At 41.1% G+C, this 72,089-nt stretch overlaps 1 pseudogene; it reads right to left on the bottom strand.

Moving 5' to 3' along the window:
- Positions 1 to 25,660: 25,660 nt before the first annotated feature.
- Positions 25,661 to 56,713, bottom strand: LOC130833921 (ubiquitin-like-conjugating enzyme ATG3; annotated as a pseudogene).
- Between the last annotated feature and the right edge of the window lie 15,376 nt (positions 56,714 to 72,089).

Raw genomic sequence — 72,089 nt, 5'->3', positions numbered from 1 at the left:
GGCCCCAGTCTGAGCAGATCTTGTTTCACAGCTTGTTGTGCATGAATGGTGAGCCAGCCTGTTGGCTCTCCTGTTGGCATTTTGGACAACAGTCACGCTTCTCATCTACAGGATCAAAGATTTCCTCTTCTTTTTTGGATGTGCTTTGGAAACATCTGTAGTCCTTGTTTCCACTGCATTGGGCCTTCCCCATGATTTCCCCTTCAAAGTTCCCCTCCCTTCAGCTCACAAATATGTCAATTCTCCTTTGACTTAGGAATGGGAGTTTTTCTTCTCTCTGCTAGCTTGAGCGTGAAACATCAAAGTGCCAGCAAACGGATTCTTTCCACGGTGGAGGCTGCATTGACTTTCAGTAGGACTTTGACCTCAGCCCTTCCTGGAATATGTTGTGTGTGTGTGTGTGTGTGTGTGTGTGTGTGTGGGGAGGTCTTTGAGTTCAAGGAACAACCTGTAGCACCCCTGCTCATAGCATGGAGCTGCCTGTTCTATTGACTGGCAACCCTTGGCAGAGACCTGGTGGCCACCTGCTCTGACCGCTGGGCAGCAGGACCATGGCTGAGTCAGCAGTGAGCTCAAGGCACACACAGAGTGGACCTGCTCAGGAAACTTGTGCTGAGTAGAGAAAGTGATGAATGGGCATGCAGAAATTAGAGGGTGTTTTCCCCCCTTCCTTCCTTCTCTTAAAGAGAGTTAATAAGTGATATCTTTTTGGAGGTATAACATACAGAATCAGCATTTTCCTTATCAAAATGTTATTTTCAACATTAAAAAAAATCTCAGTGGGCTGATATCTTTTGGAAAGTTGTTTTATTTGTTTTCAGTGAAGTTTCCTGATTTTCTTTTTGAAAAAAACTCATAAACTACTTGTGATGCATTTATAATCAGTCATAATAGCTAATATGTATGGAATATCTTCTCTGTGTCAAGTCTGAGGCTTGGTGCTTGACATACCAATCTCCTTTTATCCTCATGAAGACCTCAGGACATGTGTTTGTATCACAGTAGTTGCTGCAGCTGTCCTAACATCCAAACTCCAAAATCTCAGTGGCTTAACACAGTGAGTTTTTATTTCTCACTCTTACACAGTCCCATAGGGGTATAACTCCTTTAAGTTATAGTTATACCATCTGGATCATGTGGCGCCCGAGGTCACTGAGGTAGAAGAAAAGAGAACTCGAGACTTTCATAGGACGTGCCTAGGAGTCAGGCTTAGAAGTAGCTGACATCACTTCCACCCACATCCCATTGACCAGAACTCTGTTTCATGGTCCAACCCAAATGCAGGTGAGGCTAGGAAAAGCAGAGGACCGTGTGTATGTTTGGTCACTGGTACTATCTGCCATGTGTCATTTCTATTTTGTAAGTAAGGAAATGCAGGTTCATAATGTAAGTAACTGCTCTGAGTTGCACAGATAGTAACAGGAAGAGCCAGCCCTGGAAGTCAGTTCTCCTGACCTCAAAGCCTATGCACTATTCCAGGGGTCAGCAAACTAGGGTTTACAGGCCAAATTTGGCCCACTGCCTGTTTTTGTAAATAAAGTTTTATTGGGACACAACCGTTCATACCCATTTGTGTGTTAAGTATGGCTGCTTTGGGCCACCAACTGGTACTGGCCCACAGCCTGCGAGGAACCAGATTGCACAGCAGGAGGTGAGTGGTGGGGTAAGGAGCAAAGCTTCATCTGCCACTCCCCATCACTCCCGTTACCACCTGAACCATTCCTCCCACCCCCGGAAAAATTTTCTTCCGCGAAACCTGTGCCTGGTGCCACAAAGGCTGGGGACCACTGGCCTACAAGGTCTAAAATATTTACTATCTGGTCTTTTGCAGAAAAAGTTTGCCAAACCCTACTCTATGCCACTATGAGGTGTACCTATAAATTTTTTAAAAGCTCATTTTGCATTTCTCTGACTCAATTGGTAGGAGACGGAGAAGTAAGAGGTTCTGACTTTAGGCTTCATCTGGGGTTGCCCCACATGGTCTAGACTCTTATTTCTGCCTTTTTTCTGCCTTGAGGTCCTTTCAGCAAAGTTGTCATAAGGAAAAATAGCCTTGACCTGGATTTGCAAATTATTGGCTAGAGGAACTATTCCAGCTGGCATATTTACTTTGTTTGAAGGACAGAGTCTGTACATGTGAGGGTTTTAATTGAATTTAAATGCCTTTAGGCTGGGCCTGCTACGGTAACCACCACTCCCTATCGCCTCACACATGGGTGCTTCATCTATTGCTATTTCCTGGCTTGTTCCTAAAGACATTTAAATTGGTGGATCTTTGACCCAGACTTTTATTCTCTCCTTATGCTGTAAGTCCTGCCTCTCAGAAGGAAAAGCTGAATATATTTGGAAGCTAGAAAGGTCTGGATCTGGGGTCAGCCACAGGCTCCATCTGTCTGTAGCCCAAGGCAGCTGAAAGAGGGGAATCAGATTGGTTTGCTGCTTAAATGCTGTGTGACCCAAGACAAATTACTTAACTGCTCTGAGGTTTGAGTTTATTATCAGCAAAGACTAGATAATCATACTCCAATAGGAAGAATTCTAAGATGGCATCCAAGATGCCTGCTTCCTGGTGTATATGTCTGACACTACCTTCTTCCTGTGAGTGTGGGCAGGACCCATAAGTATGATGGAATGTTCTTTTCATGATTTGTTTTTTTCTGATCCCATTTTGTCATGTTGTCCCACCTCTTTGGTTGCTGGTGTATCCCACTGAAGGCAAGCCTACCTTTGACCTCTTTTTTTTTTTCTTTCAATCTTTATTGGAGTATAATAGCTTCACAATATGTGGCAGTTTCCACTGTACAAAAAAGCGAATCAGTTGTATTTATACATATATCCCCATATCCTCTCCCTCTTGAGGCTCCCTCTCATCCTCCCTATCCCACCCCTCACCCTTTGCATGATTATGATACATGATATGGAAAAAGGATTTTGCAGGTGAAATTATGATCACGAATCAGTTGACTTTGAGTTAATAAAAAAGGCGATTATCCTGGGTGGGTCTGACCTAATCAAGCGAGGCCTTAACAGAGACAAGAAGCAGCAGCTGATGTTCTCCTGCTGGCCTGGAGGAAAGCAAAAGCCATATTGCAAACTGCCTATGGAGGGAGCACACGACTAGGACCTACGGGCGGCCTCTAGGAACTGAAAGTGACCTAGAGCTGACAGCCAGCAAAGCATGACCTCAATGGTACAACAGCCAGAGACAATTCTACCAACAACCTGAATGAGCCTGAAAGAGGACCCAGAGTTCCAGGTGAGACTATTGCCCGGCTAATGCGTGCCTGGACTCCTGACCCACAGACTCTGTGAGATTGTACATTTGTGGTGTTTTTAAGCTGCCAGATTTGTGGTGTCAGACTTGACTGGGGAATAATCTGCTTCTAAACTTACTCATATATTTGATGGCAGGATTTGGTTCCTTGTGGACTATTGGACCGAGGGGGTTCCAGAAGAGTATCAACTCTAAGAAGTGAGGATCATTGGGACCCACTTTAGAAGGCAGCCTTCCATGGGCCTCACTTGCAAAGTCTCAGATTCAAGAAGTCTTAACTTCTGCTAAAAAGAATCTGTACTTTTCAGCAAGCACATTGTATCAGTGGCTATCCTACTCTGCTGAATATTAGAATTACCCAGGGAACTTAAAAACACCCCAATAGGGCTTCTCAGGTGGCACAGTGGTTAAGAATCCACCTGTCAATGCAGGGGACATGGGTTCGATCCCTGGGCTGGGAGGATCCTCCATGCCACAGAGCAAACTAAGCCGGTGCATCACAACTGCTGAGCCTGCGCACTAGAGCCTGCGGGCTACAACTATTGAGCCCACCGTGCCACAACTACAGAAGCCTGCATGTCTACAGCCTGTGCTCTGCAACAGGAGAGGCCACCGTGGTGAGAAGCCTGTGCAATGCAGGGAAGAGTAGCCTCCCCTCTCTGCAACTAGAGAAAGCCTGCACAGCAACGAATACCCAATGCAGCAAATAAATTAATTAATTAATAAAAATAATAAAAAAAATTAAAAAATCCCCAAAAACACAAAACACCCCAACACCTAAGAAGTACCCCAGACCAGTCAAAGCAGAGTCTCTGGAGATGGAACTCCAGGTATCAGTACTTTCCAAATCTTTCTGAGTCATTATAATCTGCAGCTATGTTTGAGAACTCTGTTAGTCTGTAGCATTGATAACCTTCAAAGAACCGTGCCTCTAGGTACTCATGCCCTTCACTTGAATCTGGGCTGGGCTATGACTTCCTTTAATCAATACAATACAGTAGAAGTGACACTATGCCTAAGCCTTAAGAAGGCCTGGAAACTTCCATTTTTGCCTGCTTGGGAGTCCTGAGCTATTATGTAAGAAGTCCAGTTACCCTCCAGAGAGACGATGGGGAGAGACTGACAAATTATGGTGGTTGTTTCAAGCCATGCAGACTTGGGGGTGGTCTTGCAGCAATTTAAAAAATTATCTATTTTATTTTTTTCTGACAACTCTGCAGTCTGGGCTGGACTCAGCTGGGCAGTTCTCAATGGTGGTCATTTTTTCTTTAAGGACTTTTATTGAGATATAATTGACATACAATAAACTGCATATATTTAAAGTATACAATTTGATATATTTTTTCTTATCAGTAAGGTATATATGGCAATCCCAGCCTCACAATTCATCCCACCCCCCCGTTTTCCCCTCTTGGTGTCCGTATGTTTGTTCTCTACATTTGTGTCTCTATTTCTGCCTTGCCAACCGGTTGATCTGTACCTCAATGGTGGTCATTCTTGCGGCTACATTGAGCAGGTGGGCTGGTTGGGGCTGGCTCCGCTGGGTCTCTGGGTCTCTCTTTGTAGCTTCAGAGCTCCTGAGAGTGCAAGAGCAGGAGCTGCTCTGTCTTGTTAAGGCCTGGAACCGGCCCAGTATCACTTCTACTGGAAGGTGTGGCTTACTGGGGGATCCAGTGTGAACAGATGCCCCAGAACCAGAGCCCTTCAATCTTTGTGTACACAAATCACCTGGGACCACGTGAAAAGAAGGTTCTGATTCAGTGGGTCCAGGGTCAGGCCAGAGAATCTGCATTTCTAACAAGTGCCCATATGCAGGGTAGAGATGCCGCTGGTTCACGGACCCCACTTTGCGCATCAAGACGCTAGAGGATTTTAATATTTGTGGTCCAGAAAACATACACTGAGAAACAGTGCGTAATTATCTTTTTATACGTTTATTTCTTCATCTGGGGATTTTTAAACTTCTTTAGATTATGGAGCCCCCCAACACAGAATTTTGTAGTAATTTTAAAGGGTTTATAGGCTCTCCCTGCCCACCCCACTCCACACCTGCCAAGAAGTCTTCTGTGGACCTCTGCAGGTAAACAATCCCCATTAGACTGGGACTCCTGAATTCATGGTATTGTTCGGCCAGGACAAACAGTAGGCACTTAATACATGTTTGTTAAAAAAATGGATCGATGAATGGTTGGTTCCCTTGCTGGTGTATATGGTATATACGGCATATATGGTATCTATAGTATATTTAATAAATATAGCATATATAATATACATACAAACACATGTGCATGTTTTCATTTTGGTTGAGGGAGAAGGTCCTCATTGCTCATTGGCCACTAATGGAGTTCACTGACCTTACCCCTTTCCTTTTTGACCCTTAGTTTCTTCTCGAAACCCTGGCAAACTGTGAGTGATGGCAGGGTGATCCACTGGCCAGTTTGCCCGAGACTAAGGGGGCTTCTCAGACACGGGACGTTCAGGGCTAAAGCTGGGACAGTCTCAGGCAAACCAGGATAAGTTCACCCTCAGTGAAGATGAAGCTATATGAATATGTGTAACTAAATAACTGTGTTGTACACCTGAAACTAACACCACATTGTGAATAAACTATATTCCAATATAAAATTAAAAAATTGGAAAACAAAAGAAACAAAAAAAGGTGAGGTAAAGGTACTCTGAGCTCCCCCATGGTCCGGCCACTAGGGACACTGACTTTTGCCACTACAACCAGCACTTTCTGTCACATCAGCACCGTTCATACGTTTTCGAAAGCCCATCTGTGCCCGTGAAGGAGTGACTTCCTGCGTGCAGGGGCAGCCTGGGGAGGCTGGGCCCCCAGAGAGCCCGTTTTGAATTATAAACCTTTGAAGACATCTGCAGGGAGGGGCTAATTCATTCCAGAAAAACTGCTCTCTTTGCCATGCAAACCAGAGGCCAGGAATGGAAATGAGATTTCTAAAGATGCGGGGTATTTTTAGAACCACCTGCTGGCTAGGGTGGGCTTCTCGCTGAGTCCCTTCCATGTAGAGGTGGGGGGAGTGGGCCTGGCCTCTGAAGTCAGGCTGCTGGGAGACCTCTGGTGGGCTTCCTGGGTCAGGGCATGAGCTGCTGCCTTCAAAGCGTTCTTGCGGCTTCATCCAGTTGGGCCTACTGGGGACTGATGCCGGGGAAGGTCTTCTCTGAATTTAGCGGCCATGTTCTCCTGCTGCTCAGAAAGTTCTAGACTCGAGACTGGTATTACTTTTTGTCTCTCCGTGTTCATGATCTATGTCCTGTTTATGTCCTGATCTATGTAGGCCTCCTCAGCATGGGGCTAGGGGAGGAGATCTGGGGCTGAACACTGATAATGGCCCCCTTCTTGGCAGATTGAAACACTGCACGTTTGGACAGATCCAGTCTCAGATCTCAGCTCCTCTGGCTCAAGTTCGGTTCCCTGGAAGGTGATGCTAAGATAGAGGTCAGCATGCAAGATGCTTTTTGGGATCAGCTCCTGTGAAAGGAGGGAGGGACAGCAGGATTGGGCAGAAGGAGAAGTCAATTTGTGATGCAGGTCCAGTATAGGCCGGGAGAGCGTTGCCCATCTGAGTTGTCCTGCGTTAATTTGAAATGACTGAGCCTTTATAATTTTGCTTTGCTCCGTCATGGGATGTGAGCTTCATGGAGAAGGCTGCAACCTTGGGTGACGGGCTTCTGTGTAGCTGTTACAGGCACTGAGGGGGCTGAACTGTTGGAGTCTGTCCCTGGACGGAATCCCCAGCTGACAGGTAGTGAATAATTCACTTGAAGCGCATTCGGGCAGGACAACTTGGCATTCACCATAGACTATTATCTCTTCGACTTTAGGAATATAATTACATTTGAGCCCCAGTTTTCATGTATATAAATGGGGCTAATGTAAGTATCTAACAGGGTTTTTAAAAAAACTTTTTTATTGAAAATTTCAAACATGCACTAAATTTACACAAAAGTAATAAGCCTGCATAATGAGCTTCTGTCCCAATCACCTGGCTTCAACAATTATGAACTAATGGTGTTCTTGTTCTAACTGTACCCTACCTACCACCACTCCTGGATTGTTATGAAGTGGATGTCAGATTCAGAAATATTGTTTTGTCCTTTAACACTTCATATGTATTTCTAGAAGATGAGGGCTTAAGAAAAACAAAGATAACCATAATGAGCTTACTAGTGTTTTGAGCAGGTTAAATGAGCTAATACAAGTAAAGCGTTTGACACAGTGTTTGACACATAATTTTAGCCAAATCAGAACACATCCTCTGTGGAGATGGCACTTGGGGGAAGGGGCAAGAAGACAATTCTATCTAGTGTAAAGGTTCAAATATGTGGCACAGCTACTACCCTCCTTCATCTTTTGCCCATAACAGACATCATTATTCGATCACAGAGCTAGTGAGCAACACAATGTTCCAGGCAGCCACTGCCTATCAGCTGGATATGCCCATGAGATGAAACCGATTTGCCCACATTGTCCTCATGGTCTGAACATGCCCCTCTCAACTGGACCAAAGGCCAAACCCAGAGCCAGCCCTCCTGCCCCCTGGCTCATCTGACAGCTGCCACCCCAGCTGCATGGTTCAGGGATTGCTCTGGCTCTTGTGATTTTGTACAGAAGCTGCCCACAGGCCACTCTTTGCCATTTCCAATGGCAGTGCCGCTCGGGCTTCAACTAGGAACAAATGGTGAGAAGCAGCCCTGAGATTCTTGAGGATTGCTTACCCCGGCATGTCAACATCTGCCTCTGTAGCATCAACCGCTTTCATTGTTTGCTTTCTTCTGCTTCTTCCACGACTTTGCCAGATCCTCCTTGGGATTGTTCAATGCTTGCTCTTCATCTCCTCCAGCCTTCCTCACTTCATCACACTCTCTCGAGACAACTTAGGCATGTTTCCAGGAGGGGAAAGTGCTAGGCTAAAAGGAGCCAGAGTTGCTGGTGTGTGCGTTCATATGTGTGTGTGTGTGTGTGTGTGAAATCACTTTTAACATATGTACATGATTCCACAGTTCATACAGCAATTTTGTGTGGGTTTCTTCATTTCTGCCTCACACAGTGCTGTCAGATAGTTCTGAGACCCAAAGGGGCTCATAATATTTTCCTCTGTATTAAACATCTTAGGCATGAAGCTAAAGGGCAGGTTGAGCATCTTGGCTCTGAAAGGTGTTGGTGTTTCTCAGTCCTGGGTGTGCTTTAAGCTGTGGAAACCTTTCTTGAAATGAAAGTTTATATTCATGGTCATTATCTAAAATTCTGGGTGAACCGAGATGGGAGGGTATGGTGTTCTGTCTACTATTAGTGTGTGGTAGGGGAAAAAGGAAGGTTGCTTTATGGAATCTTTAGGGCTTTGGGGAGCTCAGTTTAAAAACCACCATGTTATACAAGCAGACACAGGGTATAATTGTACCAGCCTTGGGTATAATTTTACTCCTGAGAATTTTGATAGAATGTCTAGAGAATCACTGATTATGGGATTCTGTATTTTCAAACCCACATTCTACCCTTTAGAAATGTGAGACTTACTACTTGCTAGGAGCAGCTGTTAGGGTGAATGTGCTGGCTTCTGGGACCAGAGCTGAGCCAAGTTTAGACCTGCCAGGTTTGCGCTGTCCTCATCATGCCCAGCTTCAGCCAAGAGAGGAGTGAAGGAAACGGGACTCCAAGCCTGCACTCTGAATAGCCTTGAACTAAGCCTTTCACGCAAATAAGGCTGAGAATAATTGTGGTAACAACAGTGATTCATAAATATTTGCTCTCTCAGCATTAAGCAAAATACAATTTAATTCCTACAAAAATTGGAGGTAAGTATTTTTATCTCAGTTTTACAAACTAGTATGATGCTCAGGGTCAGCAAGAGATTAAGCTAGAATTCAAACCCAGGTTTCCCCAGCTCTAGTTCTCACACTCACTCACTCATCCATCCGGACTCTTCCAGGTAATCCTTACCAAAGTCTTTGAGCTGGGTGTCTTTATTTGCTCAAGATCACCCATGTAGGAAGGGAAAGCACCTGAACACAAGTGCATCTGATTCCAAATCATGAGCTTAATTGCCTCCAGAGAAGGGGATAGTGCCTTGAGCAAAATATGTTGCTTCGGAGAAAGTCACCTTTTTATGGGGACTCTGGTTTACCTCCTGAGTGATGGTGAGAATAATGTCTTTGTAGAAGCAGATGTAACCTCTCTTCTGCCATTTTTATTTGGGAAATCAATGTATGTATGTGTGTATGTATGTATGTATGTATATAAAAACACACTGGATTAAGGAAAAGTTTAGTTTGTTTTTCTGTTTTTATAGACTAGCAATACAGGGAATACTGTGGCAAGATTGGGCAATACAAAAAGAAGGAAGTTAACCATAACAACATTGAAAATGAAAGGGGCATAGAACTACAGATAAATGAGGATTATAAACAAGAAAATAATAGGGATGATATTATGTCAATCAATTTGAAAACAGATGAAATGGGCAATTTTCTAAAAAATTATAAGTGATCTAGATTATCTCCAGAGAAAATAGAAAGTAGGAATAAATACATGTTTGTTAAATAAATTGTACAGTAAAAAAAAAAAAAAAACCTTCCCACAAAAGCATTAGGCACAGGTGGTTTTATGGACATCTTTTATCAAAACTTCAGTGAGTAGTTATTTCAGAGAAAACAGAAAGGTGGAAAGTTTTCCAGCTTATTAAATGATGCAAACTAACATTGATATCAAAATGGAAAAGGACAGTAAAAATGGAAGAATTAAAGGTCAATCTCACCTATGAATATAGATGAAGAAACAAATAAAATATTAACAAAGCAATCCAGCAAAATGACAGTAGCGGCAATAATAGGAACAAGGCCAAGAACAATCAAACTGCATCATGACTACATACACTTGATCTTAGGAATTCAAGGATGGTTTAATGTTAGAAAACCTTTTAATGCGACTCATACTAGTATCAGACCAAAGAAGAAAACCATACGCTCATTGATAGAGATGCAGAGAAAGGATCAGAGATGTTTGATTTCATACTCCCCTCCTCCTTTTGAAAGCAGCCTAAAACAACACAAAGAACAACAGACAGCAGTACAAACTTTACCTCTGATGAAAGTAAGACATCTGTAATCTTGAACCATACAAGTTTGACAAAATGTGGACTGAAGTACAGTGAATAACTTAGCAGAGGAGAGGAAAGCCAGCTGCAGATGCCTGGGGAAGGAAGCTACACATGAAAAGCCAGCAGCATTACTATATGTTATTTATAGAAACATACATATGTAATACATTTTTTCTTGATGCAAATATATATGTATGTAAGAAAGAGATAAAAACACAGATGAGAAGGCAACACTCCAACTTCAGGATACTGATGAGTTTGGGGGCACAAAAAAGAGGGAAAAGATGTAGTGGTGGAATGGGGAGTTTCTCATTTCTATTTGGAATGTTTTATTTCTTAAAAAATTTTGAAGCCAATATGACAAAATAGTATTTGTTAAATTTGAGTGCTGAGTGTGTAGTTTTGGTATATTATTCCTTGTACTTATATAAATATTTGCAACAAATCAAAGTAATTAACTTTAAAGTAACACATGTTCACAGTAAAAACTCAATAAGGAAAGCACAAAGCTGAAAATAAAAATTTCCTGAATTTCTACTACTGATAGATAGCCCATATAGCCATATATAGTATGTATACAATGTAACAAAAATACTATATTTTGTTATATGCATGTCTCAATAAAAGAAATTGACATGCAATTTAATTACTTGTAACTTAGTAGTTAAGAGTTTAGGTTCTGTAATCAAATGGGCTGGGTTCAAAATGCATCTCTGTCACTTGTACATTTGATTTGTCTCTGATCCTCAGTTTTCCCATCTGCAAAATAGGTATAATGATGGTATTTATTATTATATAAATTCAATATTCCAATAAAGCATATAGCCCAACACATAGTAGAACTTACATTTTTTACTCTATATTCATAAGTGAGATTGACCTATAAGAACTCAATATAAGATAGTTATCATGACTATTTCCATGCCAGCTCATGCCATCTTAGGTGTAAGGCATAGTACAGATATTTTGGAAGAAAGTGGAGCTTTTACCAGTGTCTGGGCAGGGGAGTATGACAGACCAGATTGAAGGGATCCTTAAAGTAGAGAAATTACAGTCCTGATTGGACTTGAGCCCTGTGAATCAGCCGTCAGCTCTCAGTGTGGGGTCCAAGTTCTGGGGCTCAATAAGCCAGAAGAATACTGGTGACCCACATAGGATACTCATCCCCCATCCCATGATTGGTACTCCCAGAGTAGGCTCTTGTGACCTATCAGGGGAGGCTGCATTTCTAAAAGGTGAGAGACAGGCTGGGGATGATCTCTGTAGAGCCAGTCTTATTCACCTGCCACACATGGGGTAAAGTTCTTAAAGCCTTAAACACCATCTATACCTGGATTTGCTGGCGTGGAAAACTGGCCTGCCTTCCGTGAATGGAGATATGCTATAGACTGAGGGAGAGAGAGAGAGGGGGAGGAAGAGGACCTGGTGTGTATCTCCTGGAGGTCTCTAGGGCCTATTTTTTGCTGGTAACATCATAGGAATCACTGTTTACTAGAGATTCTTTCTTCTTCTGGACTTAAGAATATCACTGTGTCTCAAGTACTTAGAGGTAGTGGCAAGTGCATGGTCCTTGTGTCATGTCTGGAATGAAGACAGCTCTTTGGGAAACTCAGGACCTGGCTTTTAGGATAAAGAAGGGATACCATAGGTAGGAAGAAATTCAAGAACCTCACTCCAGAAAGAAGCTAGTACCCTAATGTTCTGGTCCTGCTTAACCTGGGCATTGCAGGACTACTCTAAAAGTTTGTGAACAAATAAAATATTACTTCATTTCATTTACAGGTGATCATGTTTCCAGTTTTAGCCTTCTTTATGCTATTTAAATTTCTTTTATGTGTATTATTTCAATATACACAGCTTCTGAGGAGGCAAGAGAAGGCATTAGTAAGTCTGTTTTACTCCCAGGGAATTGGACATACAGAGCACATTCATCCTTTGTCCAGGAACAGACAGCTTGTGGTCAGGTTTGAGCCAGAGGCCTGAGTCTTGCCTCAAATCTCCCTTCTCTGATGTGACTTATCTGATAGCTTTTCTTATTGAGAGCATGCCTAATCATTTCTGAGCAGTGAAAGTAACTGAGTAGAATAAATTCACATAGTTCCTTTTAGGAGACGTCTTTACTAGGAGCCCATGAACTCTTACTCTACAAACAATTCAAATGATTTTGGTTTCTTATTTTCTACCATGAAAGATAAGAAGCCCAGTTATGGAAAGGAAAGTACCTTTACCCACACAGCTGCAGAAATGTGGTACGTCCCTAGCTTCTCAAGAGGCATACACAAAGGGTCTTAGTCTAGGATTTCACTGGGTCTGTCCAGTTTCTGGTATCTCCCCTGCTCCTTCTCAGTGAGGTGAAGTGGGAAAGGTCAGGGATGCCTGGGTTTGAATCCCAGCACTGCCATAACCTTCTTTATGGGCTTAAACAGGTTACGTACACTCCTAGGGACATCAGTTTACTTCTTTAAAAAAAGTAAGTAATACCTTGCTCAGGGCTGAGGTGAGAATTAAGAATAATGGGTGGGTAGGGAGAAAAAGCTCACTGTCCCTTTTGCCTTCTCCATAGCTTCTGGAAATCTTGCATTCTCAGTATAGAGTCTGCCCTGCCTCTCCTTCTGCTTCCTTCATGAGGACTTAATTTGATGAATTGAAGAATTCATCCATAAAGAAGAGTTTGATAAACAGCTTGGGATTGGGGGAGGGTGCGGAGGAGACTCCCTCAAGCACATGCTTCAAGGGCAACAGAGTTTCATTTTGGTCCCCCTGGGATCAGTGGTATACCCAAGCTGAAGGCAGGAATGAGATTGCACCGGGTGATTGCACTGGGTCACAGAGTGGTTTTGGAGAGGCCAAGGCCATAGTCAAGTAGAGAGAGGAGAGAGGGCAGTAGGCAGGAGAAAGGAATGTGTTACATGATACTGGGATGTTGGGGAGAACAGGGAATTTGTTCAAGTTGCAATGCGAAGCTTTCCTTCCCATCTCCTTAAGGGCATCTCCAGAAAGATATCCATTTCCTGTTAATGCATTCTGTATCTGGATCTTTGGCAGGGGTCATCTGATGAAATGCTAAGTATGGCCTTGAGATGAGTGAGGTGAAAACCAAGGGCACCCAACGAAGGTTCTGCATGTCTGGTTTTCATCCAAGTGCACGGCATACAGCAAGTGCTCAGTAAATAGCGATGTTACTAGAAGCTACAGTTATACTTGCCTCCTGGCTCCTCTTTCTCTTCTATATTAAGATCTTCGGAGGCTCAGGGGATGGCACCTGCTTAATTCCCTTCTGGATTTGTACCATTGGCAGAATGCCTGGCCCAGAGCTGGGTTCCAATAAATATGTGTTTTTGTGATTAATGAATTCGTGTAACCTCTGTGACCAACAAAGTTCTATCCTGGGCTCTATTTTCTTCTTCCTCCACACTCTTCCATCTTCAGAAAGCTCTCACCCCCACCTGGTGGGTTTCCACGTCTGTAAATCCATTGCTGGCTTCTTTCAGTTCCAGTCTTAAATTTCCCATATCAGGTTAAGCCATTTGGAATTGATAATATTTGAACGTGTTTGTTTTACAAAAACAGCAGTTTTATAAGTTGCAAGCTAATATTCCTTGGATTTCCATTCGAATGGTGTCACCTTCGACAGTATACAACACGACACCCTGAGTTCCTACTCACCTCTCTGTTGGCTGCTGCTGTAGAATGCGAACAGCGCGAAGGCAGGCATCTCCTACAGTCAAACGGTAGCAGAGGTAGAATATGACTTCAGTCATCAGGCTCTTGTTCTACTTCTATCAAGTGCTGGGATTCTCCAGGTTCCCAAGGCTTAAATCTCCAGGCTCCTCTTCCCCCTCACTTTCTGGGCATCTTTAATTAGCCACCAAGTCCAGGGAAGTCTTCATTCCAAGTATCTTCCGTGTTTACACAGTCCTTCCCCGATCCGTGGACGCCATGTGAGTTCAGGCCAAGCTCATCTCTCACTTGAATTCCTGCAGAAGAATTTCATTGTCAATGTTGTCTCCTTTTTTTCACATAACAGCTTCCTAAAAGTATATATGAAAATTTAAAAAAACAGCCAATATTTCGAAGTTTAAGTGGTGTTTAGTCCCAGAGAGAAAAATACTTTGTAAAATTTAAAATAATATTATATCATTAGAAACAATTTTTGATTACATATTTTCTATTATTTTTAATTTTTTGTTTAATAATTTCAGACTTATAGAAAAAGGTGCGAAAATAATACAATGAATTCCTTACACCTTCCCTCCTATTTCCCCAAATATTAACATGTTCATATTTGCTTTATCATATTCTCTTTATGAATCACTTTTATTTTTATTATTTCTTTATGAACCATTTTCAGAGTAAAATGTGAACGTGATGCTCCTTTACCCCTAAAATATATTAGTTTGCATTTTCTAAAAGCAAGGACATTCTCTTACATTACCACAGAAACATTATCAAAATCAGGAAATTGGCTGGCATTAGTATACTAAAATTAAATATTCTACAGACTTTATTCAAATTTTGCCAATTGTCACTCTAATGTTCTTGACAGCAAAAACAAATGAAACAAACAAACAAATAAAAAGTTTTTGGCCCAGGATCCAAACAAATATAGTTCATTGTATTTCATTGTCATGTTCTTTAGTCTCTTTTAATCTGAAATAGTTCCTCATTCTTTCTTTGCCTTTGATAAACGTTGACATTTTTAAAGAGAGGGCGTAATTTTCAGAATGTCCCTCAGTTTATGTTTGTTTAATATGTCCTCGTGATTTTTTTATTAGTTTCTTTAATTTTTAAAGGAGTTAATATTTGTAAATTGCTTAAAGCAGTGCCTGGCACTTAGTTCTAAATTAGTATTTGTTAAATATGTTTTCATCCTTTCCTCCACAATTGAATATACAGTTGAACAATTTAAGAAAAGTAACTTGAAATAGAAGCTCTGCTGCTCTGGGAATGCTGAAGTATTTGCATCTTTGTTTCAATTGCTTCACTTTCCTGAAATCTGTGTTTCTTAGAACTAATATCAGCATTTGCATCTCCCCCATTCCAGCACTCAGTAGTATAACATGATAAAAGCAAAGGGAAATATACCAATAGGAGATCCTGTAGATGTTGGCCCATGGGTGAGGGTGCAAGTGCTGTCCAAGCTGAAGGGCTGGTCACTGGGCAGGGTCCTGGTGCTCAAGAATCCAAACGTGGTGTCTGAAAGGTGATTAGAGTGTGCAGCAGAATGAACTAAAAAGATGAGTCCACCCTGTACAGAGCTGGTGCGGCAACCAATGATATATTTAATTTAATGCTCATCACAGAATAGGCTTTCATTAAACATTTTTGGTTTGTTGAATTACCCATTTACTCCTTCCTGGCACAAACCCTGGGGATCAGCAGGCTAGACCCCTCCTGCCCTCATGTCCCTGCCTGTGGGTTTTCACTCCCATGAAGGTAGATTTAAATTTTTAAAAAGTTGAATTTCCTTGACACTTTTGATTTCAGGATATTATATTTAAGGATGGAGCATGAATACAGTTGCTTTTTCTTCCTCATTTCCTTAAACATGGGCCCCATAAAAAGAGCCAGTATGTACTGAAAGATGACTTCCAGCTACTCGTTGATTACTATGCTAAGTAATTTACATGTATGATTTTGTTTAATCCCTACAGGAACTCTTTGAGGTGGCTACTGGCTCCTGTTAATATTTCCATTTTATGAAGGAGGAAGCTGAGGCTCAGAGAGGTTAAGTAACTTGCCCAGGGTCACACTGCGATTAAGGGGTAAAGTCAGAATTTGATTCTAATTAGCCTTGCGTCAGAGCGCGTGCCCTGGCCACTATGTTAGTCTCTCTGCATCAACACCAAAAAGCCAAAAGAGCATTTCTGATGGAAGCCCAGGAAAAGTGGTAGGTTTATTTAGAGTGAGCTAGTATTTGTTGAATGCCTCCTGGGTGCTGGACCCTGTTAGACACTTTGATGTGTATTATCTCAGATTATCTCCAGCACGTTTCTACAAGGGGAGCATTATATTTTGTGAATGAGGAAATCAAGGAACAGAGAGGTCAAATAACTTACTCAAGGGAACACAGCTTGGAGGTGACAGATGTTTCTGGTACATTAAGCTGAGTCTAGTAACACAAAGCTGCAATCCTTTTTTCCTTGTCTTACAACAATGCCTCTGCTCTCAAATCGACTTTAACTCCACAGAGCAATTATTCTTGCCCTGAATCCTTACTGCCTCATGGTGTCTTTTAGCTTCAGTGTCTCCTACAAGACCCTCCCAGGACGGGCTTCTGGGACAGTCAATGAGGGAAGCAGGAGGATGTATGTTCCTACCCTACCCTACCCTACCCTCCCCTCTCCGGCGTCTGGCCCTTCCCCATGGAAGTCCAAGGTTAAGGCAGCCCACCAGGGCTCTCTGTAGACTTTCTGGAGAGTAATGCTCTGCTCAGAGGTGATAGAGAGCTCTGTGGCCAGCCCAGCCGAGGTATTGGAGAAAGATCCATCACCCCTGAGTGATCGGTGACCCACAGGTACCGCTCGTGGAACCTAATGACCAGTCACTCAATTACAGGCTCAGTGACATGTTTATAAGGGTGAACTTTAGAGTGCTATTCGGGAGCAGACAGATGAACTATAGCTGTGCCCGCAGGGCAGAGCTCACCCAGCCCAAATGCCTCTGTGGACCCATTACCCAGTAATTAGGGGATTTTTAAGTAGGAAGCAAGGAGTTAAATTATTGCTTAGATTATTGCTTCACTTGTCACTTGGAAAGTGCTGCTTTGGAGAAAGAGGAAAGAAGAAAGGATGGAAGGAAAAAGAGAGAAGGGACAAGAGAGAAAGTGAGGGAATGGGGGAAAGTGGAAGCTCTGGAAAATGGGGGTTTGAAATGAGTGCTCCATTCATTTCTAGAATTGGCTACTATAACCGGAAGCTGCAAAGGATGACCAATGAGAGATGCAGACAAGTCCGGAGTCTGGGGCCCCAGCTGCGGTTCCTCTGAGTTCCTGTGCCAGCAACATCTGCTTGGGCCATGGTAGCTCACAGGGAAGACGAAGATGATTTTATCAATTATTAATTGATGATCAGCTCATCTGAACCTCTGCACCATGGACGAGATGGCTACCACTGTGATCCCCACCCATCAGATGAGGACCCTGGAGCACCTCTATGTAACTAAGTAACAGAGCTGGATGACATGCCTGATGCCAAGGTCCAGGCTCTTGAGTTCCTGCCCAGGCAGTTCTGTGAGGGCTTCACAATCCTGGATGACTCCAAACCTGCCTCTTCTGCAGAGGCAAAGTGTGCTCTGGACTGACTCTGCTAGCTCCAGACTTGTCTCTGCCTAGCTCAGTCCCACCCCTTCTTCCCTGCAGCAAAACTGGCCACTGCTATTAATTTTTGATATGTGTGTATGTGTGTAACTTTAAGTTGTATGATGAAAAATATTAAGCAGATGTCAGGTAGACAGGCCTGTATAACAGACCTCTATTCATGCACCCTTTGCTCCGCTTAAAAAATTATTAACTAGTGCCCAACCTTGTTTTTCTACATCCTCCACACAATTCCTCCCTCTCTCCTGTATTATTTTGAAGCAAACCCCAAATATTACTTCTTCTCTAAATGCTTCAGCTTGTATCTCTATCATATACAGATTATTTCTTGAAAACCAGCAAGATGCTTTGATTATATCCAAAAATATTAATGATTATTTACTATCCAATCTGTTCAAAAATCCAATTTTATTATATAAGTTAAAAAGTAATTTATTTGTTTGAATCAGGATCCAAATGAGGTCTATATATTGCAATTTGTTCATAGGTATTTTGTCTCTTTTGATCTACTTTTTTTTCCCCTTGAGATTGACTTGTTGAAAAAACTGCGTTGTTTGTCTTAAAGAATTCTCCACAGTCTGCATTTGGTTGTTTGCATTTTAGTGGTGTGGTTTAACATGTTCCTTCACCCCTGGTATTTCCTGTAAATTAGAAGTTAGATCTAGAATTTTGATCAGATTCAGGTTTTGGTTCTTGGCAAAAATACCTCACACTTCACGGCACAGTGTACTATATATTAGGAAGTCTGGGTGACTCTTCTGATGGTAGCAGAAGATGATCATTTTAATCAATAATAATTTTAATCCCATCATCCTTCTTCATTCATTTTCTGAATCACTTTTTAAAGAAAAGCTTCTTCTCATCAACTATTTGTCATCCTGAGATACAGTTTATATGGGAAAGATAAGTTAATGCTTGATTTCTTTCCCCCTATTTTCTAGTTTGGTTCTCTAGTATTCAATATAGGACACCAGTGAGCTTATTTTGTTATGACTATCATTTTGCACGCATGGATTTTAAAGTATTGGGTGAATTTCAATCTGTCACGGTTGTTTTCTTACTGTGCTCAAATTCTCCTGCGTTTGGCCTGCGGGTGACTCTTGAAGTTCACTTTTGAGTCCTTCTGACATGACCACATGATTTTTTTTTAAACTCTTTATTGGAATATAATTGCTTTACACTCCTGTGCCAGTTTTTCCTGTACAACAAAGTGAACCATCTGTATTTATACATATATCCCCATATCCTCTCCCTCCCACGACTCCCTCCCACCCTCCCTATCCCACCCCTCTAAGTCGTCACCCATCATGAAGCTGATCTCCCTGTTTTATGCAGCAGCTTCCTACTAGCTATCTATTTTACATTTGATAGTGTATATATGTCAATGCTACTCTCTCACTTCGTCCCAGCTTCCCCTTCGTCCCCCACCCTGTGTCCTCAAGTCCATTCTCTACATCTGCATCTTTATTCTTGCCCTGTCACTGGGTTTATCAGTACCATTTTTTTTAGATTCCATATATATGAGTTAGCATACGGTATTTGTTTTTCTCTTTCTGGCTTACTTTGCTCTGTATGACAGACTCTAGGTCCATCCACCTCACTACAAATAACTCATTTGCGTTCCTTTCTATGGCTGTGTAATATTCCATTGTATATGTGATTTTCGATAGTTTCTTGCTGTCTGATTTGACAACATATTCCAAGCTCATCTTGTATGTTTTCTCTGCCAAGCCTAGACAGCCCTTGTTTCTTTCAATGGAGAATAACATGTAGACATCCACAATTTCGGTTTTCATGTGTTCATTGCTACTGGGTTCACCATTGTTTCTAGGGCTTTTCAGTGGATACAGGTAGGACATAACATTTCGTTTTAAAGAGAAAACACATCTTGAGTTTTCACTGAAACCTCCAGCTAAGAAGTGACATCATTTTTACTTGCCTTCTTTGATCTTACATCTGCATTTCCTGTTTCTCCTGTCAGATAATATTCCAGTTGCCAAAGGCAAACACATTGTTTTATACCCACCCAACAGTCTCAGAGTAACACTCCCACCAATGACATGATTATTGAACATAGTGTAAGTTTGTTTTTTTTTTTCTTAAATTCATTTAGGCTGGGCATATCCCACAGCATATGAACAGTCAGATTACTGTGTCTTAAAATCACCTGACATAGTTCTTTCTGTGTGATTGTACCACCAGCTCAAATACATAGATTTATTCACTTATTTGATTTGTTTGTTTTTTATAGGGATTGCCTTTAAAAATTGCAATTATAAAATTACAATTTAATACATAAATAATACACATTAATCCACAAAATTAATTATAACATTATAATTATGTAAAATGTGTACATGTTTCCAAGTCAAATGAACAAAACAGCATATTCTACATGGACCCCCAGAGTTCTCCAGCGGTACAAAGCTCCAGTTATACACCATGGAAACTTGGTGAAAAACACATACTGGCTTCTCTTCCTCTCCAATCTCACTTTCTCATAGCCTTACTAGCTTTCTGGGATCACATTCAAATAAACTACTTGTACTTGAATCTTTGTTTCCTGGTCTGCTTCTAGGGTAACCCAAGTCAAAGCACACGCTTTTCTCCACCTGGCTTTTCATATAAAAACACATCCTGAAGGTTGACCGTTCCATTGTTCTCTACATCAACATGGCTGCTGTTACTGAGGCTCCTTCCGTGCCAGTGCCTTGCTGGCAGGGAGGAGAGGAACTGAAGCCTGGCCAGTCTCACTGGAGGAGACCCTGCCCCCTAGAGGTCAGACTGTGGACCCTGATGCAGTTACGGCATCACAGTGGACACCTGTTCTATGTAAGGTAGGGCAGTGGCTAAGAGACTTGCTTTGGGTGCCAGGTTGACCTGGGTTTGGATCTTGACTCTGGTGGCTGTTGCTCTGTGAGCTGGACAGGTCACTTCACATCTCCGAGCCTTGGTTTCCTCATTGGTTCAATGATCGTAATGGTAGCACCTACCCTACGATGTGCATTGATGTGGGGCACAAGCAATAATGTGTCTGGCACACGCATCCCTTCCATAGATGTGAAGTCTTATCATCATCATCTTAAAAGAAGAGACTGCTCGAATTCCTTTCTTCCTGAGCACAGATCATCTCTTTTCCAGGATCAGAGTCCTTGGTTCTTTGACAAAATCTTCACAGGATATGTGTCCTAGACCATCTCCATCCTGGTGTGCTGTAACCCAGACCAAGCTGTAAATCTACCTTTTCAATGGTGGCTTCAAGAAATAGAAAGCATCCTCCCAGAGTGACACATCTGCCAGAGAGCTTGGTTTCAATCGCCACTGATGAAATTCTCTCATTAGGAATTTGCGTGAAATTCCCCCATTTTGAATTTCCCTGGGGATGCTCTGCCCCACAAGAGCTGGCCTTTACCCATATGAATCAGGGGACCTTCTCTCTGTTTTAGGCCATCCACTGGCCCTATCTCATGAACCCTGTCTGCCTTCCCAATAACACAAATCTATCCTGGGATCCCGACAAGAGCTTTCAGTGTTACCGAATCCTAGGTATTTTCTCAGAATTGAGCATGTTGTTGTTGTAAAAGTGTTTAGGCCCTTTAGTCTGAGGGGCAAATCTGTCTCAAGGATAAGTAGGAAAAGCAAAGTATGACATAATCTCCTTTTCAGGAAGGAAGCAAACCTCGAAGGCAGAGAAGGTGAAGGAAGAAAAAGAATATTTACAAATGTGAAAAGGTGGAGTGGAGTTTCCTTGCTTTTGCCAGAGTCTGCAGATATTTTGAGGGTGGCATCCTTACTGGGCTCTGCAGCTGTCTGTGGGTCAGAGCTCTCAGAGAGGGGAGAGGGTGCCTCAGATACAAAGTGGGACCCCTCAGGGCCTCCGCAGGCCCCACGTCCCATCAACACCCTCATGTGCCAGAGGTGGAAGTGATGACCCACGGAGAGAGCATTAGCTAGAGTTTTAGCGAAAATGGTTTCTCAGAGGCTGAGCAGGAGGCTTGAGAAATCATCCCAGAAAACAAAGAGTTTTGTGATGTAAAATAAATGCACACATGTTCCCAGTAGTTATGGAAGGGGGGGTTCTAGTTCCCAAGGGATGACAGTGACTAAGCAGGGCAAGGCCATTGGACACGTGTGTTTTGTAAGGTCTAAAGATTCCTTGGATAACCGGATACAACACACTGACACTCAGACAGATGAGAGGCAGAACTCTTTCTTACTTATGACCCCAAATGAAAGAAGAAGAGAAGCCTCTCATGCAGGGACACACAGGGGGTTGCTCCCAGGAAAGGGTCACAGCAAGCTGGAGCTGTAGGAGGAGCTTATGTGTGGCAAATGGAGCAGATTTTGAAGGCTTCCTGGAGACTGGATAAGTTAAACAATTAGCTGGGCTCCTGGGTTTAGGGGTTGCCCCTAGCTATTTGTTGCACACCTGGCCCTGGAGAATGGGTCCCCAATAAGGGACATAGTTGGTGTAGAGGCTTAGCAAACTACCCGTGAAGGAGAAATGAGAGTTTTCAAAACTGGGTCAAGGCAGCACTTGTGAAATCTTATATTATAGCATGTCAATTGGATTCAGGGCAGACGCTCAGCTTCTGGAGAAACTTAAGTTAAAGTTGGGCTAAAACCCAATCATAAGTCTTGGACCAAATGTTTGGAGTCAGAACAGGGAACCCAAATATGTGGCATGCATGCTGTTACCATCCTTTCCCTTGACCAGAGCAGACATTGCTAATCAAACACGATTTGGAGCCTGCTCAACTTGGAATCTTTCTCAAGGACCACCCTCTGTCAAGCAACAAAGTTGGCATATAATTTGAAACCCACTAACCAGTCTTCATCAGAAGAAAGAACTAGTTAAAAGGCATGTAGATATCTGGGTCTCATGTAACTTAAAATCTATAGGTGGCGTATATAATTTCAGATCTCACCTGTTGGTGGGCTAAGGATCCCTCTTATCAGCATTGCTCAGGGACTGAGAGGGGCTGAATCAGAAAGGGCTGGGCCCTGGTGCAGGGAGCTGCATGCAGCTGGAGAAGGAGGGTCTAAAACTCTTACAAGTACAGTGTCTAATCAAAAGAAAATTACCTCTTATGGTGGAAATGTGGAGTAAAAGATTAGAGGGAGAGACCTTTTCAGAAGCTAGTGTTCCCACCGTACAGACAGGCCAAGACCCATCCACGAGCCACGCTCTGGTGTGGAGTTTGGGCCAGCATCTCAAGGTAGGACAAGGGATATTTGATCTTTTTGGAAAACACAGCTGCCCAACCTCAACTTCTCCTCAAAGCTACTCTACATCTTTGACCTTTCCTGAAGTATTTTATTAAACATTTCATCCATATTTCTCCTCACCCCAGACTTCAAATTTTGAATTTCTCTGGTATTTATAGCAACAGCTGTGGTTTCTCAAAGTGCAAAAGGCATATTTTAGGATGAAGATATTTTCATAGAGACTGGCTAGATATCTGAGATTCACCAATAGGCAGTTGACTCAGGTGAAACGTAGCCAAAGGGAAACCAAAGTTTGTTTTCTTGATTTTTTTTTTTCCTCACAGGGAGAGGGAGATCACTAATCAATTTCAATTTACATCTCTTCTCCCTTAGTCATCCTGATGCTATTAGTAAATATTTACTAAACCCCTACTATGATCCAGACTGTGTAGTAGGCACTGGGAATACAATGCAGGCACAAAAGCAGATGTGGTCCCACCCTCTGGACTTCTCTTGGGAGACAGAGAGATGAATTAAATACTCCTAGAACAACATGTAAACTTGTGTCTAGTGTTTTGGTGTTAAAAAAGCTTATGATAGAGGATTTGATGAAGGGAGGGAAGGCATTCAGAAGTGAATGATGGCGGAGACTAAAGGAGGATGTGAAGGACTTAGTGAAACGGGGAGTAATGTAGCAGGAAGGGAGCTCCAGGCAGGGGGCACAGGCTGTGCCAACGTCTGGCAGTAAGAAGAAAGCATGAACATTAGGTGAAAACGTGAAGGTCGAGTGGCTAGAGAAGACTGCACAAAGGGGCATGTGATAGGCAGTGAGTTGGAAGAGGTGCCCAAGGACCACCAAGACAGGACCTGGTAAGGCAATCAGATGTGGATTAACGGAGAAGCTAGTACCACTTAACTTCAGGGCCTCTGATTTGCATGGGGTTTCCCCAAAGCCCTGCTTCATGATTGTGGCCCATCCAAATGGTACTTTACTTGTTGTACAAGAAAACTTTTGAAGTTCCCTAAAATTTCATAGCTCATATAGAAAATAAACTTGATAGAAGAATTCTCAAATTTGTCATCAATCCTAAACATTTTTAAAGAACTTTTATTGAGATACCATTGACATATAATAAACTGCATATATTTAAAGTGTACAATTTGATATTTTTTTCTTATTAGTAATGTATGTATGAAATCCCAATCTCCCAATTCATCCCACCCCAAACGCCCCCCTCCCCGCTTTCCCCACTTGGTGTCTGTATGTTTGTTCTCTACATCTGTGTCTCTATTTTTGCCTTGCAAACTGGTTGATTTGTACCATTTTTCTATATTCAGTATATATGTGTTAATATACGATATTTGTTTTTCTCTTTCTGACTCACTTCACTCTGTGTGACCGTCTCTAGGTCCATCCATGTCTCTACAAATGTCCCAATTTCATTCCTTTTTATGGCTGGGTAATATTACATTGTATACATGTGCCACATCTTCTTTATCCATTCATCTGTTGATGACCATTTAGGTTGCTTCCATGTTCTGGCTATTGTAAATAGTGCTGCAATGAACATTGGGGTGCAGGTGTCTTTTAACAATCCTAAACATTTTGGTGGCATTTCCAATAGTGAATCAGTGAAGCTGAAAAACAAAACAAAACAAAAACTACCCCCCCCCCCCAAAACCCAGCTTTGCTCTACCATGCCAGGGTGAGAATAATTTAGAAAGTCTGAGTTCATTTTCTTTTCTCCCCAGAGAAAATGGTATTACTTGCTCACTGTCTTGTGAAAAGGAGATCAGAGAATATGCAACCAACCAAATGTAGGAGCTGTTACAGTGTTGTGTCTATGTGCTAATTAATACAAATATTATGTTATTTTCCAGGATTTTGTAACTTTAGCATTATCAGTCACTTTTTAAAAAATGTAGTTTATTGTGATCAATTTTCTTTCTCTAAATGAATATTCAGGTTTGTGCCTAGTTCCGAATCCAGAATTTTGTCTTCTTAGCTGATCTGTTCACTGTTAGTCATTGATCACTATTGCCAAGCTTCTACCCAAATGTCAGGGTGATTCTGCAGGGTGAGTCTTTCTTAGGTCTCTTTACTTCTTAAAATCCCTGGTGTGAGTGGGTTGAATCACACCCACCCAGAAATGGTCTGTCTGTTTTCAGCTCTCAGATCCGGTGGGTTCAGTCATCTGGAGGCAGAGCAGGTTGGTGAAGACAGAGGCTGGGTTACAGAGTCTCTTTGCCCAGCCATCCCTATTTCAGGATCTTTCTAGTACATTTTGCTTTAAGCCAATAATGACACCTGAATGGTGTCCAGGAAAAAACACTGGACTGCAGATCTCAGTTTGAAGACTGGCTGTCTCTGAATGTGTCAATCAGACAAAGATTCTGTGAAGGATCCGCGTGAAGATAGTGATTGACAGAAAGACAGCAGCAGACTGCATTAAAGATATAAGATTTCCTTACTAGCAAGTGAAATGGAAGAATCTCTGTACTGAGGCAAGAAACATAAAGCAGGAACAGTCTGTAAGGTCTTCTTAGCGACACACAGTTTTTTTTTTTTTTTTTGTAATGGGACATTTAAAAAATTTAATACATTAGTCCCTTTATTAGAGAAATTGTGCATCGTGGTGAATATGACCAATGGTCATGTGTATGGGTAAAGTCTCTAAAAATCAGAACCAATAATTAGGATAGATTCTATGCTCTACTTGTTTCACTGTTTAGTTTCTGGTGTAGTTATGTAAAGTCTATTGTTGGAATGATGGTTTGTACACATGTCAAGAAAACTAGAAGATGTATATGAACACGCTTCCTTCTGCAACAGTCTCAATGGTTTCCGTCATCATCAGGCATGCTTGCCTGGGGGAACGGAACACACAGGGGGTGGTGGGAGAAAACAGTGATTTAAATGGTCAGTTTTCTTCAAATGAACTTGACTTTACACATGTGCTCAACTGAGAAGGGCTGCTGTTGCTCACCATGGCTCACAACTATAGTTGGGGGATCTAGTAATACTTATCACAAGTGATGTAAAGGTCATAATTTCTGGTTTGCAAACTAGCAACATCAGCCTGAGCTCTCAAGCTTCTACTATCTTCCTTGCACCAGGAGTAGCCTCCTCTGTTTCCAACAATTCACTCTCTTCCTAGTCTTCCATATCTGCAGCTTTTCTTACATCTTCCTCCTCTGTGTCCTCACATAATGCTGAGCAAATGTGGAGTTTTAGACTGTCTTTGCTGTCCAGCTATGGAATGAATGAGAAAATAGAAGACAGAGTTGAGACACTGATCGATTCTGACTTTGTGGTAGGACTTTCATATTTAATCTTCACACCTGCAGGAAAGGTATTCTTTCCATTTGACAGATGAGGAAACTGGCCCTAAGAGGGGAGTTGATATGTATGAGGTTGGGTAACCAGCAGGTGGCTGAACCTGGGTCCTACTCCGTTTTCTGAATCCGTATCTTAAGCTCCTATTTCAATGCTGTGGTTATTTTCTCTTTTTGGCCCAGATGTCCCTGTAAGGACCCCATGAAGATATTGTCACCCACATGCATGCAGATGTGCACACATGCACGTGCATCTACACTTACACATATGCACACACTCACACAAGCATGCATACCATCATATGCACACTTACACACACATACACAGACACACACTCACGATCATACATCGCATATAATTCCAGGACTCACAGACCCCCGACACCTGGTGTAAGGAATCTTTCCCCACACTGCAAACAGGAAAGGCACCTGGTCCTTGTAGACTTGCGATTTGTGCCTTTTCTTCCACTACATTGAATTATTAACTAATTACTGCTTGTGAAATCTTTGGGAAATACCAAGCGCTTGTTCAATGCTAAATATGGTTATTAGCAAAGCTTTGATTTTAGAGAACAGCCGGGGAGTCCTGAAATAAGCAAATAATGGTTGTGCAGGGAGGCTGGCAGCCGACGGGCATGCCGCGGTGTACAGTCAAACTCTGCATGACTCTCAGAGGAGCTCCAGCTCATTGCTGCTACATCATCCTCATGAGGAGTTTCCACATCTTCAGGGAATGTGTGTTTCATCTTTCCGTGTCCATGTACCTTTCTTTTTTACCTTTCTTCTGCCCCCTCTCCTACCCAATCCCTTCATTCACGGCAGATAAGTCTACCTTTCCTCCTGGGAAATAGAATCTGCATCTCAATTTTATCACTGTCACCCCTAAATGTTCCTGTCACATGCCATCTGTCCCTCCTGACCTTACATCTCAGAGGACCTGGCTTCATGGGCACATGACCTGTGCCATCACATATGCTCAGATTTCTCTGCTTGTTTGGTTTAACGTTCTGGTGTCACCGTCTTGAAATTCTTAATAATTTTCCAACCAAGGGCCCCACAGTTTCTTTTTGCACTGGGTCCCAAAATTACATAGCCAGTCCTACCCCATCAGCTGAATGTTAGATGGGAATCCCTCTAGTTGTAGCTGTGTGTGTTGCCTCAAAGACCTCCCTCCATCAATAAAATTGTGTTCTTTCAGTTTTTCTCCCCCTACTGATGGCCACCTTTCAGCCGACAATATGCTCACCCAAAAGAATTGAACAAAATTGCTTTCATCAATGGAATGGCCTTCAGTTTTACATTGGGATTCTTTGGGTTGTAAGGGACAGTAACCCAACTCAAACTAGCAGAAGCAAAAAGGAAACTTGAATTGACAGACAGGTTTGGAGATGATCTCTGTCCTCTTCTCCAGAAAGGTGGGAAAACCTTGAATGTCTTTAAATGTAGGCTCTAGCTTGGAGAGAACCTTGTGGATGTAGGAGAAAGGGTCCCTCCAAAGCAGGCATTGCTTGGCAAGCACTTCCAAGAGTGACATCTCTCCTTTCCTTGTGAAGGCAAGGGCCACGCGAGGGACCCCTTTGCATCCTCTGAGGTGGAGCTGTCTGTCCTCAGAGGGATGGAGGCTAGAGGACCACTGATCGTTAGCATGAATGTTATGATTAGTAAGATTGCAAGTTATGATGGGAAGTTGTGGGTCCCATATAGTGGTGGACTGGTAAATGTTTAACAACTGGCTCTTCAAAAAACCAAGTCCCTATTTGTAATATTTACTACTTATGTGGGGTAAATACTTTCATCGTGACCAGTTTCAAGCTAGAGATAGACAACCACATACCATTATAATGGTCACCTCACCATACAATAGATGTAAATAACCTTAAAGACGTAGACTATAGACAATAGCACATATATATATATATATATACATATTATATATATTATACCAATGTAATAGTAACAAAATAATTAGGAAGTTATGACTCTTGAGTATTTATTACCTTTTGTGAATATAATTTATATAATTGTAAGTTTATAACATTTAGTTTTTAATAATGGCCATGTTTAACAATTGGTCTGCAAAATTCCTAATAACTTAACAACTAGCTCTTTCAAATCAATGAGTCAGCTCTAATGCACCACTGGTCAGACAGGCAGATCTTCATTTCAATCTTAGCTCAACCACTTAGCAGCTGTGTGACCTTGGGAAAGACCAGCAACCTTTTTATCTTCAGTTTCCTGCTACACAACATGATGCTAGTAATGAAAACGATTGATTGCATTGGGATATTGCAAACATTAGAAGCAGTAGACACAAAGCCCCCGCAGGCCCTGGCACACCACCGCTTGCTCACCAGTGTGCGTGGTGGTAATGGCTGTAGCAGCAATGATCGTAGTGGTTTTATGTCACCACCACCAGTAGCCCTTGTCCCTTAGTGGGAGAGAGGGCAGACTCAAGTCTGGCTTGAAACTGCCTCCTCCCTTTGCTTACTGTTGGCCTTTGGCAAATTATTTAAGTTATCTGAGTTCGAGTTTCTTTATCTCCAAGAAGGATGTAATAATGATACACACCTCTGAGGTTTATTTGGAGGGTTCAGTGAGTGACTGTGTGTGAAGCTTTTAGCACAGTGTCTGGCCCCCAGGGAGTTCCACATGTTGGTTGTGGGAGTAGAAGGTGAGGTAGGAGATAGATGGGCTCTAGGCTAGGAATTTACAACTGGCCTGTTCACGCCTCTGGGGTGGGAAAAAGATGAGCTCCAGGCTGGACATCCGTTACCAGCCTCCTGTTTACATTTCCTGAGGCAAGAGACAACTGGGCTCCGGATTACATATTTATGACCGGACTCCCGTCTATATTTTGAGATTTGCACCTCGATATAGAAACAGCAAAAGGAATAGAGTAAATAACTGGACATTTGGACACTTTTACGGCAGGGACAGAGAGTGGCTAAACCCTATTAAGAGATTAAGAGGTCATACACTCCCATCTTTGGGACAAGGGGGACACTACACATGCATAAGAGCCTTCATGGGGTCAAAAAGGCAGGGGATGCCAGACCATAATAAGCCTTGCTGTCTGTCTCCCAGAGGCCTTTGCAATAGGATCCATCTTAACTGAGGAGTGCGTGTGCACCCAGGGGAGGGTCCAGAGGCAAATTAACCCTGGGGTCAAAACCATATGATTGACCAAGAAGAAGACAAAGACCCGGAAGACTACCCCTTTATAAAGAATTTAAACTCCCCAAAGGTGCGACTCTGGGGACTCTCCCTGAGCTTGCCCGTGCGTCTTTCCTCATGTACCTTGCTTTTCCAATAAACTTTTTTTACTTTTCTCTTTACCTTCTGCCTCCTCGCCTGAATTCATTCTTGACAAGGCAGGCAAGACCTAGGGACCCAGGCCCTAGCCACTGGCCCCTGTGGTCCAGTGGTTAGGACTCCCGGTCTGGGAACTAAGATCTTGCTTCTAGCTACTGCTCGCTGCTGCTTGCTGCAAGCTGCCGCTTACTGCAGCCTGCATCTGAAATCAAAGGGGTAGCAGTAGTGGTTTTTTTTTAATAGGAGGTAGGGTAGTGGCTACAGGCAGAATGTGGGCTCAAATTCCAGATCCTTCACCCATCAGCTATGTGAGCTTAGGCAAGTCAATGAACTTTCCTGAGCTTCAGTTGCATTATATGCAAAAGAGAGGAAATAATAGTACCCAACTTTAAGGGTGTTATAAGAATTAAATAAGTGCTATTATGATGGTTATTCCTGTAATCATTGTCCCCCACCTGCCTGTATCTCTCTCAGGACTTCAGCCCACCCTCCCAGTTTGCTTTACTTACTAATAAAAGGCATTTGAGAAGTTGGCTCTTTGACAAAGCTCCTCATCCCTTCCAGCAGACAAACCATGTGCTGGATTTAAAAACCAGATAGCAGCTGTTAAAGGCATTTGAGCCTGGGGTAAAGCTCCTAAACCGGAGGCTTGGAAGTCATGCGGCCCAGATATCACGTGACCATCTGATCGTCTGGTCTTTTATTAAAGGGCCTGGTAAAATTGTGTTGTGTTAATTGGAAGATCTGATATTCATGGTTCTGGGGATTACGTGACCTGTCAATCTAGTCTTAAAATGGGTCCTTGGGTTCTTGGTAAAAGTATGTACTTTCTGAAAGGTGGGCAGAGGATGGCAAAGGAGTTCATGTGACAGATTCAGAATTACACTGTATAATAAGGATGCCAGTAAACACATGTGACTGTTGAACACTTGAAATATGGCTAGTCCAAACGAGGTGTGCCTGAAGCAGAAATATACACTGAAGACTTGGCATGAAAAACAGTAACATATCTCATTAACTTCTAAATTGTTTACCCCTTGACATGATACTATTTTGGATATATGGTGTTACATGAAATATTATTAAAATTAATTTCACTTGTTTATTTTTACAGATGTGTGATCAGGCCACCTGAGGGCTGTCCTCTTGCTTTCCGTCCATCCCCTGCCCAGTCAGTGCCCCTGCTTCACCTACACCCACTCACACGACTGACTTTCCTACGTACTTGCCCCAGGCCCCCGCTAGTGATCATTCTAACCTTTAGATCAGGACATCTTCACCTTGATGGCTTATCAAAGGGGAGGGGAGGAGCGTGCCCCTCGGCTAGGGTAAACAATGAGCCAAACTGACGTCCATTCCCTAGTTCTCCCTGTAACTGGTAACACCCTGGGATATCGCTCCAGGACCTTGTACGTAAGCTCCCCCATCCATGAAACCAGTGATGTCTCTGTTGCTGATTCCAGGTTCTTTCTCTGGTCTTGAAGCTGGGCGGGTAGAGGCCTTCTAGGACTTCGGGGTGCAACATAAGGTGTACCAGAAGATTTAAAGTTACACATGTGGCTCACATTCTGTTTCTACTGGATAGCACTGTTGTAGAGAATTCAGGCAGGAAACAGTCATCGTCAGTGTCAGAAGTACTGGATTCTTCTGGGATTCAGGAGTGAGGCTGCGGACTCCAGGACAGAGGCTACTGAGATCAAAGTTGAGCCCTGATTTTTGGAGGTATTGGGCAGAGAAAGGCACTCAGCCCCAGGGCCCCAAGCAGACAGAGGCCCCTGTCCCCTCCTCATTTGTCTCCATCCCAACTTGTCACCAGACACCATCATCTCTTGCCTGAATGACTCTAACGGTGCCCTCCTAACTGGTCTCCCTGCTTCCACTTTTGTTCTCCAAGAATCTATTTTCCTGCCACTCCTAATAACCAGAGCAATATAAATTTTAAAAATTACCTGAGTCACTCAGATAGACCCACTTTAATCTCTTTCACGGCTCCCAAGCCTTTTGGAATTAAATTCACAAGGTCCTTGTCAGCCTTGTCTGGAAGGTCCAGGCATGTTCTGGCCTTTGACTGCTTTCCTGCCTTACCTTCCTTCGTTCTTTGCCTCCCTTGGGAAATTCCAGCCTCATAAGCCTCCAAAAGGTGCCAGCTGCTTTCCTGCCTCAGGGCCTTTGCACGTGCTAATTTTTCTACCTGGAATACTCTTGCCTCAACACCTTACATGGATGATACCTTCTCATGCTTCAGGTCTCAGCTTAGTTCATCACCTCCTCTTAGAAAACATCTCCATCTCTACAAAAAGCCCCAATTTCCTTCCTATTTCGTGTTCTTTACTCTCATCCCATTATCACCTGTTGATATTCATCCTTATTCAATCTTTCAGCCTATCACTGGGTTTTCAGCTCTATGCGGTGGGTCCATGTCTGTTGCATTCCCAGTCTTAGTGTGGGGACAATCACAGTGGAAGCATGTAGGAAATATTTGTTGAAAAAAAGAATAAATGAATGGAGGTCTATTATGTGAACCAAGACACAAGTTCAATGCCAGCCTTAGCAATGATGACTTGATGGAGAAGGACCGAGGCTGTGGATGGGGTGGGAGGGACTAGCTACTCCAAAGGAAGTGGTAGAAGGACACCGAGGCTGGGGCAGCAAGGAGGGCCCAGCCTGAGCCCGACAGGGCTAGCTTGGTTTTGCCTTCGTAGGATGACTTCAAAGCCCTTCACAGGAAGTGAGTCAAGATGTGTTGGTCCCTGGGGGTGTCACTGGCCCTTGGAAGGCCTCTGCCAGAGTTTGATGAAGCACCTTCCGCGGCAGGTCTCGTAATTAACTGTGGCCATGCAGTGTGTTCATGCAGATGTAAATCATCAGCAGATACTTTGGGGCTTATCTACTAATGAAAACTCCTTGGCATTTCTGTAAGCATATTATGGTCAATTACAATTAATTCAGTTTGCATCGACTGTCTTTTTCCTTATGCAAAGATTGTGCAAATCGAGTGTGTGAGCCGAGGGCGGCAAGGCCTGTAAAATCCATAATGGTTAGTTCTCAGGGATGGTGAGGAGAGAATAAAACCATGGGCTGTTTGAAATTTAAATCAGAGCAAGGCTGGTCAATAGAAGCAGGTTTGCTGTGCTCAGATTAGTTGGACTAGGATGTGAGGGGACAGGAGGGTGCTTTCTTGCTGCCTAAAGTTGTAGGGTCACAGACTGTCCCCTCTTCCAAGCAGTTTTCTCCTTCAGGCTCCACCTCTGCATTCCTGGCTGCAGACTCTCCAAGTCCCCAGGGACTCAATTTCCTGTCTGAGGACTCATAACCTTGTGATTCATGAGGACATATTACTGCTGCTTGAGGAGAGTTGAGGTTTTTCTCTTTTTCTTTCCCACAGCTCCCAGAGCAAAGTTAAGAAAACAGCAGGTGTGAAATTCATTTTTGAAATTTTAGTTTCTGGACCAGCTGACATTTGTTGAATATTAACTCTGTGCAGAGAATTGTGCTCAGTGCTTTATGCATGCTTTCTGAAAATGTAAGTGTGTGTCACGTGAGCCTATGGGGTAGATACTCTCATTTCACAAATTTTAAAGATGAAGTTTAGAGAGGGAGCGACCTGTCTGTGTTATACAAATAGGAAAGGTTTGATTTGAATTTAGGTTTCTAATCACCATCTTATACAGTCCATTGGAGGGCTGAGTCTTATAGAAAGTGATGCTCAGTATTTATTGGTTTTGTTACCAAACTCATCTGCAGTCAATGCTTGAAGAACAGAGAATGTTCCTTTCCTGTAGGGGAAGCTGAGACTGTGGGGCTTCCCATGAAAGTCAGGGAGCTTGGCTGGCTGGGTTTTCCTAGGCAGAGAGATGACACCCATGTAAAGCTCTAGCCATATTATGAGCACTGTTGGGGACCTCTCTCAGAGGTTCCTCTTCCCTTGAAATGTGACACCCACCTCAGATATCCATAGAGAACCTCAGAGCCTGCCTGCACAATACTGCGTTACAGTGGGGCGTAGCTATAGCCCTTGTAGATGTTGTTGGCATCTTGTGAAAATCCCCTTGTCCTTATGACTCAAGTGCACACCAGCCCAACTTCCAACTGCCAACCCTGTCATTTCTTTACTTATGACGTTTCTCTAGCCATCAGGGTCCACTTGCCCGGCTGTGTGGCAAGTCAGACGTGCCAGGGAGTTAATGTTCCTCAGAAGCAGGCTTCAATGATGAGTGATGGTATTTGGTGTCTAAATACCCCAGCTCCCTACCCCATCAGGCGAGATACTCTGCAGCACGTGGTCCCCAACAGATTACACCCCAGTTGCCCATGGTGGGATCACTTCTTCACTCTCATTGGTATTTTCTGGAATCATCTCCTAAGTGAAACAACTGCACTTGAGTCCTTATCTCAAGGTCTGCTTTTGAGAGAAAACAAACTAGGGTAGTTCTTAACTTTAGGCATGTTGCAAATAATGTTTCATGGCTTTACAAATGGCTTGTTTTTAATTGTACAAGGAACTATAAATATAATCTCACAAATGTTACTGTTACTTCCAAAGTTCCCCTTGATCCTCTTCCTCAATAACTTACCTGCTCAGAAATGACCATTGTCATTATTTTAGTGTTTCTCCTTCCAGACACCTTCCATTCATTTACACACACACACACACAAACACACACACACCCCATTTTTCAAACTGATCTGTAATGTACTTTTTTGTTTTGGAGTTCTTTCCATCTAAGTACACTCTCCTCACTTCTTTTAAGTACTGTATAACATTACACAGTATGAATTTAGCTTAGTTTATTTAACTTCTCCCCTATTGGTGGATATTTAGGTTATTCCCAGTTCTATGATGGCTTCAACTTTCGGGCCTTCCTCTTTAAAGCATGGACTCTCCTAATAAGGGTCAGTTTCCTCAAAGTAAGTGCTCTGCAATCACGCTTTCGTGAATCCTGAAACAGCCACACTGCTGGCTATAAAATGAAGCTATTATGAAAACCAGAAAGAATTTCTGGGGAATTCCAGACAATATAACATGACTCCTCCAAGTCCCTAGAGGACTCGAACCAGACTCTGAAGAGGTGGGTTGGGACAGAAGACTGGAGAGAGAAGACAGGGAGGGGAGCAAGCAGGGGGGTAAGGACTGAGGAAGAGGAGGTTTTTTCAGTCCCAGACTCTTGAAGCTCCATTTGCTAATTTATCGTAAGACCACAGAAAAATTGATCCCTCCTGCTGCATCCAGATGTTGTTTCTTGAGTTCTGGCCTTGCCCCCATGGCTCTTACCACATCAAGGAGGTGGATAGAAATTTAAAAAATAGCTTTTGCTTTAGTAGGATTGAAATGCCCTCTGTTGTATTTTTTTGCACCATCTCAGACAGGGAGCCTGTTCTGGGAAGCATATATTATTAGGTTGATCCATATGAAAGTGACACTTTTGTAGGTCAGAACGGTCAGATACCTTCAGTTTCATGTGGTTCAACTGAATATTTTTTGGGAGCCATTCAAATTTATTTTTTAAGTGATGGGGTTGGGGTGACCATGTGACTGCAGCCTCATGAGAGACCCTGAGGCAGAACCATCCAGCTCATCAAGTTCCTTTATCTCTCTGTGCCTCAGTTTCCTCATCTCTAGAATGAATGTAATAATGGTGGTTCACAGGACTGATATACAGGAAATTGAAATAATGTAGGTCAAAGATGTAAAATCCTGCCTCTCTCATAGAAAAAGCTTAATAAAGTGGAACTGCCATTATCATTAGCATCATTGAACAATAAGATGCCAGTAAACAAAGGTAAAGGGACTGAATATTTACTGAGTGACTATTGTCTAATAAGCATTTGATACGCGCTTTACACAAACTTCATTAAAAGGAAACGATGCTGCGTGAGACCATGAATATCTCTGAATTTTCTAAATGCTGAAAACGAATCTCAGAATTGTTAAGTAACTTACCAAAGACGGAAAATATAGAGACGTTTAAGAGTCATATGAGACTTGGAGAATATATATACGTTTAGGTGGAATTCCAGAAGATGAGAGAAAAGAAAATGGAGCAGAAGCAACATTTTAAGTGATTAATAGCCAACAATTTTCCAAATATGATGAAAGATATCATGTAATTAACCAAGAAAGTGAACCCAAAGGGAAAAAAAAAAAACCCACTTGGTTCATCACAGTGAAACTGGTGAAAATGAAATCTAAAGAGAAAAAAATCTTAAAAGCAACTAAAGGAGAAAAAGGCATATTGCTTTCAAAGTTGCAAAAATAACACTTAGAAGGGATTTCTTAATGGAAACTATGCAAGAAGAGCACAACGAAACTTTAAAAAATATTAAAGAAAATAATTGCCAACCTGGAATTCTGTACACAGAAAAATATTCTTTAAAAGTGAAGGAGGGACTCCCTAGGTGGTGCAGTGGTTGGGAATCCTCCTGCCAATGCAGGGAATACAGGTTCGATCCCTGCTCTGGGAGGATCCCAAATGCCGGAGCCGCTAAGCCCGTGCACCACAACTGTTGAGCCTGTGCTCTAGAGCCTATGAGTCACAACTATTGAGCCCATGTGCTGCAATTACTGAAGCCCACACTTCACACGCCTGGAGCCGGTGCTCCACAGCAAGAGAAGCCACCAAAATGAGGAGCCTGTGCACCACAATGAAGAGTAGCCCCTGCTCGCCGCAACTAAAGCTCGTGTGCAGCAATGAACACCCAATACAACCAATAAATAAATAAATAAATAAATAAATAAATAAATAAAATAAATAAAAGTGAAGGAGAAATTAATAAATTTTCACATACAGAACCTGATATAATTTGTACCCGTATGAACTAAAGGAAATGATAAAGGATGTTCTTTAGGCAGAAGGAAAATAATTGCAGCTAAAAAACATGGAAATTATGAAAAGATGGAGAGCTACAGGAAGGGTAAATATGTGGGCACATCTAAATAAATATTGACTGTACGATAAATGGCAATGTTTGTCATTGCAACCTTAAAACAAAAGGAAACAGAGATATAAATAGAACTGACGTACTCTGTGTTTCTCATAATACCTGGGAAGAGGTAAAAGTACTGGGACTTCCCTGGCAGTCCAGCAGTTAAGACTTCGCACCTCCATTGAAGGGGGCATGGGTGCGGGTTCAATCCAGGGGCCAAAAAAAAAAAAAGGTAAAAGTACTAACTTTAATACAACTAAGAATTCAAGGATGTTGTAATCTCTAGGATCACCTGTAAACAAAGAGTAAAGAAATGTATAGCTAAAAATGTAATTGAGGGGAAAATGGAATAATAATAATAAAAAAATGATTAATCATGAAGAAGGCAAGAAAGGAGAAATAAGTGAACATAAGATAGATGGGAAAACTGAAGACAAATATTAAAATATTGGATTTAAGTCAAAGTATATCAGTAATTTTATTAAAAGTATATGGCCTATATTCTGCAATTACAGGGGAAATTTTTTTTTCATAAGAGCTTTTTTTTTTTCATAAAAGCTTATACAGCTTATAAAGTATTTGCTTTCAATATGAGGACACATGAACTTTAAAAATAAAAGGGTACAATAACTAATCAAAAGATAACAGGGATAATTATCTTTATATAAGACAAGGCCTACTTTAAGAAAAAAAAGTACTGCCAGATCTAAAGATAGACATTTCCTAAGGATGGAAGGGTCAAATCACCAAGATGATGTAACAATTCTAAGTTCATATTTAACTAATTAACATAGTTTCAAAACATTTAAAATAGATAAAGCCACAATTTTCCATAAAGCGGGTGACTTTATGGAAAAACCCAGATGAACTTTTTGGCCAACTCAATATAATTTTCTCAGAACTGAGAGAAAAAAACAGACAAAAAATTCAGTCCAGGTGTACCTTATTTTGTGGTACTTCACTTTACTGCACTTTGCAGATCTTGCATTTTTTTTTACAAGTGGAAGATTTGTGGTAACCCTGCCTCAAGCAAGTCTATTGGCACCATTTTCCAACAGCATTTTCTCACTGTGTGTATTTGTGTCATGTTTTGGTAATTCTCACAGTATTTTGAACATTTTTATTGTTATATTTGCTATGGTGCACTGTGATCAATGATCTTTGATGTTACTACTGTAATAATTTTGGAGATGCCAGGAACACTGTTGTCTTATTTTAAGAAATTGCCACACTCACTCCACCTTCAGTAACCAACACCCTAATCAGTCGGCAGCCATCAACATTGAGGAAAGCCCCTCCACCTGCAAAATGATTACCACTTGCTGAAGGCTCAGATGATGGTTAGCATTTTTAGCAATCAATTATTTTTAAAATAAGGTATGTACATTGGTTTCTTGGGGGCATAATACTACTGCACACTTACGAGACTACAGTAAAGCATAAGTATAACTTTTTTTTAAAGCATAACTTTTATATGCACTGGGAAACCAAAATGTTTATGTGACTTGCTTTATTTTGATGTTCGCTTTATTGTGGTGGTCTGGAACTGAACCTGTGTTATCTTAGAGGTATACCTATAATGATAAAAATCTGGTTAATACACGCCCTAATTTGCATACATTAGCCTAATTTTCTTACTTGACTAGACCTAGCTGACTTAATTGAATACTAATTGAATATTAATAGAATACTTTCTAACATCACACATGGACTATTTACTAAAATTGATTATATTGTTGGACAGAAATCAAATTTCACCAAATTTAAAGCATTAGAACTATTTAGCACATGTCCTCTGATCAGAGTGGAATTGAACTAGAAATAATTACCAAAAAGAAAATGAGAAATGTTCAAATATTTGGAAATTAAACAATTGATTTCTAAATAACCTATGAGTCAAAGAACAAATAGTAGTGAAAACTAGATATCATTTTGGAATGAATAATAATAAAAATAGGACATATAAAATCATGGGGAATACAGCTAACATTGTGGGAGAAGGAAATTTATAGTCCTATATCCATGTGAGAAAAGAAGAAAAGCTGGAAATTCATGATTCTAGTTTTCATATCAAAAAGGTAGGAAAACAACAAATTAAACCCAAAGAATGTGCAATAGAGAAAATAATTTAAAAAAAATTAGAAAACAAATGTACAACACAGGAAAAAAACCAAAAGTTGATTCTCTGAAAGACTAATAAAATAGACAAATCTCTAACAAAGCTAATCAGATAAGACTTAGAGAAGGTACAAATTACAGTTTTATAGTGGGAAAGGGGATATTCTTATTGATCATACAGATATATAGGATATAATGTACAACTTTATGCTAATACATTTTAAAAGGTGGATGAATTATGAAAATTCCAAGAATGACATAATTGACCAAGAAGAGACTATCTGAATAGTCATGTGTTAATAAAGTTATTTAAACTGTAATTTAGAAACTTCTAACACACAAAATCTTTGAGTGCTGATTAGTTTATCAATGAACTTTTAAAAACATTTATGGAAGAAATAATACCAATATTATACAAATACTTTTAAAAATTAGAAATAGAAAAAATAGAGACGCTATAAGGTCATTAAAACCTGACAAGAACATTACGCAAAAGGAAAACTTTAAGCTAATTATTCTGTGTAGGTGTAAAAACGCTAAACAAAATATTAGCAAATTAATTCAAGTAGTATATAGAGAGGGTTATGCATCTAGATAAAGTTGGATTTGTTCCAAGAATGCAAGTTGATTTAACAATCATATTAAAAAAATCATATAATTTATTATAATAATGATATAAAAGAGAAACCATTTTTGATTATCTCAATAGATGCAGTAAAAGCATTTGAAAAGTTCAACACCTGATCATTATAAAGACTCTATTCTGGAAATAGGAAATTTACAAAATCTGATAAATGAAATCTATGAAAAATCTTACAGCATGCATCACATAATGCTTGGTAGTGGTGTGTTGAAAGTTTTCTCCCTGCAATCGGTAGTGAGTTGAGGATGGCCACTATTGCCATTTCTAGGCAAAATTGTACTGGAGGTCCTATCCAACACAATGTCAGGTAAAAGAAATGAAAGGAATAAATATTGAGTAGAAAGAAAACTATCATTGTATGTAAATGACATAAATGTATATATGGAGAAAATTCAAAATACTGTACAGAGATATCAACACTGTAAAACTTACTAAGTGAATTTTGCATGACCTCTGAATAAAAAGTTAATATTAAGTAATCAGGTGTGTTTCTATTACTATGAGCAAACAAATAGAAAATTAAAATTTAAAGAGCTATAGTTTACAATGCCATCAACCCCCTCAAATATCCAGGAATAAATCAAGTTTTACAAGATCCATCCATAGGAAACCACAAAACACAGTTGAGAAATATTAAAGAAGTCAATAAACTAAGTGATGTAACGTGTTCAAACATTGGAAGATTCAGTATTGTAAACATGTCAGTTCTTTTAAACACTCTTTGGGTTTAATGCAATTTCATTCAAAATCTTAGTAGATTTTATGCATATGCCTGCATTGGGTGTGTGTGTGCCTGTGTGTGTGTGTGTGGTGTGTATACAGAAATGACAAGCTAATTCTAATATTTATTTGGAAATATAAAGGGTCCAGAATTGCCAAGACAATTTTAAAGAAGAATAAAGTTGGAAGACTTACAGTCTTTATATCAAGATTTATTTTAAAGCTACGGTAACAAAGACAGTATGATATTGGCACAAGACAAAACAAAGAACAAATAGAGATCTATAAATAGATCCAAACATATATATCCACTTGATTCGTGACAATGGTGACATTGCATTGCAGTGCAGAAAGGATGCCCTTCAATAAATTATATTAGATCAATTGGATATTCATATGGAAAAAAAATGAATCTGGAGCTGTATCTCACATCATACACAAAAATCAATTCCAGTTGCATTATGGTTCTAAATGTAAAAGGTAAAAACAATAAAACTTTATAAAGAAAAATTTGAGAATATTTTCATGACTTTAGTGCAGGCCAATATTTCTTAAGGAAGATAGAACACTACCCATAAAAAGAAAAAAATGTTAAATTGGTCTTCATTAAAATAAACAACTTGTGTTTATCAAAATACACCATTAAGAGAGTGAACATGCAAGCAACATATTCAACAAGGGACTCTTAGCCAGAATATACAAAATGCTTCTATAAATCAATAAGAAAAAACCAGACAAACCAAGAGGAAATAGGCATAAAACTTGAACAGGCCTTTCACAAGAGAGGATATCCAAGTAGCCAATAAGCATATGAAAAGATGTTTAACCTTATTAGTCATTGGTAAGATACAAATTGAAATCTCCATAATAGCTCCACACTCCTGCCAGAATGGCTAAACTGAGAAAGACAGATACTACCAAACATTGGTGAAGATGTGGAGTATTTGAAACTCATACTCTTGGTATATTCGAAGAATCTCTCAGTTATAATACTGAATGAAAGACACAAAGGTACACATACTGTGTGATTTCATTCATAGTAAGTTTTCAAACAGGTAAAACTAATGGTAGAAGATGTAAAAACACTTGTTAATTATTATAGCAGCGGAGGAATGATGGTTCTATTCTGTTTCTTGATCTGGGTAGTGATTACATGGGTTTATGGAAACTTTTTGTATGATCTCTGCATACTTCAATATGCTTGTTCTTCTATGTTAATTATTTAGAAAAAAGTTACCACCAAGTAAAGAACTTCAGACAGTTGAGGGGAGGGAACTCATCAGCTTTAAAAGGCTGAAATCTTTGCTGGATAAATGTAGCCCAGGGGACATTCAACAGGGTGTCTGGGGAGGGGCAGCTGTTATTCCCAGAACCGATGCTAACACTTGACCATTGTAACAAAACTCATCTGAGTCACTTATAGCATTTTGAATGCAACATCCTTGGAAGTTTGACAAGATCTGGCTGCCTAGCTCTCCCAAGGCAACAACATTACTTGGGTGTAGGAGGTAGGAATGAGGAGGTGGGAAGATGGAGAGTTCTGCTTGCTAATCTAGTGCAGTGTTTCTCCGACTTGAATGTGCAGTACAATCACCTGGAGGGTTTCTTACAACACAGGCAGCTGGGCACCACTCCCAAAGTTTCTGATTCAGTAAGTGTTATGAACTGAATGTTTGGGGGCACCCCACCCCAAATTCATATCTTTAAATCCTATCTCCCAATATTAGGAGATGGGAATTTTAGGAGGTTATCAAGTCATAAAAGTGGAGCCCTCATGAATGGGATTAGTGCCCTTATAAAGAAGAGACAAAGAGAGCTTTCTTTCCCCCTCTCTCTGCTCTCTACCATGTGAGGACACAATGAGAAGATGGCCATTTGCAAACCAGGAAGAGAGCCCTCACCAGACAGAGGGTCTGCTGATACCTTGATCGTGGACTTCCAAATCTCCAGAACTGTGAGAAATAAACGTCTGTGTTTTAAGCCACATAGTCTATGGTGATATTTTTTACAGCATCCTGAACCGACGAAGATAGTAGGTCTGGGGTGGCCTCCCTGATGTTGCATTTGTGCAAGTCCCCAGGGAATATTGATGCTACTGCTTCTGGTCCAGAAACCACACTTGGAGGTCCACTGATCTGGAGCACCTAGGGTGAGCCCTTTATGGGGACAGCAAAATGTTGCTGGTGGTGGGGTGCTGGAAACGGGGTCATAGTTCAGAGATATCCAGCTGTGAGGCCCAACTTTCATTGTTCACAGCAGGTTCTCCAGAAAGTCTCTTCTTCCTCCAGCACTGGATTTCATGAGTTAATTATATGTGTTTTTTAAAAAAGAGTTTAATTATAATACCTCAATGTCTTGTTCTTATACATCATGGGTCATGATGGGCAGAGAAGCCTTTCTTTTCCTCTTTTCATTTTTTGTGTTTTAGGTAAGAAGTGGATGTATTTAGGGAGAAACACACTCCACAGACAGAGTGTGGGCCATCTCAGAAGGCAAGAGAGGCTGAAGCCTTTCTTAAGTGAACATCCCTCCCTACATGTGATTTCATTAGGAGTTTGGCATTTGGAATAGCTCAGCTTGTAAAGCCGGGAACATCTGTGCAGGTGACATTCGTACTTGGTGATGACTGGCCCCCATAGTAAAATGATTGTGACCCGATTTCTACTTGTGTTAGAAAAACTGACTTTATACTTGGCATCAGCACCGGTGTTGGGGGCAAGGGGTGCAGTGGAAACAGACAGGGAACAAAGAGGCAGCAAATACAGCTGCCTGCTTCCCTGTCATGAGGTTTACTATGCAGTACATCATGTGTCTCAGAAAGACCAGCTGAGTCTGTTACATTTTCCATCCCCAAATGACTCTTGCTTTGCACATGTATTTCAAAGGCTTAGAGTTGTTTGCCAAACACTGTCCTAACCACAGGATTTCCCATCCTGCAGCTGGAGAGTCTTATATTCAAAAGGGCCTGGGACTTTCCAAGTGTGCAATGTCTTATCTTAGCAACAGTCATCTCTCCTCTCTTGGGATTGACTTGCCATGAGCCATCTCTAGCTAAAGACCAGCCATAGTGGCTTCGAATAATTGGCCTCGTCACTGCCATTATCTTTGACACCCCGGTGTTGCCAGCTAAAGAACTGTTTCTCCTGTTTCCATATCCATCCACGGTCATGAAAGGGTCCCCTTTCCTGTAGACCAAATTTCTTTTGGTTCTCATCAGTTAAGATAATCTAGCTTGGAGGCTGGTAGAAGAAACTATGAGTGCCCTGCCCCAGCTTCAGTCTTTTTTTTTTTCTTTTTTAATATTTATTTATTTATTTATTTATTTATTTATTTATTTATTGGCTGTGTTGGGTCTTCATTGCCGCACACAGGCTTTCTCTAGTTGCGGAGAGCGGGGGCTACTCTTTGTTGCGGTGCACGAGTTTCTCATTGCTGTGTCTTCTCTTGTTGTGGAGCACAGCCTCTAGGCACGTGGGCTTCAGTAGTTGTCATGCGTGGGCTCAGTAGTTGTGGCCCTTGGGCTCTAGAGCACAGGCTCAGTACTTGCGGCCCATGGGCTTAGTTGCTCTGCGACATGTGGGATCTTCCCGGACCAGGGATCACACCCGTGTCCCCTGAGTTGGCAGCTGGATTTGTAACCATTGCACCACCCGGGAAGCCCGCAGCTTCAGTCTTTAAGTGTGCTCTCACTGACTTTGAACTACTAGAATCTGCATCTCTGTTCCTAAAGGCTTTCCCTCTCAGAACCCTGAAAGTTTGCTTTGCCTGTTTTAACAGCAGACTGGATAGATGTTCCAGAAACAGCCCTCAATCAGTGACTGTCAGGTATCGGTATATAAATGCCCCAGACCATTTGCTCCTAGGGTGAAATAATTTGTACTGTTTCCCAGAATTTCCCCAAGGTAGCCAGTTTAAAACTAGATTACTTATTAGTTTCCATCCAAGCAATTGTGTATTCAACAGCTATTTACTGAGTGCCCATGGTTTGCCAGGCACTGTTCTATACTCAGGATACAAATGATGAGTGAAATTCACATGGTTGTTGCAGTCTAGTGGGAGAAACAGATAATAAACAATCCTACAAAAATGTATGATTTCAAAATTGCATGCAGTCCTATTACGACTCAAAGTGCACAGTGGGTTAACTAAGGGACCTATCTAATGATGCAGTGGTGGAGGAAGGCCCCAATGGGAAGGTGGTATTGAACCTGAGGAATGAAGGATGAGAGGGAGTCAGCCATGCGAAGAGCTGGAGGAGCAGAAGGTGCAAAGGGGTTGAAACAGGAGAGAATTTAGGATGTTCTTGGAATGGAAAGAGAGCTAAGGGAAGAAGAAGGAAGAGTGGTACTCAATTAAGTTGGAGAGGCAGATAGGGGTTAGGGAGCATCCCCTGCCTTGCAGAGTGCTGAGGTGGGTGGGCACGTGTGCGTATGTGAGATTGTGTTCGTGTATGCCTTGTGAGCATGTGTGTGCAACTGCCTCTTGTGTTTGTGTTCACCCAATGATGTGTTAGTGAATAGGTTGTATTTGCATCTTGCCTGTGACTTCATCTGTGTGACTTTGCATCTGTGTGTGTGGGTTTGTTTGTACATAAGGGCCTCTGTATAGATGTTTTCAAATAGGGTTTTTGGTATTTATCTGTAAGTATGTATTCATTTATTTTTACCACAGTGATACCTGGGGTGGTGGACTCGATTAATTGTGTTTGTGAAAATATATGGATGAAAGTGTCATTGTTCATGAGAGCATGAGTACCGGTGTATATATCTGTGTATGAATAAATTTGCATTGCGTTATTGTATCTGTGAATGTGTAGCTGTCTGTGTGTGTGCTTTATGAGTGTGGGGTTGTATGGGTGTCTGTGTCTCTGTGTGAAGCTCTGGAAATAGTCTTGCCCTCAACCAGACCACAAAATCTTGGAATTTTTATAGCCCACATTTGCTAGCAAGATGCAAACTTTGTTTGCAGTTACAGTTATGGCTGGTTTTATTTTATATTTTCCGTATTCCTGGCCTTTTAAAATCTGAATTCTAAATACTTTATGTGAATGTGTGAATATGTGTGTGTATGTGTTTCTTTCTCTTGTTTCCAGTAAGTCAGCTTCCACAAGGCCAAAATCCTTACCCCTGTCTTTCTGAGTTAATATCTTTATTTAGAAGTGAGTTTCAGACCTGGAGCAGAGTAGTTTCCTTAGGCAGCATTTTCCCCTCAGTAAATATCCTAGTGGTAAGAGGATCCAGCAGCTTGATCATTGGAGGATCCCAATGGATGTTCTTCCAGACTGATGTTGTCAGAGAAGTGGAGACAGTAGCTCCCAGGGAAAGAAAGTGGTGCCCAGTTGTTTGAGTGACTGTTATTTTAGCTCCCTGACCTGGGAACACTCTCAGAATAATTCCTGCATAGTCATGGGACAAGGGCTCTGGCTTGACTCTTCTTCTACATGCAGCTTCTCATGTTTGGTGCCCTATTTGTTCTTCCAAGTAGAATTGTGGGGTGTGAAGAGGACTTAAAAACATCATCCATTCTAGTCCACGCTACAGACTCTCATCTCGTAAATGGTCATTCATCAATGGCAGATTGACTGTATTGGTGGCCCCAATTAGTGGCCTCCCAGTATGCATGCTCTTCTTTTTAAAAAAAATTATTTATTTATTTGTGGCTTCTCTTGCTGCGGAGCATGGGCTCTAGGTGTGCAGGCTTCAGTGGTTGTGGCTCATGGGCTCTAGAGTGCAGGCTCAGTAGTTGTGGCACACGGGCTTAGTTGCTCTGCGGCATGTGGGATCTTCCCTGCCCAGGGATAGAACCCATGTCCCCTGCATTGGCAGGCAGATTCTTAGCCACCAGGGAAGCCCCTCCATGCTCTTTTGAACTCTAATTTCATAGTCCCCTCCCACTCTGTCTCTGGGCATAGCCAGGTGACTTGCTTTGACCAATAAGTTGTTAGCTAACTTGATGCAAGCAGAAGTGTGAAAAAACAGCTATGAGTCTTTACTTCCTCTTTATTGTTGTCTGTGATCACCTTAAGAATAAGCTTACACTAGCCTGTTGGAGGGTATGAGACCACATGAAGCAGAGACCAGTTTTCCCAACCGAGGCGATCTTAGACTAGCTATCCTTAGGCAAATCTATAGGCTGAGGATAGACACATGGAATGAGCCCAGTTAAGATAAACCTAGCCCAGCCCAGATGAACAGAACAACCCAGTCAACCCATGGACTCATGAGAAATAATAATTGGTTGTTTTTAGCCACTCGGTTTAGAGATGGTTTGTTACAGAGCTATAGCTGACTGATACAACACCCAGTGGTAGGGTGCTTATTACCATTGCAAGAAGTCCATTTCACTGTGTGTCAAGTCTGTTATAGAGGTAGAGCCAGAATCTGCTTCTTATAATTTCTGACTCTGCCCTTTGTGTGTCAGTGGAAGAAGCCCATTTCTTCTCCCACAATGACCTTCAAGTATTTGATGACAAATGATCACACCAAATGACCATAGCTATCTCCAGCCTAGAATCCCCACTTCTTCTTTTGTCAACCTCTAATCCATTTGCTACACAGCAGAAATGATCCTCTTAAACACAGTTAATTATGTCATATCTTGTTAAAAACACTCCCATAGTTTTTCATTACACTTAGATTAAAATTCAAACTCCTTTCTACTGCCCTGTAGTGTTCAGTACCTGTTCACCTCTCAACCTCATCCTGATGCACTCTTGCCTTTGCTCACTCTACTCTTGTTACAGCAGCTTTCTTTAAGCTTCTTGATAGTGCTAAGATTTTTCTCACTTGATGGTTCTATCATCTATCTATCTATCATCTATCTATCTATCTATCTATCTATCTATCTATCTATCTATCTATCGTATCATCTATCTATCTTTCTATCATCTATCTATCTATCATCTTCCTATCATCTATCTATCTAGTTTCGGCTCCTGAGACCTTACCTGGGACGAATCCCAGTTTTTGCTTGTCTTGGGCAAGGAAATGGGGGCAAGGGTCATGACATATTTATACAGCTTTGCCATTCAAAGTGCCCTTGACAGTCAGTCAGCATTCTATGACCACAAGCACGGGTCTGCATTTTGAAAGTTGAAATCACACGAAGATGAGCTTGTGGAAAGATAGGAATGAGGGCTGGGGTGGGAGTATTGTGAGTCCAGAAATGCCTCGTCTCTTTCCAGTAGCAACTTACCTCCCTTCCTTCTGTCCTTAGTTATGTATTTCTAGCTCCACCTTTATCAGCTGCAAGATTTTCTCAACTTCTTTCACCTTAGTATGGTTTCCTATTTATGTGGACATTATTATGATGACCAGCTCATAGGATTACTGTATGTATTAGATGAGACATCTGTAGTGATCTTAGACTGAGGTCTGGCAAATGATAAGTATTTGGTAAGTGGTGGCTATTATCGTCTCAAAAGTCATTTAGCCTTAAAGATAAATTCACATTAATTGTTTAGCTTCTAGTAAATAGAATTTAAATTATGTAGAACATGATTGTCTAATTAATGTGTGGTTTTGAGTGCTTCATTTTTGGGAATATAAAATATATGTAAGACCTTCAGTGGGTTTAATAATGTTCTTTCTTTCCGTAACCTTATTCTTCTCACATGGCAGTAAGTTCTTCTATCATTAATTCTCTGACCACAGAGAGTTTCTGAGAGATCAAACTTAGCTCTCAAGAAACGCTTCCTGTAAAATGCATCACATTTGTTGAGCACTTTGCAGTCCTCTCCTCAAATTCTTTCACTCCTTCAGCTCATTTGAGCAAGAAAATATTCCTATGAGGTAGATAGGGAAGACCTTATTCCCATTTTACAGATGATGAAACAATAAGCTTGGAATCATATCGGTTGGAAGCAAAATGAACTCATTATGGGCCAAGCATATTGAGAAAACAGAGAAGAAAATTGAGACAAATTAACACTTTACCTCCATTCCCTGTACCTTTCCAGTTAAATTACCTTGTTTCTTTTCACTGCTGCAAACTTGACTTTGCTAGTGCAGACATGACCTGGATCTGTCCATGTTTTTGCATAGAGGGATGACCTTAATGTATTTGTAGAATCTTCATGCTGTATGCTAAAGACCATCCAGCAAATGCAAATGCAGCAAATGGAAAATGCATTTCAGGTGCAGATCAAAACTGTCCCAGCAAGATAAATAACTGCAGTGACAGGGACAGTGGCTGTCCAGATACATGCTGAACATCTCTTTGAATTAAAAGCAGAGTGTTTGACTATTTCATGTCTTTCCCATTTGAAAATTTAATCTTCTACGGAGTGGAGGAAGTGATCTGGGTCACTGACTTTCTCTGCCAGATTCTCACCAACAAAAAGCCATCGTTTGGCTGAGTGGAAGTGACGGGAACCTTGGGGGAGGTGACAGAGTGAGGAGTTAAAACTGGGCATGGTCAGATGACAGGAAGGGGGATTTCAAACAATTGAGAGAAAAAAGTCAGCTCGAATCTGTGGGATAAGGCTTCAAAATGTAGGGTGACAATGGCTGGAAAATCTCTCCAAAGTGCAATTCTGCCTGTGCAAATTTTTCCAGCAGTGGAGACCAAGGAGAGGTAACCAGAGAAACCAGTGTGGTCAGCCAGGGAGCTCTGATGAATGCCAGTGCAGAAGAGGCACCCAGATGGATGGAAAGAAGGACTCAGGGTGAAGAACAACACAGAGGAGATGGCAGGGAAACAAGAAGATTGTGTCATGGAGGGTAAACTCACCAGGACCCGAGGGTTGAAATATGTTGAGAAAAGCATATCAGTCATCTTCCAAAAGATGATCTTTAGAAGATCATCTAAAAAGTTCTAAAAGTTGTTTTTAGAGGAGGCAGTAGATCTAAGCTGGTTTTATGGTACGGATGGGGGAACCAGAGAGAGAATTTAAGCCTGAAAAATGTGGAAGAGATCTTGATGAGGGGAAGAGGGCCACACACCTCAGAATAGGATCAGGAACTAGAAGAGAGGGTCCCACCTCTCCCCATGATCTCACGTCTCATGGTCTTCTCAGGTTCCTAGAGGATTTAGAAACGAGATCCATGAATGTTGCTAATGAACTTTGGGAGAATTCATGGAAAAACGTAAGAGTGGGGGAAGACTGGAGGGGATAAATGTCACCCCAAATTTCAACAAAGGAGGAGCGAGGCTTCCAGGAACTTCCAGGTGATGAGTTTGCTGTTGATCCCCGGAGATTGCAGACTAGATTACTAAAGGAGTTTGTTTCTGAACGCATGGAAGAGGAAAGAATGATCACAAGGGCTCAGCTCGTGTTCACTCAGAAGTGTTAGCAGGTCAATTCCAAGCCTTTCTTTGATAGTTATACACTGATACACAGATAGACCAAGGAAGTGAGTTTGTTGCTAGAATCTGGGACCTCAGCTGGACACATGAAAATACATCACATAAAACCTCTTTGGACAAGATGGATAAATGTGGATTAGAAGGCAATTAATAGTAGCAATAATAATAGCGTTAACATTTATTTAGTGTTTACATATGTCAAAACCTGTCAGGTCTTACTAATAGTTTGATATTCTTCTGTGTCTGTCAGGGATTCCTAGGAAACAGAACCAATAGGAGATTATCTATCTATCTACCTATCTATCTATCTATATCTATCTATCTATCTATCTATCTATCTATCTATCTATCTATCTATCATCTATCAATCTATCTATCATCTATCAATCTATCATCTATCTATCTCAATTATAAGAATTGGTTTACGTGGTTATGGAGGCTGAGAAGTTCCACAGTACTCTGTCTGCAAGCTAAGGAACTAGGGAATCTGGTTGCATCACTCAGTTTGAATTTGAAGGTCTAAGGATCTTGATGTTGATGATGTAAGTCACAGTCTAAACTGGGAGCACAATGTCTGAGAACAGGAAAAGATGGGTGTCTCAGCTCAAGCAGAGAAAGCGAATTAGCCTTTCCTTCTCTGTTTTTGTTTTATTCACACCCTCAATGGATTGAATGATGCCCATCCACATGGGCGAGGGTGATCTTTACTCAGTATACTGATTGAAATGCTAATCTCTTCTAGAAACATCCTCACAGACACACCTAGAAGTCATGTTTCACCTGTTAACTGGGCAAACCTTAGCCCAGTTTGGTTGACACAAAATTCACCATCACGTCTTTGAACTGTCAAACACAAAAGATACTGATGTCAACTGGGAGAGAGATCTCCAGTGGGTCCCAGCATCGTGTCCTTGACCTTAATCCAATCAGTATTGTGATTCCTCCATCAAATGATTCCTCCCAGGAGTGACACAAAGCTGGACAGGAGGAAGAACAAACGCTCCAGATGAGAGTCAGAAATAGACAAAGAACTTGACAGGCAGGAATAGTGGACTGAATCTAACATGACAGGAAGTTCCAGGAGTAAACATTCAGGTAGAAAAAAAAATTCCTGTTCCAGGGTGGAATAAGGGAGAAGTGGTTAAGCAATTACTCAAATTAAAAAGTTACAATTTCAGAAGAAGGCAAAGTTCGAGTCAAAAATGGGATATTGCCCTGGCAAAAATGAGAGTTCAGGCCATATTAATAGAAATATAGTGTCGGTAATTTGGGAGGTGATAGTTCTCTGCTTAGCACTAATCACTTCTTACCTAGAGTACCTTGCTTGGGTTTTAGTGACATTACAAATAGAGATGGGGGTAACATTTGTTAATATCACTTCCCTGGTTTCCTTTAATGGTTTCATTATCATACTTAAAAATCATATCCAAATTCCTTTCTGTGGCACTTCTGAATCTTTCCCTTCCCCTCCCCACATTTACTACTTCATTGCATACTGCTTCTCCCCTCACTCCTTAAATTCTATGGCTCTGAACAGGCTAAGCGTGTTCTCATGTTAGGGCCTTTTCAATTAATATGTCCCCTACTTAAACACATTTTCCCCAGAAATTTCCTTGGTTCTATCCTTCACTTAATTCAGGTCTCGGCTTAATGTTATCTTCTCAAAAAAAAAAAAAAAAAAGTCTTTTCTGACCTCTTTGTTTAAAGAAGGACTCTGTCCCTTTCCATGCTGTTTCATTTTTCACGAAAACACACAGCACACTTGCCATTATTCTACTTATTTATGTGTTTATTATTGCCTGGGTTCCTCATTAGATCATATGCTATAGGAAGGTGGAGACATAATGGTTTTGGTTACATACCTAGTGTAGTTAAGGCTCATAGTAGCTGCTCAATAAAAACATGTATTGGGTGATGAATACATAAGGAAATTAATGAACATCCTGTAGAACTCTTGTTTCATAGAACACATTTTGGCAAGTGTTGTGTAAGGTTTTTAGTGCTTTCTACTCAGGAAATAGGCAGCAGATAAAGTAGGGAAATAGCAAAGATTTGGGGAATTTCTCCAATTTTTACCCACTGTTCTGGCTTTAGTCCTCAACCCCCTTTCTTAGATATTCCTAAAATCCCCCTCTTAGGAATTCTTTCTTACTTGGGCCATAGAGGTAAGTCTTGCCCTTTTCTTTGGGACCCTCATAGGATGAAGACACCATTCCCTGCTCTCTCTCATCTTCCTGCAGCTCTTCTGAGCCTTGGCACTGAAAGGCCCATTGTCCCCAGACTTGCTTTACCCTGCCTGTGAGATTCTTCAGGAGTGAGTTCACTAGCTGATATTCCTTTGGGAGAAGTGACAGATTACTGTCTATTTATTCTTGTGTAAGTAATGATTTTAAGTCTTCTGGTTTTATGATGTCAATAAATTGCTTACATACACATTTAAGAAGTACAACTCTTTGATTGCAGGAAGATGGCTTGTGTGTGTGTGTGTGTGTGTGTGTGTGTGTGTGTGTGTGTTTCTTTCCCACAATATTTAACATAAAGCCTGGCCAATAGCAAGTGCTGAGAACGTTTTTGCTGGTTTTCAGAATAGCTGGGGAAAGAATATCTTGGTTAAAAAGGTGATTCAAGTATACTTAGTACTTAGGCTTCCCAGAGAGACCCATTCACAAATGTCTTTATTCCTGAGACATTCCTTCACTCACTTAACAAATATTTACTGAATATCCCCATGTATGTTCATGCCCTGACCTTAGCATCCTAACTTGTGGCCTGTCCTCACACTTTCTCTTCACATCAGCTTGGCAAGAAAGGGACCATTCTTTTTTTTTTTTTTTGAACATTACAAGATACTCATTTTATTTTGTGTATAAATTTCTCAACATACATAAAACAAAATACTGTAATTATATTAAAGAACCAGTAAAAAGTACAACCACATAGACTCTACCACAGCCTAGTTCTTCATAACCACTGTGACGATTGCTATACAACCCTCGGAAAACCTGTAGCAAAAAATAAGATTGAAAACTGATTTCTGAAATGTTTGTGTTATGCCTTTTATTTAAGTGCTTATTTTATTCTTTTTAGTATCTTTAGAACAATTTTACTTTTTAAAATTTATATTTCATTATATATATATTTATTGAAGTATAAAGTTGATTTACAATATTGTGTTAGTTTCAGGTGTACAGCAAAGTGATTCAGATCTATATGTATATATATATATACACTCTTTTTCAGACTCTTTTCCATTATAAGTTATTAGAAGACATTGAATATAGTTCCCTGAAGTATACAGTAGGTCCTTTTCATTTGTCTATTTTATATGCAGTAGGGTGTATCTGTTAATCTCAAACTTCTAATTTATCTCTCCCTCCTCCCAAGAAAGGGGCTGTTCTTAAAGCATCACATTTTGTTTTACTCACTGCTCCATTGAACACAGCCCAGAGAAGTTGTAATTTGTTATAGAAAAGTAATTACTGAACTCAGAAATTACTAAGCATCTTTTTCCTAACCCTCTGGTCGCATCTATTGGTGTCAGTTTGGTTGACGAACATTTATTGTCAATCACCAGTAATTAACTTGTGCGGTGCTCTTGTCACCCATGGGTGGAGTTAGGTGTGGGAGTTAGACCAAAGGGTTCAAATCCTAGTTTGGCTATTTACTGACTATGTGGCCTTAATCAAGTTACTTTCTCTGTTTTTTTCAATTTCCTTATCTGTAAAAAGTGAGAAAGTGATAAAAACTTCTTTCAAGGGGATGCTAAGAAAATGGAAGGGGATAGAACATAGGAAGTACCTGGCAAGGGTAAGTGTAGCAATTGGTATTGCTTTTGCATTTCTGGAGCAATATGACATCACCTGGGGGCTGATCAGATGTAGTGGGGGATGGTTTCTGATAGAAATAAAAAAAGATCTTCATGGTACAGTCACTTTGGAAGACAGTTTGGTCGTTTCTTACAAAACTTATTTTTATCATACCATCCAGTGATCATTCTCCTTGGTATTTACCCAAAGGAGTTGAAAATTTACATCCACAAAAAAACCTGCATATGAATGTTTATAGCAGCCTTATTCATAATTGCCAAAGCTTGGATGCAACCAAGATGTCCTTCAGTAGATGAGTGGATAAAGACACTGTGGTACATCCAGACAATGGGATATTATTCAGTGCTAAAGAGAAGTGCTCTCTCAAGTGCTGAAAAGACAGGGAGGAACCTTAAATGACTATCACTAAGTGAAAGAAGCCAATTTGAAAGGGCTACATACTGTATAGTTCCCACTATATGACATTCTGTAAAAGGGAAAACTATGGAGACAGTGAAAAGATCAGTGGTTGCCAGGGGTTGGGGGAGGAGGATGAGTAGGTGGGGCACAGAGGATTTTTAGGGCAGTGAAAATACTCTGTATGATGAATGCAATGATGGGTACGTGTAATTACATATTTGGCCAAACCCACAGAATATAGAACACCAAGAATGAACCATGATGTAAACTATTGACTTTGGGTGATTCTGTTGGGTTAGTGTGGGTTCATCAATTGTAACAAATGCACCACTCTGTCCAAGGACATTGGTAATAGAGGAGGCTATGTGTGTCTGGGGACAGGGGTTACACAGAAAAAAATCTGAACCCTCCCCTCAATTTTGCTGTCAATCTAAAATTGCTCTTAAAAGATCTTAATAAAAAGTCTTCAAAGTATGGTCAACTTCTTTTTTCATGATCCTAAATAGAAAGACACCCAAGACAAGACTGTTGAGAACTCTTTCTCCAGCATCAAAACCCGTGTGATTTACTGTTATTTTACTGTGTGTGTGTGTATGTGTGTGTGTGTGTGTGTGTGTGTGTGTGTTGAGGTGGACACTTTTCTGACCTCCTCTTTCTTCAATATCTTTGTCCAAGTTAATCTAGAAGGTATATTGGGCCTATATAGCAGGGACACATGGGAAGGGAAGCCTCTGGGATTGGAAGGAGTCCTACATATCCAGCAATTTGTTCATCCACCTCTTCTTTCCTTCCCTCATTATTTCATTCATGATTGATGGATAACAACTTGACAGCAGGTCCTGGAGTCCCCTCATCAGGCTCACAGACCGTTTAACATGGTACATATACCTTGTCCCCTGCCATCACCCCCTGCTCGGTACCCCAACCCTTCCAGATGTGCAGCCCTACTCTGAACTTGATCCTGCGGGCAAGAGGAACTATTCTAGACTTTAAGCAGATAAGTGATTTCAAGAGATTAGATGGGGAGGGAAATGGAACTGAAACAGAAGGCAGGAAGACAGATTAGTCCCAGTTTCAAAGCATGGTTCTTTCTCTTCACAGTTGTGTAGACTTAGTCTTACTGCCGCTCAGTTTCCCTATCTTTAAAACGGGCAGTCATCAACCCTCTCTCACACGATCACGACTCAAATTCAATGAGAAAATAACACGCGAGAAGGTGGCTGCAGTGCCTGGACCGGCTGAGATGTTCAAGAACGACTTTATAACCTCTTCTTCTCCGTGTAACACTTTATATTTGTGTTACATATTATCGTTTTTGTTTTCTTCTTTTTGGCTGCACCATGCCACAGACATGTGGGATCTTTAGTTCCCTGACCAGGGATTGAACCCAGGCAGTGAAAGCGTGGCATCCTAACCACTGGATTGCCAGGGAATTCCCAACACTTTATATTTTGATTTAGGATGAGAGATGAGAAATGGGCTTCCCTGTGGTTCACATTCGAGCACAGCGGCTTAATTACAGTTAATCTTCCAAGAAGACAGAACCTCTGATACTTGACTATTTATTTATTTTATTTATTTATTTATTTAGGTTGAGAGAGGATTTGGTCAGGACATGGAATCTGTTGTTCACTGAGCCTTTGAAAAACACTCAAGAGGGTACCGCTAGCCCGGGAAGAGGGGCGGGGAGGGCAGGAGGAGGAGATGAAGTCTCTGAGCCCAGCCATTCCATGGCCGCAAATTCCAGCTGCAGCCTTGTTCTTGGCCTGGCCCCACCTGCCCATCTATAATTAAAGCCGTGTCTACAGTTAGGCAGATTATACGGGGAGAGGAGAAGGATGTCAGCAAGTCATAATTTCCAGAATCAAAGCTCCTTCTCCCCCCATCTTTTTCCCTCTCCCTCTTCTGAATTTGGCAGCAGGATTCCTCAAAAGTAGGCCATGGTGTCCTTTCCTAAAGTTCATTGCAAGTGGGCCAGGACAGCCCCACAGGCTGCCAAGGCCTTGGTTCTGGTTCTCGCAGGCAGTAGGCAGGGAAATTTCCCGAACTTTCCTTGGACGCTCACCTCTGGCCAGGGAGGCAAACATTTGTCATGGAGGAGCTCCCTTTCTTTCTTTCTTTCTTTCTTTCTTTCTTTCTTTCTTTCTTTCTTTCTTTCTTTCTTTCTTTCTTTCTTTCTTTCTTTCTTTCTTTCTTTCTCTTTTTCTTTCTTTCTTTCTTTCTTTCTTTTTCTTTCTTTCTCTCTTTCTTTTTCCTTCCTTCCTTCCTTCCCTTCCTTTCTTCCTTCCTTCCTTCCTCCCTCCCTCCCTCCCTCCCTCCCTCCCTCCCTTCTTTCTTTCTTTCTTTCTTTCTTTCTTTCTTTCTTTCTTTCTTTTTCTTTCTTTCTCTTTCTTTCTTTCTTTCTTTCTTTTTCTTTCTTTCTTTCTTTTTCTTTCTTTCTCTCTTTCTTTTTCCTTCCTTCCTTCCTTTCCTTCCTTCCTTCCTTCCTTCTTTCCTTCCTTCCTTCCTTCCTCCCTTGCTCCCTCCCTCCCTCCCTCCTTCCTTCCTTCCTTCCTTCCTTCCTTCCTTCCTTCCTTTCTTTCTTTCTTTCTTTCTTTCTTTCTTTCTTTCTTTCTTTCTTTCTTTCCTTCCTTCCTTCCTTCCTTCCTTCCTTCCTTCTTTCTTTCTTTCTTTCTTTCTTTCTTTCTTTCTTTCTTTCTAATAAGAGATTGTAATAAATAAGGAATCATTTGCAAATGTGCGTATCCAGCCCCATTTCGTTTTTAATTGTAAAGGGTATGTGTGCTGAGGCATGTTTGATGTAGGAAATTGGTACAGATGTCAAGTTGGAAAGGTCTTTTTCTTTCAGGGCCCTGGGATTTGAAGGTTGCCTTGGAACCGTCAGCCTCAGACTTTTGGTTACAGCGATCACAGAAGGAGAACTTTTCAGAGACAGAGTGAGTGAGAGATATTGGATCTGGGCAGGGACTCTATTGTTAATATTATTTTCATAAAAATAACCATGGTCCTGACCTGGCACAGTGTGGACACAGAATTGTTTCCTTGACAGGCTGCCGCTGTCAAGAACATGACGGCCTTCAGGACACCCAAGCAGCGGGCCGAAGAAGGGACCGAGTCATCACACCCGGGGCTGCACGGCTGAGCCAATGCCTCATCTTGAAGTTTACTTTTTCTGTCAGGACACTCTACACACTTGCCACGTGTCTCTGACATCGTTAAGATAAAGACAGAGGCATAAAAGTTAGCAAGAAAGTTTTGAGAGAAATCTGGACCATAAATAGATATTCTATGAATTGTGGAGCTTTCCTTCACTGAATTATGAGTCTAACCTGAGAACTGTATGTCGACCTCTTCTCCCATATACTCTCTGATTGGTTAGTGGTGCTAAAAGGGGATCATTTAGGGATATCTGCTTTGGAGATGGGTGAGGGGGGAAATGCCCTTGTGCTGTGTGCTTGCCTTTCTGACCTTCGTGAGTCCCCAAGTGCAGGCTGAGATGCTTCCTGATGCTTGTGGGGTCCCCACTCCAAGCAGGGATGACCGTCTTACTGTCACCTGCTTGCCTTCTTCCTCTTCTTCCCTTTCCCCTACCCCCTCCTTCTCCCTCCTTCCTCCCGCTCCCCTCCTCCCCCTTTCCCCTCTTCCTCCCCTCCCTCCTCCTTCCCTTCCCCTCCCCTCCTCTTCCTTCTCCCTCTTCCTTCTCCCTCTCTCCACATGACTTCCTTCTCCCTCCTCTCCTCCTTCTCCTTCTCTCCCTTGCCCTCCTCCCCTTCCCTCTCCTTCCCTTTCCCCTCCTCCTCCTCTCCCTTCTCTTCCTCCCCTTTCTTGTCTTGTTCCTTCTCTCCCTTTCTTATCCTAGGAAAGAAACTCACTTTGTGCCACACACTGCTAAGTCCTTTTACATGTATCATCTTACTTAATCCTCAAACAACCTTTAGAATTACAGTAATTCCATTTTTAAAGATTGAAGAACAGAAGCACAGAGGGACCTGCCAAGGGGACATAGTGTCAGAGCAGGAATGGGCGCCAGGACTTTGTAGCTGTAGCTTTTGGTCACCTTCACGATGTCTGTGGTCCTGCCACTGTCCTCTCCCCACCCCCAAGGCTGTTTTGCTCCAGTTGCCCCACAGCTGTCAGCAGTGTTTTTGGTTCTTGAGTCATGAAAGATTGAGCTGGTTAATGAGAACTGTGGGAGTGGAGGTTTAATTTTATTATATTTTAATTAAACAAAATTTCCCCTCTTGCGTCTTCTTTGCTTCTGGTTAAACAGTCCTGCAAAAGGTAGTGTTTTGACCAAATTAGTCTTCTTGGTGGGGGGGGGGGCAGGGGCTTTCAAGAAGAGTATTCTGGAGTGGCATCTGAGCATCTGACAATTCCCTGGTCAGCACAGCTGGATGATGATGTTGACCAGAACCACCAGAGCACAGATTCCCAAAGTTCAATCCCTTGGGGGAGAGTTGAAGGAGGGGGCTGGGAGAGAGCTGGTATTTCAGTTGATCTCTTCCAGGCCCTGCTGTGGGGGTAGAGCAGCTGCCCTTACATAAGCTTGCTCTGTGTCAGTGTAGATTTTGGAGCGGGAATGGACAGGCTCAGGGCTCTGCCAGATGAGGAGAAGGGCAAATTGGCTGAGCTCAGATCTCTAGAGACCTCATGGCTAGCGTGGTCCTATCCCTCCAGATTCTGTGTTGGCCCATGGCCCTGGCCCCTCCGGGCCAGCTTGATTTCCAGCTGCCTCAGGTGGAGCTAAGTGCCTGCATGTTTTCTGTCAGGGCCAAAGGGAACATATGTGTCCTTCTTTCCAACATTCTGATTTGTGAGGGGCACCCGCCCAGCATCTAAGCCACGTGTCATGGTGCCAGTACACTTACATTGCTATCTCTCCTTTCTCAGTTGGCAGGATGGCAAAGTTCCTCTCCAGAGGCAAGATTAAAATGAGAAGGGGCTGCAGGACAAGGGGGCAGGAAGGATGCTAAGTAACTTACAAGATATGTACCTCAGAGGTTGGCTGTCCATTTGCTTATTTGTGTGTTTGATTATTTTGTTTTGGTTTTAACCACACATCAATGATTCTTTTGCCAATACTCTAGCTCCAAGAAGGTAGATTAATAGAGAATAAAGCCATTAGGCTCCTGAGCCTATCTCAGTGGTTCTTTATCTTAAATGCATATTGGTAATCTTCTAAGGGAGATTTAAAGAATATTGAAGTCTGGGTCCCATCTCTGGAGAGTCTGATTTAATTGTCTAGGTTGAAACTTTTGCATCATGATTTAAAAGCTCCACAAGTGATTCTAAGGTTCAGGTAAGTTTGAGAACCCCTGGTCTCTATGACATCTGATATTTGGATGCAGGCAGAAAGCTTTAGAAATCATAACAAGAATGTAAATAGATAATCTGTCTTGAAAATTCAAGTCCCAGACATTGTGTGAGGTGCTTTGCTTCCATCACCTCGTTGACTTTTTAAAAAATGTGTATCTGAATCACCTGGAGGTCTGGTCCTCACCTCCAGGGTTTCTGATTCAGTAAGTGTGGCAGCAGACATCACAATTATCTTCCTTCCTGGTATTCATGCCCTTGTGTAATCCCCTTCCCTTGAGTGTGAACTGATCTTATTGACTTGCTTCTAAAGAATAGAATATGGTCATAGAGATGGGATGCCACTTCTGCAATAAAGTTATAAAAAAATGTTGTGGCTTCTATCACTCTCTCTTGCTCTGTCTTACATCACTTGCCCTGGGGTGGGGGGTGGGGGAAGCTGCCATGTCATGAGGCAGCCCTGGGATGAGGTCCACATGGCGAGTATGTCTAGATTTCTGACACACAGAAACTGAGATGTTAAATGCTTGATGCTTTTAGCTGCTATGTTTTGGGGTAATTTGTTAAGCCATGGGTTGGGGGTGGAGACTGGGAATCTGCATTTCTAACACACTCCTAGATGATACTGATGATGCCAGTCTGAGGATCACATTTTGAGAACTGCTGCCTGACGCCAACATGAAGAAGATATTATTATTATACCCACTATACAGATGGAGAAATTGCATTAAAAGTTTTAAGTAACTTGCTCAAGGTCATGTACAAGAGTGGTGATGCTGGGATTCAAGTGCAGAAAATCTGACCCCCATATCCTACACTTATATCTACTTTGCTATGCTACCTCCTCTTCTCATTGTGAAGTATGTTGCTTTCTGCACTGATTACATTGATTGAAATGTACTTAATGATGATAATTGCCAATGGGAAACTTTGATTTGGGTTTTTGTTGGGGATTATAATTGAAGTGCCTTTCCTCTAGGACACAAATGTTCTCCAAAATTAGCTTTATCTTTTTTTTTTTTGGCACATGGGCTTAGTTGCTCCGTGGCATTTGGGATCTTCCTGGAGCAGGGATCGAACCCGTGTCCCCTGCATTGGCAAGCGGATTCTTAATCACTGCGCCACCTAGGAAGCCCCCAAAATTAGGATTAAGGTTGGAGTGAACCCAAGGACCAGTTTACCTTTTGATAGAGAGGTTCTCAAACTTTAGCTTGCATCAGAATCACTTGGAAGGCTTGTTAAAATACAGATGGATTGTAGCCATCTTAAACATTTCTGACAAAGCAAGGGTGGGGTAGGACCTGAGAATTTGCATTTCTAGCAAGTTCCCAGTCAATGGATCTGGGGATCACTGTTTAATCTATGGGCCATGATGCTTACTGCATGTCATAAGGGTTCTTTAGGCTGAATCCTCTAAGCTGTTTAGTGCAGAGAGAAGAGCAGGCAAATGCAGGGCACTGTGCTCCACCCATTGCCTCCCCATGCCCCTGCAGTGCATATTTCTACCCCACCTACTTTTTCTGCTGTGGCTGGGACACATGGTTGGAGGAACCACGATGCTGGGCTCTTTCTGCACGTCCATGCATTCCAGGGTGAGCTCAGATTCCATTCAGATAATCAAGGGCAGGGTGTGGTCATGCGCAGCCAACTGCGCTGCTTTGAGGGAGGTGTTGCTATTTGGGTTAGGTCTTAGGCAGCTGAAATGAGAACACTGGCACGTGACTGCTCAGGCATGCCTGTCCACATTACCCGTTGCTACAGGCAGGCTGGCCAGGTGGAGCCAAGGTGAAGCCAAGATCAGCCAAGCCAAACTACAGAAAAACTGTTTCACATTGTGGAGGCCAAGCAGCATTTCCCTTGCCAACGGGACCTGTGTTTTTCTTTCTTTTTCTCCCCCTCCATTTCTGATTATCCACTTCACTCAATCTGCTGCTCTGGGGTCAGTTCTAGCCTAGCTGGGGTGAGGCTCAGGATACCAGCATGTGATGGTTGAGCCTTGGCCATATTGGAATGTAGAACTGGTTCAAGGCATGGGGTGAGGGGATCTCACCTTCCTTTGCACCAGCAGTGAACATGTGTAAGAGTCACAGCTGGTGGGCTAACCTGGGGATGCCAACAAAAAGTTTGCCCCTTGAACTATATCAACACTTTCAGGGAACCTACAGTGGATATTAAGTTCTATTTTTGAATGATCTTTAATAAACACACAATCAGCCTTCTATACCACTAAGAGACCAGTGGTCACATAGGTTTGAGAGGAGATGTTATGGTAGAATGTATTATTTATTTACAATTTTTCATGCCCTTCTTGTCTTGTCAACCTTCCTTGGGGACAAAATATTCTCTCTGTCTCATTAACTTTGGGTCTATGATGTGACTTGCTTTGCCCAATGACCTGTTTGCTCTGTCTGAGCAGAAGCTTTTAGAGCTGTTGAAAATTTTCACTGTTCCTCTTATTCTGTCCCTCCACCATGACACCAGCATACAGCAACCAGATAGTGCTCCTTCAGCTTGATTCCATAATGATCAGATCCGAAACTTACCCACAGTTTGGTACAGAGTCTCAGAGCCACAGTTGAGCCACAGCTAATGTGTAATATGAATGACAAACATTTATTTTCTAAGCTAAGACTTGTAGGTTGCTTATGACATAGCAGAACCTAGAAAAAGCTGTCTTACACAGAAACAAAGCCAGATCTTTAGAGCTTTCCCTGAGGATCAGGTGTTTCAAGTATAGGGCTGAGCTTACTTTGTTTTATTAATTCAGAAACACTTACTGGAGTGATCTCTTTGAAATGTGACCTAAATATAAAAAGTAAAAATTTTGAATCTTCAGGAGAAAATGTAGGAGACTATCTGTCTGATTTAGCAGATATTTTTTCATAAAAATAGGAAAAGTTTACATAAAAATAGGAAAGAATGATAAACTAAGATGAAATAAGAGCTTTGTATAACAAAAATCACACAAGCAGAAAGAAAACAAGCCTCAAAGATGGACAAGGTATTTTATATTTAAATATATATAAAACATATAAAGGATTTCATATATGATGAAATTACAATATATAATGATGTAATGAATTCCTGCAAATCAATTGAAAGAAAAAGCAGTAGGAAAAAAAGGCAAGGCTATAATCAGAAACTGACAGAAGAGATAACAAGAATGGCCCCAAACATGTACAATATGTCTGGTAATTAGAAGAACGTGAACTAGACCACAATGAGACATCATTTAAAACCACCAGACTAGGAAAATTTAAAACATCTGACAATATCACGTGTTGGTGAAAATGTACTCTGTGCCAGTGATAAGAAAGGCTATGATACAAACCTTGATCCTGAGGGACTTGGCACTGAATGGAGAAAGCAGATGTGTGAAGGGATGGCTGTAAAACCTGTGATCGCTGCAGTGATGGCACATGTTATAGTAGAATCTGAGAAGGGATCCCAATTCACTAAGCCTATGGGAGTCAGGGAAGGCCTCACTGAGGAAGTGACATGAAAGGGCAAAAGAATGTTCTAGACAGAGGGGGACCTGGGCAAAAGCACTGGAGATTGAAAGGAAATGGAAAAGATAAGGGGAAATGGTATGAAATTAAAACAGAAATAAGTCAGAGAAAGCCAAATACTGCATGATATCACTTATATGTGGAATCTTAAAAGCTGAAGTCTTGAAAACAGACTAGAGGGCTGGAGGTGGGGGAAATGGGGAGATATTGGTCAAAAGGTATGAACTCCCAGATGGAAGGTGAATAAGTTCTGAGGATCTAATGTACAACATGGCGATTATGATAACTAATTCTCTATTATATACTTGAAAGTTGCTAAAAGGGTAGATCTTAAAATGTTCTCCCGCAAGAAAGAAACAGTGATTAGTGACATGATGAAGATGTTACAATGTATCAAATCAACACCTTGTATACCTAAAAGTTACACAATGTTCTACGTCAATTATAACTCAATAAAGCTGGGAAAAAAGAAAAGAAACATGTGCAGTAGAAGGATTGAATATACATTATAAACACATAATAATTGATTCCACATTGTGGAGAAATGAGTCAGTGATGTAGAGGACAGCCTGGCAAAACTCTTCAGTAATATGGGGCAAAAGACAAAGAGATACACATGATCAGAGAGAAGATCATGGCTGCAGAGGGACTCTCACATTCATATAACTAGCACTACTGAAGAAGAGATCAGAATAAAGGAAATGAGCATCAAAAATATAATGGAAGAAAATTTCAGAAGTTGATGAAATATTAGAGAAGATCTGATAGGCAAATACCAGAAAAAAAGGGAAACAAAACTCCTCAAAATAACTGAAATCTAGACATTTGTTTCTTTAAAAGTTTTTTCAAGGATGTTTTTCTAATTATTGTATTTATTCGTATTTTCCTAATTATAAAATTAGTATATATGTGTTTTTGGAAATTAGGGAAATACACAATAAAAAGAAAATTATATGTCACTGATAATATCACCATCAAGAGGTACCAGCATTATTATTCACTAGGATCTTTCAGGGTTCCTTTATGCTATTTATCTATACAAAGCACAGGTTATATTGCATGAATGAATATAAATGTATATATAAACACATACATGCATGCAAATATGTGTACACATCAGCACATATGGATATATACGTATACATGTGCATATACACATGCAAGTATGAATATACTATTTGTATGAACAGTTCATTCTTTTTCACTTAATTTTTACATCTGTATAGAAAGACTAATGGAACAACATAGAAAACAGGCATTTGAAGTCTTAACATTTTTAGTTATATTTTCAAGTTTTTTATGTTCTTTTGTTATGATAATTTCTGAAATATTCTGAATTTGCAGTTTTGATTTCTTTCTCAACCTAATCATTACTTTGGAGACGTTTTGTATATTTCATATTCTCCTGAAAGTTTTTTACATTTTGCCTTTCGTATTTAGGTCACATTTCCAAGTGACTGTTTTTTGGATTCACATTCTAGAAACGAATCTCTGGTTTTCCTCTGCTTTGGTTGGAGGATAGAGTTTAAGAGACTTTTCCTCTTTGGAACATTTTGAGGTTTTCAGCAATGCCTAATTATGTAATCATATTTTTGTAAATATTCTAGGAAAAGTCCTGGAAGAGAAAGCTTTTTTTTTTTGTTTGTTTGATTTTAAAGTACAGCATCTACACTAACCCTTGGTATCATCAGACTTTTAAAATGTGTATAAATCTGATGGTTGTAAGACAATATCTCACTGTAGTTTATTTCACACTTCTCTAACTGCTTGAGAAATTGATCATCACTCAGATGCCTTTAGGCCATTCTTACTTTCTCTTTCATGGCTTTCTGATTATAGTCTTTGCCATTTTCCTATTGGTTTGTCTTTTTAAAAAATTGATTTATAGACATTCATAATATCTTCTGGATTTGATTTTCTATTATATGAATTAGAAAAACTTCTGCATGTCTGCACCTTCTCTTTTCTTTTTGCTTGTATTCTTTTTTTTTGATACAAAAGCTGTTAATTTTAATTTAGTAAGTTCATCAATCTTTTCTTTCATGGTTTGAGCTTTTTATCTTTTGCTTAAGAAAATCTTTCCCACTGATTATAAAGGTATTTTCCTACATTTTTCTTTTGAAGGTTCTAAACTTTTGCTTCTCACAACTAGGTTTTTAATCCTTCAGGAGCTTATGCTTGTATAGGGTGTGAGGTAAGGAGTCTACTTATTTATTTTTTTCAATTTGAATGGCCAGTTGCTGCAATGTAATTAAAGAAACCTTTTCTTCTCTAAACTTGTAATGCCACCATATACTGGTAGATTTTTCTTGGAGCATTTTACTCAGTTCTGCAAGTCAATTTATCTTTACCTGTACCAATGCCTCACTGTTTTAGTTCCTGTGGCTTCATAGTAATTCAGATAAATAAATTATACAGCAAATCACCCAACTTTTTTTTCTCAAAATTATATTGGTTAATCTTGGTTCTTTACTCTTCCATTTGCATTCAAACATTAGCTTATCAATTGCTATGGGAAGCTCTGTTGTGATTTTATTAGAAATGTATTTATATACAATGTTGAGTGCTTTTATGCAGTGACATGGTGTGGCTATCTCTGTATTTACAATCCTTTTTATGCCCTTAAATAAAATTTTATAATTTTCGTCATAAATTTCTTGCTTTTTTGCATGTCCTTTGTTACATTTATTCTTTTTTTTAAAAGAACTTTTATTGAGATACAGTTAACATACAATAAAATGCATATATTTAGTGTACAATTTGGTATCCCAATCTCCCAATTCATTTCCCCCCAACCCTCCCCACTTTCCCCATGTTACATTTATTCTTAGCTATACCTTTTGCAGTTCTTAAGAATGATAGTTTTAATTTTATTATAATTTCTATTTTTATAGGAGTGATTAATTTTAATATACTACTCTGATAATGATGCTAAATATTTTTAATAGTTGTAATACTTTTTTCTATATTGCCTTATATTTTTGATGTTGTCTATGTGACTAACAGAAATGTTTATTTCTTTCTAATCCTTTATATGTCTTCTTGCTTTTCTTTGCATGCCTGCATTGACTAGGCATGTAATGCTGTATAGGTACAACGATAACAGCATTCCTTTTCCTTTGTCCTGACGTTAAAGAGAAGGGGGCTAAACACTCATCGTTCCATACGATGTGTAATGGATCTTTTAGTGCGAGATGTTGCATGTGCCGTACCAGGAAGTTCTCCTTTTCTTCTCTCATCCCTACTTTGCTAAGGCCATTTTTTAAATCAAGAGAGGTTATTAAATTTTATCAAATGTTTTTTGGGGGCATCTTTTGAGATGCTCATATGATTTATTTCTTTAACACGTTAATGAGGTGAATTTCATTAATAGATATTTCTAACATTTAATCATGCTGGCATTGCTGGCATAACTCCAACTTGATATATACTAGAGAGTCAAAAATTATTTGCACTCAAGTTATATTAAAAGTTCTGTTAAAACTACAGCCAGTGTGCAGATAATTTTTGACTCGCCCTTATATATATATATATATACATTTGTGTATGTTATATTGTTGCATTCAGCTTGCTAATGTTTTAATTAAGAGGCTATATTTTTTTAATTCTAGTAGTTATATTCCAGAAAGGAGTCTTTTTCAAGTTTCCTTCATCTTTTTCTTATCCCCATCTTTTCTTTCATTACCATTTTCTTTAATCATTTGTAATATATTTAATTTAATCATTTCTTTCAAAAAACAAGCAAATACTTCCTATTTCTTATTTCTTATATCTGATGGGTCTCCATTGTTGTGGTCCCAGTCCTTCATTTGATTTGTGATTTTGATTCTGAGCTCATTTTCAGAATGGCTGATTCTTCTGTCAGAATCCATCATGTCTGTGTTGCAAAAGCTTCCTTGCTGAATCTACATGGTGATGCCTGGGCTTTTTCTGTTCCCCTTCAGAGTCTGAAAAGCTTTTTGAGGATCTTGGCTTTATATACATTGCTAATTCTACCCCCTGCTTTGTCTTCAGTTGTGTATTCCCATCCTCCTGTGGACAGTGAAACTCCCGGGCGCTGACGCCAATTTCCTAAAACTGAACTCCTCCTTGATAATTGCAACATCAGCTCATATACTTCCCTCCTTATCTTGGAAACATAAGGTTTATTTACTTTTTTTCTTCAAGGATTTCTATGCATTAAAAAAGCTTACAATTTATCCAGGATTTCTATCCATTCGTTATGAAGAAATATCTTTTCGCCACTCTTATTCTGCCATATTTCCAGAAGTTCAAAATCTTTTCATTTATTTCAGATCTTTAAAACCATGTTGTTTATCTCTGCAGTCTTTCCTGATCTCAAATCATCTTTGTGTCTGACTGTAGTGGTTTCATAAATTCAATGTCCTTTTGATTTTCCTTATGAACAAGAATAATACTTTTTTTGCCTTGTCTTTTAGTGATCTAATTGGATTCTTCTGAATGCCCATAATTTTTTGAATCAGAGTATCTCTTCTTAGATTCAGCATCTTTTCACTTTTTATAAACCCTTTTAGAATAGTGCTTCTCAACACATTGGCCAGAGGCTACCAGCATTAGGATCATCTCAATTCTTTCTTTTTTTAAAAAATAAATTTATATTTATTTATTTATATATTAATTAATTAATTAATTTTATTGGCTGTGTTGGGTCTTCGTTGCTGCACACAGGCTTTCTCTAGTTGCGGTGAGTGGGGGCTACTCTTCGTTGTGGTGCACGGGCTTCTCATTGCAGTGGCCTCTCGTTGCAGAGCATGGGCTCTAGGTGCATGGGCTTCAGTAGTTGCGGCACATGGGTTCAATAGTTGTGGCACACGGGCTTAGTTGCTCCGTGGCATGTGGCATCTTCCTGGGGCAGGGATCGAACCCGTGTCCCCTGAATTGGCAGATGGATTCTTACCCACTGTGCCAGATAGGAAGTCCTCGATTCTTTCTTAAAATTGAAAATTCCTTGGCCTTCCTCTCATTCAACTGAATCAAGATCTTGGGAACAGAATTCTAGAATCTACAATTTAAACAAAAATTTTATATAACTGGAGAATTGCTATTGCAGAAGACTAACACAAGAGTATTAGCTCCTAGTTAAATAAGATATGACACAAGTTTTCTCATATAAGTTCCCCTAAGTTTCTATACAGTCCTTTGGGTTGAAAGTTAAGAAATGTCAGGGTTGCTCTCAGTTTCCGTTCCTGACTCAGACATCCAAATTTTCTGGTGATTCCGGAAGGGGCTAGAGCTAGAAATATGGGTGGGCCTGGAGGTGATACAGAAAAGGTCTTCATTAGTGGGACATACTTCCCTGTTGACTTGGCAACCAGAAACTGGCTAGAGCCGCATCCGATTCTCTGGCCTTACATACCAATAGGTACTGTACATCTGGCAGCTGCTAGGGCCAGGAGAAGGTGTGGGACCACCAAGTGCTGTGGTGGAAACAATCCTGCTGACCTTTCCTGGTGAAAGGGACTCCAAATGGAATGCCCCTACTGCCTTTGCCTTGCCTTATCTCCAGCTCTCGGCCCTGTGTGTGGATTTTTGTTGAATACTTTCCATTCTCTCTCCAGACGGGCTGCCATTTTATAGAGGACGTTGGAACCTGCTTTCTTCTTTGGCTCCCCTCCTGTCTAGAGTATCTCTGGGACTGATGCAGACTTGGCTTCATGTTTACAATCTTTGGGGCATTTCAGTGGGTACCTGAGAAGGCGGAGGCTTTATCAAATGCCTTTCTGTATGTGAATGCGTTTCTGGGAATGTTTTCTTTGGTCTATAGGGAATGGGCGTGAGGAGGAGCTATGAGAATTTTCAGTGTGAAGTTGAGTGATTTTTGCAACTGAGTCAGACAACAATTAGGAAGCTTGCTCTTATCCCCCCTTGTGGCCTCTCAAGTGTTCACAAATCTAAAGTAGGCAGAGCCTTCAAGTTTTAGCAAAATATAATTTAAGGCATACAGAAATTTAAAAAAAATTTAAAAAAGGCATTCAGTTAGTAAATTGGTACTTATTTTCCAGGGAAAGTAGTGAATGACATTATAGTTTGGATCCAATAAAATTTTCATATTGTGCCTAAAATAATAAAATGACTTTTTATCTTGAAATAGGATATCAGCATTTCAAGAGACCCTGAAGAATATATTACCCATCCAGAGGTCAAAAAATAAATACTGTAGTTGTTTCAACTTCTCCAAGTTTTCTGTATTTTTACTTTGTTTTCTCATGGCATAAACATTTCTGGACTTTTTGCTGTGAGTTGTCAAAAAGCCATTTGGCCTTTCAGCTCAAATCACAACCCCCCAACTCTTGCTTCCTTTCGGCTGCAATCCGAACACCTGCAAACGTGGCCAGCTTCAAGCCAGAGTGAAAATGTTTTTTTTTTCTTTCATCCCTTTTGACGTTGTCCCAAGTAACAGCACTGTGAGAGGGGAAATGCCAATTTGAGGTGAACGGCCGGCTCCGGTCTGATCTCTAAGTCACACTCCCTGGTACGGATGGGGAAACTTGGACAGGAGGGGTGATAACTCAGCCATTGCTAAAAGAGGAAAATGATAGCAACTGTAGGAGGGCCAGCCATGGAAAACAGCCCCAAGGGTGTGTGTGAACCTGTCAATCTGCTTCTGCTTACCGGGGTATCTTGGGTCTGGTTCAAAGGGAGGCCTGTTCCATGCCATGTGTCCTGTGAAAGTGGAAGTGGGTGGGAACTGGAGGCTGGGCTCAGTCTCCGTGTTTACTTAACAAGAGCCTGGCCTCCCAGGGAAACACAGAAAGGGCCAGGGGTCCACAGGAAAGAATCCCACAGACCTGAGTTGGCTGTGGTTTCACTCCATGTGGTCCTGCAGCTCTTCTGTTTGCCTGGGGACTTTACTTTGCTTGCTTGGCCATGGTGGTTTCTCGAGACCACCCAGCTCTGCCCCCTGCTCACACCTCCCACCCCTTGCCTTTCCTGCTGCCTCTGTATTTTCTGATTAGGATGTTTATGAGGGCTTGAGATGGGGAAAACCATGCTCATTGTGGAAAGGAAGAAAATTAGGCTTAGATAAGGCCATAGGCCATCAAGCTTCTAAATCCTGAATCTGGGTCAACGTCCAGACCCAACAGGCACCTGAAAAGATGCTCACCATCGCTAGTCATCAGGCAAATACCAATCAAAACCACAGTGAGATATCACCTCACACCTGTCAGTATGGCAATCATCAAAAAGAACATAAATAACAAATGTTGGCGAGGATGTGGAGAAAAGGGAACCCTCACGCACTGTTGGTGAGAATGTAAATTGGTGCAGCCACTGAGGAAAACGGTATGGAGGTTTCTCAAAAAGGTAAAAATAGAGTTACCATCCCACTCCTGGGTACATATCCCCCCAAAACAAAAACACTAATTCAAAAACATATCTGCACCCCAGTGTTCATAGCAGCATTATTTACAATTGCCAAGACATGGAAACAACCTGAGATTCCATCAACAGATAAACGGATAAAGAAGATGTGATATATATATATATATATATATATATATATATATATACACCCATATATACATGTACAGAATGGAATACTACTCAGCCATAAAAAATAATGAAATTTTGCCATCTGCAGCAACATGGGTGGACTTGGAGGGCATTCTGCTGAGTGGAGTAAGTCAGACGGAGAAAGATAAATACTGTATGATATCGCTTGTATGTGGAATCTAAAAAAATACCACAAACTATTGAGTATAACATAAAAGAAGCAGACTCACAGATGCAGAGAACAAACTAGTGCTTACCAGTGTGGGGGAGGGGCAGTACAGGGGCGGGAGAGTGAGAGATGCAAACTGTTGGGTGTAAGATAGTCTCAAGGATGTATTGTACAACATAGGGAATATGACCAATATTTTATAACTGTAAATGAACAGTAACCTTTAAAATTGTATAAAATACAAATAAAAAATAATAAAAATAAATTATATAATATAAAAAAAAGTCCAGGCCCGACTGATGCTATGACTTTGGCCAAACCACCTGCTCTGTCTGGCCCTTGCTTTTCCCTCTGGTGTGGGTTACTGTGAAAGCCACATGGCATTCATTCATTCATTCAACAAATATTCGTTGTGCCTTTATGCCAGAAACTCTTCCAGGTGCTACAAAAATGGCAATTGAACGTCCCTGTCTTTGTGGAAATTATTTGGTGGGGGAAAATTGGATGATAAAGAAAATACACATCATATTTGTATTTCAGAGGGTGGTAAGTGCCACGTGGGGGGGTGGGTAGGAGTGGGGGCAGTGAAGAATTCTGGGAGGAGGGGTAAAAATCTTAGCTGAGGTATTTAAAGGAGGTATCATGGAGACAGTGACATTGGAATAAGGAGGTAGAGGCATAAGCCATGTGGATAATTAAGGGAAAAGCATTTCAGGCAGAGTGAATGTGAGTGACGTCTCTAGCAGGAGGAAGTCTGGCATTTGCAAGGAAAAGCAAGAAGATGCTGTGGCTGAAGTACGCTGAATGAAAGGAGGACTAGGAGAGGACAGAGGCATGTTGGGGTGAGCGGTAGGCATTGTCAGATGACAGAGGTCTGTAGGGCTTTATAGGGATGACGTACATAAAAACACTTTTTGATGGGCGAACGGCTGTCCAAATGTATGTGCTGCAATGCAAACAAAACACAGCACCTGTTCTGGTATTTTGGTTCTAAAATCACTCTACGTTATAGATTTTCCTGTCTTATTATTAGTTCTGAAATTCTGGCTCACGCAGAGCTGTAGTTCTCACATGGGACACCAGGATTTGTGGGTGTCATCCACACCATTGCAGACATGCTACCAAGTTCTTGTCAACATGTCATAACCATTTTTTGCTGCAGCTGGGTTTGTGGCTATCACGGCTGTGTGTGGATTTTTTTAAAATACATTTATTTATTTATTTATTTATTTATTGGCTGCGTTGATTCTTCATTGCTGCACGCGGGCTTTCTCTAGTTGCGGGGAGTGGGGGCTATTCTTCATTGCAGTGCGTGGGCTTCTCATTGTTGTGGCTTCTCTTGTTTGGGAGCATGGGCTCTAGGTGCGAGGGCTTCAGTAGTTGTGGCACGTGGGCTCAACCGTTGTGGCTCACAGCTTAGGCTCAGTAGTTGTTGCGCACAGGCTTAGCTGTTCCAAGGCATGTGGGATCTTCCCAGACCAGGGATCTAACCCATGTCCCCTGCATTGGCAGAGGTATTCTTAACTACTGTGCCACCAGGGAAGTCCCGTGCATGGATTTTTAAGCTGAGTAGGGTAATGATGAAGTTTAACATCTTATGATTAAGAGCGAGGAGTTATAGCTTCATGCCAACCAGGAAAGACCTTGCCCTCCTGAAATGCATGAGAACGTCACCTAGTGAGAAGGCCAGAGGGTGAATTGCCTCTCCAGCAGCGCTGCAGTGATGGAGGGAGAGCAAACACAATCCAGGAACTGTGGGTGCTTTTATAGATGCTGTGAGACACCTTTACAACATAGGAGTGAGTGTGCTGTTGTTACGGCTGACGTTAAAATCCGCTATTCAGAGATTTTCATTCTGCTAAGTGCACTATAGACATTTCAAATATTCAAAAGGGTATTGCAAAAATGTACAAATAAAAAAGATTGGGAAGCCCTGTTTGAGAACCTAGAGAACTGTATGACTGCACCTGCTGTGGGCGGGTCACTCTCAGCCAACTGTGCAGTTTAAACCCATCAAGTGATTAGTCGGGTTTGAACATTGCATTGAATGGATTATTTTCCTTTTATGTTACCTGGGCACTTG

Source organism: Hippopotamus amphibius, chromosome 12 (genome assembly GCF_030028045.1).
Source record: "Hippopotamus amphibius kiboko isolate mHipAmp2 chromosome 12, mHipAmp2.hap2, whole genome shotgun sequence".
NCBI classification, from domain to species: domain Eukaryota; kingdom Metazoa; phylum Chordata; class Mammalia; order Artiodactyla; family Hippopotamidae; genus Hippopotamus; species Hippopotamus amphibius.
This window is presented reverse-complemented; position numbering and strand designations above follow the sequence as displayed.